General features: G+C 42.4%; 1 long non-coding RNA gene across 1 annotated transcript; it reads left to right on the top strand.

Annotated features, from left to right (window-relative positions):
• The first annotated feature begins 44283 nt into the window (after positions 1-44283).
• LOC133059206 (uncharacterized) lies at positions 44284-49317 on the top strand. Its single transcript, XR_009693495.1, has 2 exons — positions 44284-44407; positions 48778-49317. It is a non-coding gene; the product is annotated as an uncharacterized LOC133059206 (long non-coding RNA).
• Positions 49318-72089: the final 22772 nt, after the last annotated feature.

Below are 72089 nucleotides of genomic sequence, written 5' to 3' on the forward strand. Positions count from 1 at the left end.
GGTCTGGGAAGATCCCACATGCCACGGAGCAATTAAGCCGGAGCTCCACAACCATTGAGCCTGTGCTCTAGAGCCTGCAAGCCACAACTACTGAAGCCCACGAAGCTGTGCTCACAAAGAGAGAAGCCACTGCAATAGGAAGCCCGTGCACACAACTACAGAGTAGCCCCTGGCTGCCACAATTAGAGAAAAACATGCCCAGCAACGAAGACCCAGCACAGCTAAAAATAAATTAAATAAATAAAATTGCATTTAAAAAAAAATCACTATCCGAATTCTTTACGTTGCTTTAGTTGCTTTCATCAACACTAGACGGTCCCTTCATTTTGGGGGCCATTTTTCACAAAGAAGCACAGCTTGCTGCAGAGAGTCAGAACTTGAGTTCCGAGTTAGACCTGGGTTAACCTTCTGGCCCCTCCACTAACTAGCAGGGCGACCTTGAGCAGATTACTTGATTGATCCATGCCTCATTGTCTTTCTCCACAAAATGAAATACTTCCCGTGAAACTCTTAGCACAAACTGCTTGGTACCCAGTAAACATTCAAAGGTGGATATTGCGATTGCTATTTCTGCACATTGCTATGTGTGATAATTAGCAGAGAACACGTTGAGATTTCTAGGGTGGGTGGGAGGATAGACTCAGTCCCTGCCGAGCTAATGGGTTTTAGCCAGACACCTTTGGTTGGAACGTTTGGCTTAGAAAAATGGCAAATTGTCCTGTATGATGAACCACCAGAGTGGTGCACAATGACTTGAAACCTCCCTTGTCAATATCTGCCAGTGGCGAGGATCTAGGAGACTTTCTTCTCCTCTGTCCCTCGGAAAGAACAGCTGGACACCAGGCTGCCTGCGCTTGTAAACAATGATTAAATTACCCTGTAAACTTGTCTTCTCCAGGCAGAGTGAACTTGGTTCTTTTAACCTTTCCTGAGCGTGGTTTTGATTTTCTGTCTCTTTAATCATCTCTGTGGCTCTTTTGTGAACCTTCTCCAAGTTCTCTGTGTCCTTCAGTTTGCTCTGGAGCACCTAACTGCTCAAAGTTCTTTGCTAAAAGTTTTCACAGCCCAGAGTTTACCATCTCTAGGTGCCCTACTGTATCTGTACACACAGGCCAGTCTTCTTTTCAAACGTGCTGCTATGCCATGGAATTATATTAACGACACCCTGCTTTTGAACAGCCAATCCCTTTCAAAGGACTTTCCTCCACGCAATTCCCTTTGATCTACATGACAATCGAGTGAGCTAGTTGTAATCATCTCCCCTTTGCAGACAAGGAGGCCGAGATTCAGAAGGGTTTGGAGGTTTGCCTGAGGTCACAGAGGCAGTAACGTTATGGTTGGGACTGGGTCTTAGGACCCTGGTCACTCACTGTAATGTTCTTTCCACTGCCTCCAGCTCATGCCTATAAACAGTCTGTAAAGTACACGGTCATCTAAATAATTTTCTGCTCTACTTCCCGAGAGTTCTTTTTTCCACTGTAGTTGGATTGGTTTCATTAATTTCTCCACCAAACCTTTCCATAATCCTTCCATCTGACTCAGGGATCCTTCAGGACTGTGACCGCTGTGTGGTGGGGCTGAGTGATCAGTTGGCAAGAGCAGACTCCTGCTGATGTGTCCGGAGAAAAGCCCTTGGAGAGGGGCTTTTAGAAACATTGAGTTTCTCTTCAGTGTTATTCCAAAATGACCGATTTAGAGTTTTCCTCCTGATGACCCATGTGGCAGTGAGAAGCTCTGACCTGTAGGGTTCTTTGCTTACTGTTTCCATTAAAAAGGATTCTTTGTTTTATTTTTGTGGTGGCCAGGCTTGGGGAGAAGGGGATTCTACACCCGCCCCTGTGCACTGTCCTCTTGAAAGTCCCGGGTGCTGGAGCACTGGGCAAACACGGCTTCTCACGCACGTGACCAAGCTTCTTCGGAGGATGAATCTGCCAGGCTCAAGGTCAAGACCGTCTCTTAGTGTTGATATAGATTTGTTTTCCCACTCTCGAGGAGTGATAGACACTGAATGCTAAATACTCCCTAACTACTGAAAAGGTAAGCACAGTTCGTAATTCTGGATCTAGAAATCCTTATGACTTACATTCCATCATTGAGGAAGGATTTAAAAAGAAGCTTACTCACCTATATGTTGGATATTTAAAAAATAAACTCACTGACTGTTTGAATTAATGAGTCAATTAAACTGTTTTAAATGTATTCCCACACCCATTTGCAGCAATAGTTAAAGAGGATCTTTTTAAATAAAAATGCTGAGGCAGGGTGGTTAACAATAAAGATTAGAGAAAGAGTGGAAACAGCTCACAGTGGTTTGCAGCCATGGCTGTGTTTGAGTCAGCTAGGTGGAGGATGGAGGGGTAATAAATAATCCCATTTCCCCAGTCCGTGTCAGTCTGATTTTTTTTTTTTTTTTTTGCTGCACTGGGTCTTCACTGTTGTACAGACTTCTCTAGGTGTGACGAGTAGGTTTAGTTGCCTTGAAGCACATGGGATCCTTGACCAGGGATCAAACCTGCGTCCTCTGCATTGGAAAGCAGATTTTTAACCACTGGACCCTTAGGGAAGTCCCTGCCATTTTGATTTAATTGGTTGTGATGTTATTTAAAGCTCCCCAGATGACTTTAAGTAGCCATGGTTGAGATGCAATAATAAGGGAAAGAGAGAAGACTGGGGTGTGAGGATCACTGTAGGAAAATGCTTCCTATTACCTGGCTTGGGTTTGCTCAGCTCTGGGTAGCTGGCCTTGATGCTTGTAAGCATGAGAAGGCCTGAGATGGTACCCAGTGGGCCTGGAGAGTGTAGGGATGCTCACCATCTTGAGGGACCTTGGCTCTGATGTCATAGGCACATCTTCTAAGCCATGTGATCCAGCAGACCTAGGCCTTTGGACTCTAGTGTCAATGGATTTCTCTGGGAAGGTTTTCCTAGAGGAACTTCATCATAAGGATCTCCTGGGGGTGCTTGTTAAATATAAATATGCCTAAACTCTTCCCTGGAGATTCTGATTCATGAGTTCTGGGATGGGGCCCCAAAGTGCTCTGGGTCAGTCTCATGGGCAGGCAAAATTTGGAATGCAGTAGATTCAGTTGAGGAACTTGTTGGAGGCATGGATTTCCCAAAATCAGATTTCCTCAAAATCAAATTTAATTGGCCTAGACTGAAGCCCAGGAATCTTCATTCTTAGCAACACTCCCTTACTGCTCAGCTGTGTCTGACGTAGGTGATTCTTTGCTCATTGTTAGAAATGCTTCCCCAGGAGAGAACTGCTATTTTTTCAAAGGTCTCCTCTGTGCCTGAGCCTGTCCCAGCTGTTGGAAGCCTTCGTGCACATTTAACTCCCCTTCTGTCCTTGCAGTGGTTCTCCTTGATGACCAGTTGGTCTTGGAGTCCCCTCTGACCACCTTCTCAGCCTCCTTCATGGTCTTATTGTCACCCATTGCCAAAGTACCCAAACCTGACATTATGTACTTCTACACAGTTAAGGCAAAGAGGAAATTATGTTGACATATAGACCTTACAGTTTGAAAAATTCACACTAAAGCCGTAACAGTTAAGATAGGCGTGAAAGTCACACAGTCTTGTCCGACTCTTTGCGACCCCGTGGACTGTAGTCCATGGGATTCTCTGAGCTAGAATACCAGAGTGGGTAGTTCCTTTTCCAGGGGATCTTCCCTATCCAGGGATCAAACCCTGATCTCCTGCATTGCAGGCAGATTCTTTAACAGCTGAGTCACTAGGGAAGCCCTAAGATAGGTTAGGCCACATATATCATGAAATCCAGTGCTAAATGGATGTAAAGGCATTTATTGACTCACGAAGTTGAAAAGTCCAGCATTCTAGTAAGTTTCAGGAGCATGTTGATCAGCTCCCAGGCTCCGTGTTTTTGAGATCTGTTTGGCTTTGCCCTAGCCCTTCTGCAGTGATTTCATTCTCAGTTTGGACTTTCCCGGCAGGAATGGTTGCAGCAGCTCCTGACTTTCCATGCCTAAGGCACATCTTCTCAGAGGAAGAGAATTTCTCTTCCATGAAACTTTAAACAAAATCCTGGACATTACTCTGGTTAACCTAGCTTCAGGATCATCCCTGAATCAAGAATTAAACTGACTGGCACAGGGTAACCAGGGTCCACCCTGGAGATGGAGTGGAGGGACACTCAGTCTTTATGTCTGAAATTGGGATTCAGTGGAATCGATGTTTCAAAAGAAACCAACAGTGTCCATTACAAAAGCACTCTATCTTATTCTGCTATGACTGAGTATAAACAAGACATTGTTTTGTGGGTGTGTTGTTTTCTATTTTTCTATTTTAATAGAGGATGATGAGGCATGCCTTTGAGTGGGGTCAAAAGTATCTCCCTAAATGCTAGAAATGAAAGTATTTGGTTGAGGGACTTCCCTGGTGATCCAGTGGTTAAGACTTCACCTTCCAATGCAGGAGGGTGGGCAGGTTCAATCCCTGGTCAGGGAAATAAGATCCCTTATGCCTTGTGGCCCAAAAACAATAATGTAAAACAGAAACAATATTGTAACAAATTCAGTAAAGACTTCAAATAATGGTCCACATAAAAACAATCTAAAAAAATACAAATAAATAAAATAATTGGTTGAGACCCTAGCTTTTCATACCACACAGCATGGAAGATATGTCAGTTCCAACAGAGTGGCTAAACCAGCTGTTTACAGACATTCTTGCCCCATCATTCTCATGGGCCTAATCATAGTAATTGCTACCATGTATCAGGACTGTGTTAGTTATTTCCCACAATTTATCCTACTGACTTTCCACAAGGTAGATAAGTAATGGAAGCTCAGAGGAGTTAAGTAACTTCCTCAAGATCACACAACTAGTGAAAGCCTGGGTAAGACTGGTCTGGGAACCAGGTGTATCTCCTGAGAAAGAGAGGCCCATGATCTTCCCTTTCTGTGCTCCTCTTAAGAAGTATTTGTGTCCTTTTCATTATAGGGGACTGGAATGCAAAAGTAGGAAGTCAAGAGATACCTAGAGTAACAGGTAAATTTGGCCTTGGAGTAGAAAATGAAGCAGGGCAAAGGCTAGTAGAGTTTTGCCAAGAGAATGCACTGGTCATAGCAAACACCCTCTTCCAACAACACAAGAGAAGACTCTACACATGGACATCACCAGATGGTCAATACTGAAATCAGATTGATTATATTCTTTGCAGCCAAAGATGGAGAAGCTCTATACAGTCAGCAAAAACAAGACCGGGAGCTGACTGTGGCTCAGATCATGAATTCCTTATTGCCAAATTCAGACTTAAATTGAAGAAAAGTAGGGAAAACCACTAGACCATTCAGGTATGACCTAAATCAAATCCCTTATGATTATACAGTGAGAAATAGATTCACGGGAATAGATCTGATAGACAGAGTGCCTGAAGAACTATGGACAGAGGTTCATGACACTGTACAGGAGGCAGGGATCAAGATCAACCCCAAGAAAAAGAAATGCAAAAAGGCAAAATGGTTGTCTGAGGAGGCCTTACAATTAGCTGAGAGAAGAAAAGACATGAAAGGCAAAGGAGAAAAGGAAAGATAAATCCAATTGAATGCAGAGTTCCAAAGAATAGCAAGGAGAGATAAGAAAGCCTTCCTCAGTGATCAGTGCAAAGAAATAGAGGAAAAAAACAGAATGGGAAAGACTAGCGATCTCTTCAAGAAAATTAGAGACACCAAGGGAACATTTCACGAAAAGATGGGCTCAATAAAGGACAGAAATGGTATGGACCTAACAGAAGCAGAAGATATTTAGAAGAGGTGGCAAGAATACACAGAAGAACTGTAGAAAATAGATCTTCATGACCCAGATAACCATGATGGTGTGATCATTCACCTAGAGCCAGACTTCCTGGAATGTGAAGTCAAGTGGGCTTTAGGAAGCATCACTATGAACAAAACTAGTGGAGGTGATGGAATTCCAGTGGAGCTATTTCAAATCATAAAAGATGATGCAGCTAAAGTGCTGCACCCGATATGTCAGCAAATTTGGAAAACTCAGCAGTGGCCATGGGACTGGAAAAGGTTTTCATTCCAATCCCAAAGAAAGGCAATGCCGAAGAATGTTCAAACTATCACACAATCGCACTCATCTCACACACTAGCAAAGTAATGGTCAAAATTCTCCAAGCCAGGCTTCAACAGTACGTGAAGTGTGAACCTCCAGATGTTCAGGCTGGATTTAGAAAAGGCAGAGGAACCAGAGATTAAGTTGCCAACATCCGTTGGATCATCAAAAAAGCAAGAGAGTTCCAGAAAAACATCTACTTCTGTTTTATTGACTACACCAAAGCCTTTGACAGTGTGGATCACAACAAACTGCGGAAAATTCTTAAAGAGATGGGAATACCGGACCACCTAACCTGCCTCCTGAGACATCTGTATGCAGGTCAAGAAGCAACAGTTAGAACCGGACATGGAACAACAGACTGGTTCCAAATAGGAAAAGGAGTACGTCAAGGCTGCATATTGTCACCCTGCTTATTTAACTTATATGCAGAGTACATCATGTGAAATGCTTGAGGAAAGTTATGCATTGTGAGCCGGGGGCTTCCCTAGTGGCTCAGCAGTAAAGAATCCACCTGGAATGCAGGAGGCGAGGGTTCCATCCCTTGGTCGGGAAGATCGCCTGGAGGAGGGCATGGCAACCCACTCCAGTATTCTTGCCTGGAGGATCCCATTGGACAGAGGAGCCTGGTGGGCTACGTTCCACGGGATTGCAAAGACTCAGACTGAAGCAGCTGTGCCCAAACACGCATAATTTGTGTGCGCTTTTTCCAGCAACAGCAGAATTTACCAAACAAAGAAATTAATATATCGTTACCAGGCTGAGACATGAGAAGGCACGACGGAGCCTGGAGGTTGGGGCAGAGAGCAGACAGGATGTGTTTCAATGACCCAGGAAACAGAACTCTCATTTCAGAACCCTGAGTCCTAGAAACCCTAGTGGCCACTGATGAAGGAGCCATGTCTGGGGGCCTGGTAGCCATGTGAAGACACTGTATCAACACTGGCTATTGTCTAATAAAATAGAGTATTTATTAGAGTATTGTCTAATAAAATAAAGCAAAAGTTTACTTCTTAAGTATAGAGACAGTATGGGCAAAATTACCTGCAACATGTAGAGTTTAGAATATGCTCTTAGGAACTTATCTTTATTTGAAAATGCTTGCAAAGGTCCTAGGGTTTCCTTAGGACATTAAAACGCAAAATAAAAAACTAGCTTCATCATATGTAGCACAGTTTTATAAATTTGGCCTAAAATGAAGATTTCACAAAGCTTGGAAACAACAGCCAAGTCCCAAGAGAAATCTTTTGGGTTGTTCACTTTCCCTAGAAAAAAAAGTGAGGCTAAATCTCGAGCTTAAGGCAGGGAGTCTTCACCGCGCCCTTCAGATTAAGCCGGAGTCAGCTAGACAGGAAAGGTGTGACTCGGTGAGTCAGCGACTCGAAGAGAAAAGGCTGTGCTTGACTGTCTGGCCTCCTAGCCAAGGCCTCTGCCCACCGCCTTCTGGCCACTGGCCACGCCTGTGCCAAAGCCTCAGGTCCACTCAGAGAGGCCCTGACACTCCGCACCCGCTGTCTGTGCTGAAACGAGGCTGATCGAGTTTTTTTCTTCTGACTCAGCTTTGTCCATAGCGGAAGGGATATACACAACCATTCCCGGGGAGGTTGGTTCCCCTCTAGCTCTAAAGATCCTGATCCCAAAGGAACAGGAGATACGTTTTAGCTTGACCCAGGTCTGCCCCTTCCTGCTTCAATGAAACACCTCGTTTTGCATCCGTAAGGGTGATAAGTGTGGTCTGTGTGGGAGGGAGCGATGTGGGGAGGGAGAGCTTCCAGTCCTCAGGATCGGAGGACCCGAGGGGCTTGATGGGAAAAAAAATGAGTTTCCTACATTTTAATGTTTCTGAATTCCTAGGAGTACTAATACAAAGTTCTGAAAGCAGGTGCTATTATAAAAATGCAGTGTAGAACTCCATTTACTTATCAAGGCTTTCATGCAAAACAAATATTCTGTTAAAGGCAGCATGCTTTGGACTTCTGATTAGATCACAGGAGTATAAATATCATGGGCTTGTATGTGTCTGTATGATGTGAACCAGCAAAGTTCCCTCCTCTGACCCTTACTTTTTAATCCCATCCTGTGTAGAGAAGCATGCTGTTTCTCTCCACTCTTCTTACTCAGCGTGTTCTTCTCAGGCTTGCCTTCTTGGAATAAGTTGTCAGCTTACAGAGCAGGCATTTTAGAACCAAAAACTAACCCACCAACCTTTCAAGGGGCTTCCCAGGTGGCTCAGTGGTAAAGAATCTGCCTTCCAAGCCGGAGATTCCCAGGAGACGTGGGCTTGATCCCTGGGTTGGGAAGATCCCCTGGAGAAGGAAATGGGAACCCGATCCAGTATTTCTGCCTGGAAAATCCCACGGACAGAGGAGCCTGGTGGGTTACAGTCCACGGGGCCACAAAACAGTCAGACACAACTTAGAGACTAAACAACAATGGTCTTTCAAGATCCTGCTCTCCACCACGGATGGGGAGGAATGCTCATTCCCAGCTCTGCTGTCGGAATGAGGGTGGACAGGAAAGACTGATGGTGTAAACCTCAGCCCAGTGGCTTTCCTATCTAAGATGCATTCCACATTACAGTCCAGAAAGCTCTTTTTTAAAAAAAAATAATGGAAGCATTTGACTCCTAGGCTGGAATTTTCAGCATTTAAAAAATATAATGGTTTACATACTGTGCAGTGATTTGTAAAATGTGAGTGCCGGCAAAAGCAGTGGTTACGCAGCATAACATTATCTTATTTTTAGTTACACAACCACTAAAACAGCTGGAGGTCTAAAATCATGGCCTAGCACTAAATGCATTTCTCCATTATATCCCATGCAGTAAGGGCCTGTCCTTTCAGTGAGAGGATAGGAGAAAGCGGAGTGATTACTGCTAAATTAACACTTTGAATTTTAATAGAGAAGCCGAGCCTACATAAAAACATCGGAATTAGAATCTGTGCCAGTTAGACATTGTACAGCATACGATGTGCATCTAAGCCACGCTGATACACGACCGCAGTGTCTAATCAAAGGAACCCTTCCTCATTAGTCAGGGGCGGATATCTGCTCACGTTCACTAAAAGATTCACCAGCAGAATATTTTACGTGATGGCTTCTTAGCATAGTTAATAGAGTCATCTTGGCAATAATGGTAAAATATAATTGGTGCTTAGCAGGGCTTGTTTTGTTTCCTCCGTGAAAGGACGAAATAGTCTATAGCACTGTGTCCCCTTTATTTTTAAAGCCAACCTTTTCAGCTAGGTCAGTGATTTTTCTACAGCAAATCCAGAAAATATTAGGTTCCATCACAGGAAATTGCTGACAATGACTCATTTGCCCACCAAAAGAAAAGAAAAGGCAATTTCGTATGGTCTGACCCAGAGTGTTTTATAAAAGCATGCACACAGAAGCACAGGCTCACATGTGTTTGGGGCTGATATATTTATTTGTTGTAGAAATTGAGGATTTTGAAGGTAAATGTTTCCTGATTTTTTCCCTCACTGATTTTTCTTTGGTGGTTGTGTCTAAGAGTTGACTGGGAGATGGTGGTTAAATCTTCTCATGATCCATCTGCCGGCTCTCAAGCCACACAATAATACAGCAAACACAGATAAAACATGTTTTTATTCATTAAAATAAAATGGGAAGGAAAGTATCTTTGCGACGTTTATTGATCTAAATCAAAGCTTCCAGAAACAGCCTCTTGACAAGTCCCCTAGACCCCTCCTCCCCACTGTTCTTACAATCTGATTCAGCCATTTAATTTAAATTCTTATTTAATCATTTCTTATAAGGAAATATACTAAGTTCTTTCTTCAGCCATGGGCTTTCCGGCCACACCTAAACCCTTGCCAGCACCCGGAGTGGTTCCAACTCCAAAATCATAAATGAAATCCTCCTCTTTGATCAAAAACTTTGATCATGACAACTCAATCACTCCCTTGAAAGTCTCCTTTGACTCTGAAAGAGAATGGATATGTATGTATACATATACAGATGGATATATATACAGATGGATATATGTATGCGGATGGATATACACATATATACGTATAACTGAATCACTTTGCTGTACACCTGAAACGAACACAAAGTTGTAAATCAACTATTCATATACTTCAATATAAAATAAAAATTAAATAATAGAAAAGAAAGTCTTCTTTGAGACGTTCAGTGCCTTGACTCAACTTTCTTTACTCCATATCATTTTTGCTATTGTAAAAAATATGATTTAAAATTATATCTCCTAATTATTTGCTGCTAGTATATAGAAATGTGATGAACATTTTTTGTTATTCTGGTCTCAGCTACTTAGCTGAATGTTAATGCCAATAATTTACAGGGGGATTTTATGGGGTTTACTATGAAGAAAGATAGTGGTTTTTTTTTTTTTTTTTTTCAATTTATCTTCCTTTTGCAACTTTTCTCACTGCTCTCACCGGGCTGGTTAGGCACTCCAGTACAGGGTTGAGTAAAAGAGGTCATCAGTGTTTTTTTTTTTCTGATTTTAAAGCCAATGCTTTCAACAGTTCACTATTCAGGATGATATTTGTAGTAGTTGTTAAAAGACTCCTTAGGAGGTTAAAGGTATTCTGGTCAATTTTTAGTTTGCTAATTATTTTTTTTTAATACTCTTTTCCCATCTAAATATTGAGAAAAGAAAATAGTTCTTTCTTATGATTTTATGTGGAGTCTTAAATGAATAAATATTCTTACAAGAAACCAATTTTGCATTCCAGGGCTAACCTCAATTTGGCCTTCTAATTATATCATTAGATTTTTTTTTGCTGATATCTTGTTTAGGTTTTGCACCTGTGTTCATGGGTGAGGATTGCCTGTAACACCCCTTTCTTAAAGGTTGGTCTTGTTGGTGCTGTTAGCAAGATCACAAAGGGAAATAAATGGACCCTGCTCCTATTTTTTTTCTCATTTCTGGCAGTTTGGGTAAGGTTGAATAAGTTCTTTAAAAGTTTGCTGAACTTGCTGTCTCCATCATGTTGTTTTTGTGAGAAAGTTTTGATTATCCGAATGATTGGATAACTATTTGGTTTTTCTAGTTCTTTCCAAGTTAGTTTTCTTGAGTTAATTTCTTTCTGTGAATTTCTCCAGTTCACCTAGTTTTTGGAAATGTATCGCCTTGTTGTTCAGAATATCTTTATCCTTTTGGATCTTTGTAGTATTTGTAGTATGTCCCTGTATTCACCCTGTTAACGCTTTGTTATACATTTTCTCTTTTCTCCTGATTAATCCTACAAGAGATTGTCAACTTAACTAGTTTTTTTCAGGAACCAACTTTGGGCTTTGTTGATCTCTAGTGTATGTCGTTTTCTATCGTTTTTATTTCTGCTCCTTTTATTTTGCTTTCTTTACTTTCTTTTTCTTTTCTTTTTCTTTCTGACTTCTTAAGAGGGATGCTTCGTGTCTAGTTTCAGCCTTATTTTAGGTAGCAGCATTTAAAGCTAGAAACACTTCTGTAAGTAACATTTCAGTCGTATTCCATGTTTTAATATGTGTATTTTCATGATCTGTCCATTTTAGCTTTTCTAATTTTCATTATAATTTTTTTTTTTTCGCATGAGTTGTTTGGGAGCATGACTTAAACTTCCAAATCAATGTTTTTTGCTTAGCTTTCTGTTATTAATTTTTAACCTAATTCATCGTTGTGACATTATTGGGTTCCCTGGGTTGGGAAGATCCTTTGGAGAAGGAAATGGCAACCCACTCCAGTACTCTTGCCTGGAAAATCCCTTGGACGGAGGAGGATGGTAGGCTGCAGTCCTTGGGGTTGCAAAGAGTCGGACATGACTGAGCGACTTCACTTCACTTCATTGTGAAAGAACTTGACCACATGATACCTTCTTTTAAGTGGGTTAAGACTTGTTTCATTTCAAAAATATTCTGGTTATCTTAAAATGAATTTATATTCAATTTGGGGGTGGTGCATAAATCCAAACTTGTTACTTGAATTGTGAAAAGGTCTTATATTTTTACTTTTTATTGTTGCTTATGTTTGCTCCATCTAACAATTACTGATAAGGTTGTGTTAAAATGTTCTGCAAAGATGGTTGGTTTGTAAATTCATCCTTATAGTTTTGTTAATACTTTTTCTCCTTTAATTTTAACTATATTTTGGGGATCATTATTAAGTATGTACAAGTTTAGAATTATTATATAATTTTTGTGTATGAATTGAAGTGTTTATCAATATAGAATGAACTGTTATCTTTACAAATATGTTTCCTTAAATTGTTTTTATTGTATGGTTCTATATTAATATAGCTAAGTAGCTTTTCTTTTGGTTAGTATTTTCCTTATGTATTTCCCATCTTTTTACTTTAAACCTTCCTGTGTCCTTATGCTTTAAATATGTCTCTTGTAAATGGCTAACAGCCAGGTTTCTATTTTTGTCCAGGCTATCACACTTTGAGTGTGTTGGGTTTTATTTCTGCTATTTTATATTTTCTACTTGTCTTACATTTCCACATTTCTTCCTTCCATCTCTTGCCTTCTTTTGGATTGATTTGTTTTCCTCATTCTATTGTTTTCCCTCTAGGTTTGAAAGTGATAAATTACAATTTTAGTCTTGGTTTCTCCAGACATGCAACAGGTTTACGCAAAAAGTTAATCAGCATTTTTACACTCCTTGCCAATAGTGCGAGTAACCTGTTCACCATCTTACTACCCATGGGCTATTTTAATTCTTTATTTTTATCGTTACCCATTAGGTATTTACAAATTGGATACTTTTTGTTTCAGTATAGTTGCTAAATGGATGGATGAATAAATGAAATAATCAGCCTCTGGATGAAGACAGACAAATTTAAAAAAAAATGGAACATGAATTGATAATTAGAAGGGCTCCAATATTGCTATTTTTTTGGCATGGAAGAAGGAGAAGAAAGAGGAGGACAATGAGTGGTGATTTTGAATATACCCTAAGAATGTTCCTATTTATCAAAAATAACTTATCAAGTGCTTCCTATTATCAAGCCTTCAGGGTTACTGAGGGGGTGTTCAATCCTCATGATGCTCTAAGCCATGGAGAAGTATCACTTACTTTTTTCTTTCCCTTGTTGCATCATGATCTTAGTTGTTTTTCATTTCGTCTACTTGCTACATTTCTTTTTTTAATCTCTTTTTTATTTTTTAAATTATGAAAATATGATAACACATTTACAGGAGACTTGGGAAATACAGAACAAAGTTACAAATAGTTCCATGATATATTACAGTTGTTTAAGTAGAAAAATTAAGGTTTTTAGTTAGAGTTCCAATATCAAACTCTGAGAAGTTAATAAAATGAATGTACAGAGAAGCAGAAGAATATAGTAGACCTGAAAAGCATTATGAACCAATTCAACATAATTAAGATTTATGCAATTTTCACACAACAGTAGAATACAAATTCTACTCAACTTCCTATAGACTATAAACTAAGAAACACTGGAACATATCCAGAGACATCTTCTACTTTCTACATTTCTGATTTTTTTTTTCATTTGTGTTGCTCAGACAAGAATCAGTTCATATTAGCAAAGACAACTCGATTATTACCAAAAAAATTAAAAAAACAACAATTACTTACTTCTTTGGGATGCTTGTATCCTTACTTAAAGTTTTATTTCTTAAGCAACTCTAAGAGTGACCTACGAGGGACGACCCATCCTGGGTCATCAGGGTGTCAAGATTTTAAAATATTCTTTGTTATGTGTTATTGCTATTTCCCTGTCAGTATACTGTATATATGTAATTTTTGCTATCTACAAACTTAAATGTGCAAAAAACATAACTTAAAACACCCCCACTTAATTTCTAAATTGAGTCATTACTCCACTTAACGACTGGCACTAAAGCATAGTCTCCGGGGGTCAGTCTCCCCGGGTCAGCTCTCCCCGGGGCTGTTTCTCGGGCGAGGGCTGTGTGTCATCGTGACTTCTGGTCCTCTGTGCTCACTGTCTGTTCACTGATGCCTTCCCTGAGTCAGACTATTGTCTCTGGCTCCTGGTTCACACACTCTCAAGTTGAACTCATTTTGATTTTGAGCTCCTTCTGCCTCCCTGGCTTTCTTGGTCCTTTGCTTCCTTTTTGGGAAGCGAGAAGGCAGGGGGAATGCTTTTAGAAGCTCTCCCACACCCCTCTGGGGCCGAGACTCGGGGCTGCTGCAGACCTGTGACCTGGTGACCTCTTTAGCTGCCACACCAGCACAGAGGTGACTTCTCCGGCGCTGTCTCCACGTCCCCGCCTTCTCTTAGGGAGCCCAGTCTCCCTTGCTCTTGTTGAGCTACCCTGGAATTTCTATCTGTTCTTCTTGCTCCAGAACTTGAATGGGGTCCAGAGAACTTCCTTGCAGCCCTGCGTCCTCATCGGACTTCCTCACTTCCCTTTCCTAATTCCCTCCCTTAGTCAGTGGAGCTGGAATTTAGTTTTCTGCTGTACTCTTTCCAATCTAGTGTTTATGTCATAAACTTTATGTGCTTCAATAGGCTTAGTCTATTGAAACTCAAAAACCTGGCTCTTGAAATCAAAACCTTTGGCGTGTAGGACTATTATCTACACTGTGAGTCTCATAGGTCATTTGACATTCAAACCTGATGTGATTGGGTTCTTTCTTTTTGCATTTTGATATCATCCTGATATTCCAGAAGCCAGTGCGTGCTTCTGACTTGATGCATGTTTGGGAGTGTGGCTAGGAAAGCACAGAGGGCAATGGTGAGTCTTCTGTGAATCACAGTGGCTTTAAAAATATTTACCCATAAGACTCCAAACAGCTTTATTTAAAAAATTCTCATAAAAATATTTTGTATTCTCAACCTGCCATTCGAGAGGCAATTAATTTCTGTAGCTACTGTCCCTCTTTGTAGGGTCTCAAAGTAAAGGCTTCAAATGTTTATTTATAATTATCTTTATAAATTATGGTTATAAGTAACTTTTCTGTCGGGGAGGGCACACATACAATGTAGCTTGCAGGATATTAGTTCCCTGACAAGAGATTGAACCTGGGCCCTCTGCAGTGACAACGCGGAGTCCCAACCACTGGCCCGCCAGAAAGTTTTTTACTTACTCATCCATATTATTTATACCAAAGTGTATGAACATTGTCTTGATCTTAGTAAAGAAAAATCTGGAAGTATCATAAAGATATGATGATCATAACTAATAATTATCCATATAATTGATAAATAAAAACTGACAAAGAATTTTCCAAAGTTTCATGGAGTTACTAAAGTAGAAAAACAGTGATACAGAAGTAAGCATCATATCTATCCATTTTTATTTCTTTGGAACTGACAGTTTGGTTTTCTGCTTAACTGTCATAAAACTACTAGGTATGTGACTTCTGAGTCTCAGGAAGGAAAAGGCCCTGTTTCAATAATATGCCAGGGACCTCTAATGGCCACGTGGAGAGGTGCCATGAAGTTAACCCCTTGAAAGCCAGCCTCCTGGCTACAATTGGCTCTTGGCTGAGACCTGCAGTTCTGTATGGGCACCCGTCAGCGCCATGATTCCCCACAAGCACCCCACACATTCTGGAGGCTCACAGCCCCTCTTCACGGTGGACCTCCTTTAGCTCCCTCCTCCCCAAATCTACTGCCTGAGATGAGCAGACAGAAGCATTCGCAGCATGGGAGGCGTGGGGAGGGAGGGACTGGGTGGAGGTGGGTGGAGGAAAGAAGCAGCAGAGAAAGCCATCATCCATCTTTCGCTCATATACTTGCTCTCAGCGCTTTCGGGTGAATCCAATTCTTCCACAACGGGATGAGTTAGAATCCTTTCCCAGCTGTGGAATTGGGCAACAAACAAATGTTGCATGGCAGCATTTCTCAAAACTTGATGATTCAAGAGCCAGTAGTGCCACATTTCACTCCATTTTTTCTTTAAGATTTTTTTTTTTTTTTAATATGGACCATCTTAAACACCTTTATTGAATTTGTTACAATACTCCTACTGTTTTACGGTTTTTTGTTTTGTGGCCATGAGGAGCATGGGAATCTTAGCTCCCCAAGAAGGGATCGAACTCACAACCCTTGCACTGGAAAGTGAAGTCTTAACTGATGGACCACTGGTACCACTCATTCAATTTTAAATATTTCTTTGGACAGGTCAATTCTTGTTCAAGACTCTCTAATTATCACCCTTTATTCATGTAGAAAGCCTACTCTTGTGTACTGATAGTGTGAGTAAAATCAAAGCCACTTTATGACCTAAAAAAAATGTTGCGACCCACGGTGCTTTGGTTCAAATAATTTCAGACACTGCAAATACCAGAGGAACAGTAACCAAATTAAAAGAAAAACAACAGTAACCAAATACCGAATTCACAATAACAGTGAAGGCAAATAAAACTTGCTTTAAATACAGTTATCCTCCTTCTCCTCTTTCTTTCCCTAATAATAGAGTATTTATTGGACCCAGCAAAGTAGGATCTGGCATTTCCAGGGTGGATAATGTACACAAGACAAATCTCTAGTTTCAGTGCATAAATGTGTGGTCTCACTGTGATCTTTACCAAGGATTCAACAGCTCAAGATAAGGGTTCATGTTTCAGAATCAGTTAAAGCAAATTGTGAAACAAAAGCAATGCCAAAGCAAATACAAATACAAGCTGCCTTTAATTTATCATTGGGGGTTTATATATTTGGTATTGTAACAAAACAAACAAACAAAACAGGCACCTGAAAGGAGCTTGTCCCCCAACCACACAGGGAAATGTTTCTGACGCAACCTGAATTGTTCTGTCCCCAGCTGTCTGGAGCTTGGTCTGCACATCTGTTTTTAATAGTTTCCAGGCATGTCAGTGGGAACATGATCACAAGTGGGTTGACTGCGATTTTCACAAAGGAAAAAAAGAGACAGCTAATAGATGGTCAATAGTTTGGATAGCTCTTAATTTTAATGAGCAACTCCAAGAGTGGGATTCTGGGTTCAATGTCATCCAGGCACATGGTACTCTGTTTAAAGGGACATTCTGTAGAAACGGTCCTTCATATGATATTTTACACAGGGAATAGCCATTTTAAATGCTTTCATGTATTGAAAAAGTAAGATGCTCATTTGTTGACTAGATAGGGAGAAAGGGATATTATCAATATTTTATCATTTAACTCAGTGGTTGTCAGCTGACCTTCTTAATATAATGGCCAGTGCCCTAAAAGCAGCCCCTTCTCATGGGATGAAAGGTGAATAAATCCCTGGAGATACACGAGAGTGAAGTGGTATGGAGTGGGGCCTGACTCCTGGGTCCATTTCACACATGGTAAGTTGGGGGCCGGAGGCTTCCAGAACACCCCACAGAGTCTGCTGCTGGTCACTGTCAGAGTGAGCAAAAGGCATCAGGGCTACTAGAACCAGAGAGGGCTGATGCCACGCCTGAGGTTTTTTTTTTTTTTTTTTTTTCTCATTTATTCTGGAGTCAGTTAAATACAAGCTAGAAGCAAACTCATCAGAAAGAAGAGAGTGTTGGGAAATATTTTTGAAATGCCATTGTGCATTATGTAGCCACTTACCTTCTCATAATTTTTCCCATCTAGAGTAAAAACTTTCTAAGTGATCATTTTACCAACCACCCTCAAGAGAACCATAGACCCAGGAAAATTTCCCATGTTGTCTTGTCCCTGTTGATGTATTGAAACTGTATGGAATAGAATGTATCATTTAATTTTTAATGACTCACTCCTGTGGTACAAAATTCAAAAGTACAACAATGTGTCCATTAGCAAGTTTTCTTCTTACCCCATTCTTCAGCCAATTATGTCTTTTTTTTCCTAAGCAGCTGGTTGCTTGTGGATCCTTCCAGAGATATTCTGTGGGTGTTTCATTTTAGATCTGATTTTTTTTCCCCTAGCAGCATGAAGAGATCCTGAGACAATTACATAGATAATTTTGAGCTATATAATGTTAGCCAGTTCCATAACATTCAATAAGTATGCTTCAAAGCCTAGATATTTTGCTCAATATGGTTACTAGATCTCACAGCAGAAGCACAGGGTATAGTCTCTGGCCTCAAGAATTTATGAGCCTAACAATAAGAAAGATCATATGCCTATGCATGTAAATGTGCTTTATTGAACCAGCATCGTGCATTGTAATTTCCTTCCCTTTGGTCGAGAATCATGAAAACAGACTCTTTCTAATTTATCTTACTCTGCAAAGGTCCTTGCATGGTGCCTGGCATGCAGTAGGTAGTCAGTAAATGATTGTTGAATGAAAGCATGGATTAATGAACTAATGACTGGAGAGTGGCTCAGAAGACATTTGGCAACACTTGGATGGGAAGATGACACTCATGTCCTGGAAGGGGTGGTGACGGTGAAACAGGCAGGAATGAGCAACTGGGATTCTGAGAGTCTGCCTCAGGAGAAAGAGAAGATGGTTGGTCCCCTGGAAAAGGCGAGACATGACCCCGAAGCATGGGAGGGTGGAAGGATGGAAAGGTGGCAGTCTGAGACCCATCTTCGGGGGGCCGGTGCAGAGTGGTGAATAGCTAAAGCGAGTGATGGTGGTAGAAAAATGCACAGGTTGTTGCAGAGACTAGAGAGGAAGCAGAGTCTTCCTCTTGGATTTGTTGGACATTGGGGGAAACCTGGTGAGGTGGGGTTGTGATAGGTCTGGAATGTCAGCTGGGGGATTCAAGTGTGTTATCTCAAAGGTACTAGAACATGCCCAAAGGCTTCCTGAACTTGGGAACACTTAGGAAGCATAATCTGATAAACTAGGAGCTAGGTAGGTACTATAATATTTGGGGCATCACATGGCGATTGTTGGGAATGGAAAAGGAAATACCGACTTTAAAGCATAGGAGTGGGATGAGGGAGGGGAAACTGGATGAAGGCGGTCAGCAGGTACAAACTCATAGTCATAGATAAATAAGTAGGGATGTAACGCACAACACAACATGATTTATATAATGAACACTGCTGTATGCTATGTATGAAAATTAAGCGAGTAAATTCTGAGTTCTCATCACAAGGAAAAATATTTTTTTTCTATCACTTTACATTTGTATCTATATGAGATGACAGGTGTTCACTAAATTATTGTGATCATTTCATGATGTATGTAAATTAAATCATTACACTGTACACCGTAAACTTATATAGTGTGTGTGTGTTCAGTAGTGTCCGGCTCGTTGGGACCACGTGAACTGTAGCCCACCAGGTTCCTTTGTTTGTGGAATTCTCCAGGCAAGAATCCTGGAGTGGGTTGTCACTTTCTACTCCATGGGATTTTCCCAACCCAGAGTTCGAACCAGAGTCTCCTGTGCTTCCTGCATTGATAAGCAGAGTCTTTACCACTGAGCCACCTGGAAAGCCTTGTACAGTGCTGTATGTCAATTATATCTCAATAAACCTAAAAGAAATGAATAAATGTCAAGTGTGTAGAGCAAATAAAAACACTTGAGGCAGGTGTACCGAGAGCATTTGATAATTGCTAGGGCAACAGAGAAAAAGGAAAGAGATGGTTTAAAGAAAAACCACAACTATGCAGAATGCCACCAATTTGATACCCTCATATTGACTGAACACCTACTATATTTAAGACCTTCCATGTCCCACAGAGAAGATCCATCAAAGACACACTGCACCCTGCCAAGAACCGAGTAAATACCTATATCCTCATTGGGATCTTTGCTCACTATAGGCATATTCCACATATCTGTCACATTTATTGGCAGGTCAAACAATTTTTTTTTTAAAGGAAAACAAACTGAAAAATGCTCTTGAAATCATGTTAGATAGCAATCGGAAGGCTTTGTCTGCAAGGAAGACCTAATTCGTCATGTTCTTTTGCTTCTTGCGTCTTGGGTCCTGGCAGGGTTCACAGGCACCCCACCCCTCGGTCTTACCCCTCCGTGGCTGGGACTCTCCCGACTGGTTTGCTCATAAATCCGATGCTCCTTTAGAACCTGTGGTTTGTGAAGGACTGATGGCGGGTGTCACGTATCTTCATTCCCCAGCCCACCCTCCGCGGCTGGTCCTTCGTGGTGTGTAACAGTGACGTAGCAGGAGCCGCAGAGAGGACCGGGAGGGGTGACTTGTTAACAAGGCAATGATGGCTGCAGAGAGCAGATGCCCTCCAGAGTCTGGGGCCAGTTTTGGATTTGTGAGTTCTTTTTGTTTCTTGGGGTCCCAAAGAAACCAGTTTGGACAGACTTCCCCTCTCTGGACCTCTTCATTCCATCTCAACACACACACACACACACACACACACACACACACACATACACACACACTCCTCACGTGCCATAACTATGTGCCTTTGGCATTTGGTCGTCTACAACAAAAAGCGAAAATTGCCCCAGAATGTGACATGATTAAAAAAAAAAAACCAGTTAACAAAATTTGGATAAGGCTGAACAAAAACAAGAAAGAAGAAAGGAAGGAGAAATACCCCGCCTTAATCAAATCCTTCATTTCCCCTAGAGCTAGCAGTTCTTAATTATATTTAACAGACACAACAGTGTGCCACAAGCGGGTCCAAACAGCTGCGGGAACGCTGCATCTTGCGGCCACCATGGCCGGGGAGGACGCCCCCGCCGGCCAGTCAGCACGTGCCCTTGGCTCAGACGAGGATCGCTTCTGACGTCAGTGGCTGGGCCGAGGGGGGTGTGACCCGAGTTCATATCCCCTCGAGCTGTATTTTTCTGGTGGTGTTCTTTTGCAACTAAATATTTCAACCAGGCTTTCAGAGGGTCCTTCCAGATCTGTCATCTACACTATTTTTACTAATAGTTGACTGTGGATAGATTGGCATTTCCGTGAGTTGCCTCTTTGCTCCAGAAACCTGCTCAACTTGTCTCCAGCGGCAGAACAAGAGTTTTATTCTGTGAACCTGTCACTTAACTATAGGTTTATGAACAGAAGGTTGAAGGCGCCCAAACCCCGCGGATCTCCCCTGCTCTACGCTGCGTGCTGCGCTTAGCCGCTCAGTCCTGTCGGACTCCTTGTGACCCCATGGACTGTAGCCTGCCAGGCTCCTCTGTTCATGGGGATTCACCCACTTCTGATTCCAATTCCCACTCTTGTTAAACCTGCTTGTGTCCTTAGCTGGATGTGTCTGGTCTTTTATGTTAACAAAATATGCATACATGCAAAGGAGAACAGCCATGTGAGCTTAAGTGTTCCTGATTATTTGCAACATATTTTTCCAGCCAGGAGATTAGACTTTTTCATCTTTTTCTATTGCATTTCTTTATCTGTTTTTATCTATTGGATGTAATCACAACCAAATTGTGCTATGGAAAGAAACACATTCCATAATTTGGGCTTATTAAATTTCCCATCATCTTCCTTTTATGTTTCTTTCAACAGACATTTTATCATCCCAGAAGATCTAAGACATTTTCCCCATGTAAATATACATCTAAATCACCAAATTCTTCATTCTCATTTCTTCTCACTCAGTGCGATTCTTTTTCCTTTTCAGTTTATAAAATGGTAAATAAATAGCCAATTAAACGCTAAATCACTACACTGATTGTATTCTACTTGTTAAGTGACAAACTTCTCACATATTTACTTAATGTGTCATTATAAGTTTCCTTCTTGCCTGATAATACTTTGAACACTAGGCCATATGCTTTGTTAAAGATAGACTTTTTGTTTGAGTTTCTGAGAGAATTCTCACTACTAAATCCGTCTCTAGTAATGGTCTCCAAAGTGCTGTTTAGAGACTCTGATTTTCTCTCATTATTTCCATTGGCTTAACAGGTAGTCAAAGATGTTTTCCTCTGTTGCTATATTAAAGACCCATTACAAATTAATAATGAGAGGAGCAGCGAATTTCCCCCGAATATTTTCTCAGTCTTCCACTGATTGAACACTATTCTGCGCATACACCAATCCCATTAAAAAGCTCTTTCACTCCAGTGTAAACAGTATCCTATTAATAGCAAGGATGTTAGGGCTGTGGCTTGCGGCTTTAGGCTCCATTATATTATTCCCTCTATCCGTGCCTCATCCTGAATTAGTGAGGGGACATTTGGGTAGGATAGTTTAACTCTCTCTTTGCTGTCTTTGAAAACAGAGGTGCAGCCTGGAGTGGAGGAGGGGTCCTGAAGCAGCTCCAGAGAGCTGGTACCCGAGACCAAGCTCTGGTCTCTGCTGGTCCTGTGGCCTTGGATCCATCACAGAGCCTCTGCCCAGCCCTTACACACACACCTTTGTTTCCTCATCTGTAAAATCAGTGAAAAGAATGACACAGTTAAAGATGTTCCAACTCCGTAAGAGGCACCAGATCTGTTCCCCAAACCTTTCATGTAGGTCTTAGCTATTTTCAGCTAAATTGTTTTAACTCATCAACTTTTACCTAGAGATTTTCACCCTTGACTGCAATGAGAATCACCAGTGGTGCTTTTATTTTTAAATTGTTTAGAAGAAAGAAAGTGAAAGTGAAGTCGCTCAGTCGTGTCCCACCCTTTGCGACTCCATGGACTGTAGCCAGCCAGGCTTCTCCGTCCATGGGATTCTCCAGGCAAGAATACTGGAGTGGGTTGCCATTTCCTTCTCCAAGGGATCTTCCCAACCCAGGGATCGAACCCATGTCTCCCACACTGAAGGAAGATGTTTTAACCTCTGAGCCACCAGGGAAGCCCCTTTAAATAGTTTACATATCTATTAATATTTATTTATTTTGGTCTCAGCATGGAGGATCTTAGTTCCCCGACCAGGGATTTAACCCACTTCCCCTGCATTGGAAGCGTGGCGTCTTAACTTCTGGACAGCTTGGGAAGTCCCACCAGTGGTGCTTTAACTCTGTGATGCATCAGTAGTTTGGAAAGTTCCTTGGCTGATTTCTGCGTGAAGCCAGAGCCGAGAGCCAGGACCGTCACCTGAAATGCAGGCATTCAAATTTCTGTCTTTAACTTTTATCCCTCTGAGGAACATCATGAGAAATGCTTTGAGTTCAACAGTAAATGTAATAATAAAAAGGATGATTGTAGTCAGAACTAGAATGGTCTGTAGTATTCTGGTCACAAAGGGGTATAACACCTCGATGAGGTAAACATCACCTGATGAAGAGAGCGTCAGAAAACTAAGTTGCACGTGGTCATCTGAGGATGCAGGCAGTTAACCAGCCTGCCCTGGTCTTTCCTTTTCACAGCTGGAGGAATAACCACTGGTGAAGGTGGGGTTCTGCCTGGGTCAGCTGCTCAACCACACTTTCCAGGCCCAGGAGGTGCACTAATGTGTCCTCAGTAGTGTCCAAGGCTTTGTGATTGCATTGACTATAGCCTGCCAGGATCCTCTGTCCATGGGGCTGGCAAGAATATTGGAGTAGGTTCTCATTTCCTTTTCCAGGGGAATCTTCCCAACCCAGAGATTGAACCCAGGTCCCTGCATTTCAAGTAGATTCTTTACCGCTGAGCCACCAGGGAAGCCCCAATGTAATTACATCAGACAAACATGACAGAATGTACTTAATATTTCCTTATTCTAGTTACCATGTTTCCAAATTTTTATGTTTATAAATAATACTTAAAACAAATGAAAACTTAAAAAATATAGGTGATGAAAAGGAAGCATAAAAGGACAGCTGTCTTTCATATGTAAAGAGCTCATGTAACTGAAAGTAAAACACTAATTAAAAAAAATGAGCAAAGGACACAAAGGAGCAATAGCTCAAAGGAAGAAAGTGGTCACAAGATAGGTGATGAATGTTCATATTTATTAATGAATAAAAACTAACAAGAAAAATGGCAGTAATAAACCATTTTTTTGCCCTATTAAATTAGAAAAATTTCAAAAAGTGATATTTTAAGAGTGTAGTAGTAAGGCTTCCCCAATGGCTTAGCAGGTTAACAACCCATCAGCTAATGCAGGAGACATAGGACATGTGGATTTGATTCCTGTGTTGGGAAGATCTGCTGGAGAAGGGAATGGTAACCCACTCCAGTATTCTCGTCTGGGAAATCCCATGGACAAACGAGCCTGGCAGGCTATGGTTCATGCGGTCACAAAGAGTTGAACACGACTGAACACACACGCATGTACTACTAAGGAAGTTATCAGATGCCATTGACAAGAAAATAAATTGATAAAATATTTTCTGGAAGACACTTTGAAAACATATATCAAAAGTTTAAAATTGTATACAGTTTTTAAAAGGTGTGTGTCCCTAAAACAATAAAGTTCTGTTCTCAGAAAACAGAAACTCAGACAAAAATTTATGAATAAAGAGGTTTACTGTATCAATGAATAAAATAATTAAAAGTAGGGACAAATTAAATGGCCATATAAATCTATACACTGTAAAATCATGCAGAATGTGAAGTAATTTGTGGAAAAGGATGGAAAAATTCTCACACTGTCCTGTTGGATAAACATACTATGAGACAGATATGTAATAGGATTTTATATATATGCATATCAAAATGACTGAAAGGAAATACTGGTTTTCTCTGATTATTATGAGTGGTTTTAAATTTTTTCATTGTGTTTACCTGTTTTCCATTTTTACAATGAGACTCTTACGCAATGAGAGCGAGAATGTAGGTTGCTGCTGCTGCTGCTGCTAAGTCACTTCAGTCGTGTCCGACTCTGTGCGACCCCACAGACGGCAGCCCACCAGGCTCCCCTATCCCTGGGATTCTCCAGGCAAGAACACTGGAGTGGGTGGCCATTTCCTCCTCCAGAGCATCTTCCCAACCCAGGGATCGAACCTGTGTCTCCTGTATTGCAGATGGATTCTTCACCTGCTCAGCCACCGGGGAAGCCCCAAGTCTCTGGGCTCAGCCGTCTCTTTTTAAGGAGTAACGATTACCCAGGGGACGGGATCTTGATCCTGTCAGTTGCTCCTGCTCCAGTGACATACGTTGTCCATCAAACTTCTAATTATCTAAAGTAATATTCTTAGTTTATCATTCTAAGATATTTGCAGTCCTACAGAGGACGTTTCAAAACAGCTGCTATGGAAATTCAGTGACCACTTAACGTGTCTTAACGCAGCTTTAATCCTGTAAGTTTCACACAAGATGAGTAGGAATCATAACACTGAAGGAATCACATCGTAACTCAAGAGATCGAATCAGCTGATATGTGCCTTGAGTGTTTTAGAGAAGCTCAAAGAAGAGACAAAGTCCTGATGACAGGAAGAGTTGAACAACTCAGAAACTAGTAATAAAGATGGGAAACTTGGGTTTGAAACTCCAAGCGTCCATTGACATTTTTGAATGGATTCAGCTGGTGGTTTGTTTCCTCTTTTTCTCCATCTGTTGTCTCTGTGCTTCTCCTTCTAGCTGTCAATTCCTTACCAGAGATGTTCAGAATTTTTTTTTTCCTGCTAAGTGAGAGTGAAAGTGTGTATAGAAAACAGTCCCTGCCAAGACAAAAAAAAGGTCATCTAAAGCACAAAAAGTTACTGCATCAGCATTTAAAGACTTGGCTGCTCACCTGCTCACCTGAATGTTTTGGATGTCCCAGGTGGCACTAGCGGTAAAGAATTCACCTGCCAATGCAGGTGACAAGAGATGTGGGTTCGATCCCTGGGCCAGTAAGATTCCCTGGAGAAGGGCATGGAAACCCACTCCAGGATTCTTGCTTGGAGAATCCCATCAACAGAGGAGCCTGGCTGGCTCTGGCCCATAGGGTCGCAAAGAGTTGAACACAATAGATGAACCCAACCACGAATGCACACATGCACATATCACCGACTCAGAGGACATGAGTTTGAGCAAGCCCTGGGAGTCGGTGATGGAAGCCTGGTGTGCTGCAGTCCATGGGGTTGCAGAGTCGGACACGACTTTGCCACTGAACTGAACTGACTGAACACACACACACACACATGCACACAGGATACTTTAATATAAACATGAAGACACTTTTACTGAATGTTGACTTTGTACCTCAATTTGTAACTAGCTGCTTGGTCTATGAATGTTGACTTTGTACCTCAATTTGTAACTAGCTGCTTGGTCTATGGTAGTCCTTTTCTAGCAATTGTTCACTAAACTATATAAGCAAATTTGATCTCTTTTGGGGGCATTTTATATGATAATAACATATTACAGAAAAATGGTCTAGAAAATATTTATTTTTGTCCTCAAATATTCTTCCCTGACACACTGTCTCTTTGAGAGTGCTATTGTAGGATAACTCTGACATTTAGACCATCAGAAATGAATGGGAGCTGACAACATGCTTTAACCTAAATTGTAAAGACTCTTGTCTGGCTATTCAAGTCAAAACCAGAGTTTACATAACCACCTAGCATGGTTTCTGGTTATGTAAAACGTGACTGAATAATCTGAATCCTGGATCAAAAGCTTCCTCCACATGAATGGTTTAGTTAGGGGGGAAAAACCCAAGATTGAACTGTGCCAATGAAAGCATGGATCATTTCACATTTCGCTTTGTGAAAGAGCAGAAAGTAAAGACAAATGAGGACTATACATGGGGCACATCAGAACATCAGGTCATGGAAAAAATAAGCCTGGAAAATGCGGGGGAGAGAGCCAGTGACTCAAAGAAAAGTCACGAGGACCTGACAAACTTCCAAAAGACACTGAACAGTAGGGGACAAGAGATGCTTGACTTGGGGACAAACAGCTCCCAAGCTATAAATTCAGGTCCTCAAATGTTTGTTGAGCCTTTGCTAGGAAATGCACCTTCTGGGGCTTCCCAGGTGGTGCAGTAGAAAAGAATTCACCTGCCAATGCAGGAAACAGGAGACTTGGGTTTGATCCCTGGGTCAGGAAGATCTCCTGGAGGAGAAAATGACAACCCACCCCAGTATTCTTGCCTGGAGAATTCCAGGGACAGAGGAGTCTGGCTTCGGGCTACAAAGAATAGGGGTTGCAAAGAATAGGACATGACAGAGAATGAGCAGGCACACATGTGCACCTTCTGGGTCTAAAGTGCTGGGTGGGGAAGGTATAAAGAGTAATATGTTTCCCTCTTTGACTTCAAAGCATTGAGAAAGGCATGAAGACAGAAAGCCTTCACAGGGGATAAAAAAACAAACATAAGACTGTTCAGTTGAATATGATAATGCTGAATATACAGGAGAAGTGAACATAAATATTATGGGCTCTCTGGGACATGTTAGACTCATAGTGAATTTGAGACGTACATTACAGTCATGGAGACAATTTGGGTAGCTGCGGAGAAGAAGCGAGGGGTTTCAGGAAGGAGTAGATGTTAGGCAAAGTATTAAAGTTGGGGACAAGCATAGCAAGCATGTGTGCATGGCTGGGAGACCTACATGGTGGGGGTAAAAGGGTGCGAGTTGTGGCCAGATCAAGCATGATGTTGAGTGATACAGTGAGGTGTTTGCCCTAAAACAATTAGCAACAGAAATAATAAAAAAAATCAGAGATGTAGTGACACATTATATTCCATAAGGTTACAGTGTTTGTTGAATGATAAAATTTAAGCAGAGAAGTGGCATGAAAATTGATGCTTGTGGTATTAAATGTCAGTGAACACTGATGCATCATGTGGTCAAGGGTAACTGATTGACTTCCATAGGTCTCAATGTTCTCATCTGGAAAATGGGAACAGTAACATATATGAGGGTCATTAAAACAATAAAACAGGGTTAACATATAATGGTACTTATAAAATATAATGCACCTATAAGTTATGATGACAGGGCTGTGGTGAGTGTAAAAAAAGGCTTTGAAGTCAGATAACTCGGAGCGAAAATTCTTGCTCCTCTATTTACTTTTTCCTCTTGGGCAAGTTATTTAACCCCTTATGCCTCCGTTTTATTGTTTTTAAATTGGGGATAATAATATCTATCTGCAGGGCTGCAGGGATGAGATCTTTTTCTTTTGTGCTGCCATGAACTCTTTCTAGACCTGCTGGTCCTTGGCTGTGTATTTGCACATAAGAAAGAAACCTTGAGCTGTTGGTTTGAGTTTTCACCCTTGCTGAGTATGCGTGTGTGTGTGCATGTAAGCATGCATATATAGGCTTTGCATTGGGAAACTGACTAGCTTCATTTCACGGGAAGGGCTTTTCTTAGGTGGGGGCAGTCAATCCCTATCGTGGAAGCATTAGCTTTCCCCAAGTAATTTCTTCAGGCTTGACAGAAGTGTTGAAGATATTTGACCTAAGAACTATCTGCTGCCTAAATTTAGGGTGGGAAGAGGAGGGGAGGATGGGAGTTTGGGCAGGTGGGTGTGCAGCTGAGAGATACTGTATTAATCCCTCAGTTTTCACTCTCACCATGTGAGATCTGCTGACTCTGCGCCAGATCCCTCTCTGGGGCTTGATGTTCTCCTGAGCAAACTGCATCCTAATCCTTTTCTCCGCCCTTGGAGACCATGGCTTCCTGCACCTCTTTCTTTTATCCACTTTCCACTTTCCAGAGCTCTGTTGAAATTGGTTGAAATCCCTCCCTGGTGGTGACTGTCCTTCTCTTCTCTCCACTTTGTATCAGGTTCCTTTTTGTACGTCTGTGCTTTTTCTTCAGGAGGAATTTGGGAAGAACCCCAAGCAGATTCTTTTATATGGTCTACATTTTCAACTGGAAGTACTTCACAGGTGAATATTTCACATCCTAAACTGCAAAGTTGCCCAGCAGATATGTCATTTTTATTTCACAGATGAAGACACAGAAAGGTCACTGTGATTAAATAATTAACTGATCCTAAGTTTTGCTAGCAAATGGCTAAGCTGAGATTTCAAACTGAGTACGATACTTCCAAATACTCTTATTTCTCCCTAAAGGGGAGATTTGAGGAATCTGTTTCCTCAAAATGTGCAAGGAAAGGTTACTCTCTCTTTGGAAGACAAGGATGTACCTTGAAAAAGACGGAAAGCTTGGAGTGTGTGGGTGCCCAAAAGTACACTTCCAGTGCTGTTAACAAGTGTTTGGCCCATTTTAAACCTCTTTTCCTTTATCTAGGGGCTTCCTTGATGGCTCATACAGTAAAGACTGACTGAGAGCTCAGACTCCTGCCATGTGGGAGACCTGTGTTTGATCCCTGGGTGGAGAAGATCCCCTGAAGAAGGAAATGGCAACTCCTTCCTATATTCTGACCCGGAAATTTCACGAACAGAGGAGCCTGGCGGGCTACAGTCCAGGGGGTCTCAAAGAGTCGGACACAACCAAGCAAATAACACACACGCTGGGCTGCTGTAACCATCCAGTCACTGCTAACAACTGCACATGGAAACGACTATGAGATGATATAGGGAAATCCCATCCTAATGATCTATTTTAGCTGCTAAAAGCCTTCCTGCACTCTTCAAGTATGTGAGCCGATAAACTAGCTTATGCATGAGCTGACTTGGGTTTGGTTTTTTGTCACTGATAACCAAAAGATTCCTAACCAAGACCCTGGGCATGGCAGTCACACATGCATATGGTAGTGAATGATTTGCATAACCATTAACGCCCCAAGCACTGTGTAAAAAATACCCCTAAAATGTTGTCTTAAAAATCTTAATTTTTTACTTTAGCTTGGATGTTTTTTCCTAAGGAAAAGCTGTAAAAAAAAATGTTTGTTCAGCATGGCTTTGTACAAAACCTACTGCCTTTATTTCCACATTTGTCTTGGTTATTGTCATCCTATATCCCAGGCATGGAGCCTGATGATTTTGCAGACTCCAATACATATGTGGATATACCTTGTCCCCTTTCCAATTTTCTAGCAAATCCCCTAAGAATTTCTTTTTCAAATGGCTGGTATTTCTTGAGTGAAATTTGTTCTCTCAGCCTCACGGTAAGCAGGGATGCATTTAGAAAATTCTAATGCACCGAGAGTATTTTTGAAACTTGTAATCTACCAAGAGAAAATGCCTGACCACATTTCAGCTAAGCTACTCCCACGGGGCCAGGATCAGCTAAACGCAGAGAATTGCCACTTTACATTTCCAGCTTAAACTGTTCTGCCTGGTCCTCCGCTTTCAGCACATTCCCCCAGTAGAAAGAAGGACACCTCCCTGTTTGGCCCTCGAGTGGGCTGCCTCTTGGATCTAATGCAAGCCTGGTTATTGGAAAGGGAAGTAGAGCTAGCCATTGTAATAGAGAAATGAGCCACAGACATCAATCAAGACTGAACTGGACATTGTGTCTGAAATATCCGACGTGGCGATCACTGCAGATCACACTCACCGGATAATTGTCAGTTTCCTGTTTCCTTTGTGCTTTGTTCTATGGAGCCACCACATCACAAGGAAGCTGATACTCTCTCTCCATCCCTGCCTGCCACCCTTCTGCCAACCATGGGACGATTCAACTTTTAGTGAAGCTTCAGTTTCAGCAGCTTCATGGGAAATACCCCCCTACCCTCACTGAAGAATCTCAAGGCAGAGAGTACCTTGTACTCTAGGTACTTAGTAAACACCTTCTCTTTCCTTTTTCTTTTTCTTTTGATTGCACTGGTTCTTTGTTGCAGTGATTAGGCTTCTCTTGTTGAGGCGAAGAGCTTAGTTGCCCCTTGCATGCGGGATCTTAGTTCCCCAACCAGGAATCGAACCTGTGTCTCCTGCATTGAAAGGCAGATTCTCAACCACTGGACCACGAGGGAAGTCCCATATACCCTTCTTTATGCTTTATCTTGACTTTCTCACAGAAGATTCCACTTCTCTTAGGAACAACCATTAGGAATCCTTGAAACTTGCAGCAAAACTCAGGAAAATTCTAGAATGTTCTATTAATAACTAGATTGTCAAACTTTTTTGTTTTCAAGATAAAGAGAAGGTGAAAAGTAAAAGTGTTAGTCGCTCAGTCATGTCCAACTTTTTGTGACCCCATGGTCTGTCTGAACTGAGTTTATTCACAGAAATACCGACTTTAGGAGATCCTGCTGAAACAGGATCAGAAAATATTTTGGGTTGATGCAAACCCACATCTCCTGTGTCTCTTGTATTGGTAGGTGGATTCTTTATCACTGAACCACCAGGGAAGTGAAGTGGTGGAGATGACGCTCAAACTCAAGACTGCCCATCCTAAAGTCCATCAGTGATACTTGGGTGAAGTAAGAACCCAAAAGGCTGGATTCAAATTATACAATGAGAGATGTATTATAGCTTTAGAGATATTATTAGGCCAGTGGTTGTCAGAGTGTGCCTTTCAGGGCATCTTCTAGGTCTTTTCTCTTCCCATTGAAAGCTGGGTTTTCCTTAGCTCTTTCAACCAAAATAATTCATCACAACAGATTAAATGTAGACCAGATATGAGAATCCAGCTGTCTTTTATTAAGCCAGATACTGAATAGATTTGCCAAAGGAGGTAAAACAATCGTGCTCGTCACAGTAAACTTTCTTTGATTTGGAAAGAAGAGTTAATTTTGTAAAATAAAATGTATATTACACATGTTAGTATGCAATGGATTCATTACAGTTATTTTAACAGATAAAAATTTTAATCCTCTTTTAATTTCTAATATGGTAAATATTGATAGGTATAAACTCTGTAATCAAAAACTCTTTGGAATCTTTAAGAGTGTTAAGAGATATCAATAACACAGTATCTGAGAGCTGCTGAGGTTGCCGGTCTCAGAAAGAAATTCTCAAAGAGAAATCTCCAAGTATTTGAACTTATTCTTGAGTTCTCCTGGTATGACTTTGTTGCCCAACAACTAGACTTTGTCTTTGAAGAATGATAGGTTTGTTTTCCACAATAACGACAACCTGGAAAACTAGAGCCTGAGTTCTTTTTTTTTTTAATTTGTATGAATCTTAGTCCATGATTTTTTATTTTCATTTATTTTTATTAGTTGGAGGCTAATTACTTTACAATATTGTAGTGGTTTTTGTCATACATTGACATGAATCAGCCATGGATTTACATGTATTCCCCATCCCGCTCCCCGCTCCCACCTCCCTCTCCACCCGATTCCTCTGGTTCTTCCCAGTGCACCAATACAGTATACTAACGCATATATATGGAATTTGTAAAGATGGTAATGATAATCCTATATGCAAAACAGAAAAAGAGACATAGATGTACAGAACAGAATTTTGGACTCTGTGGGAGAAGGCGAGGGTGGGATGTTTCGAGAGAACCGCATCGAAACATGTATATTATCTAGGGTGAAACAGATCACCAGCCCAGGCTGGATGCTGAGTTCTTTTTTTAAAAAATTAATTTTTATTGCAATATAGTTACTTTACAGCGTTATGTTAGTTTCTACTATATAGCAAGGTGAATCAGCCACACATGTACTATATCTCCTCTTTTTTGGATTTCCTTCCCATTTAGGTCACCACAGAACACTGAGTTGAGTTCCCGGTGCTATATAGTGGGTTCTTACTGTTGTTCAGTTGCTAAGTCATGTCTGACTCATTGAGACCCCATGGACTGCAGCGCCCCAGGCTTCCCTGTCCTTCACTGTCTCCCAGAGTCTGCTCAGACTCATGTCCATTGTGTTGATGACACCATCCAACCATCTCATGCTCTGTCGCCCCCTTCTCTTTCTGCCCTCAATCTTTCCCAGCATCAGGGTCTTTTCCAATGAGTCAGTTCTTCACATCAGGTGGCCAAAGTATTGCAGTTTCAGCTTCAGCATCAGTCCTTCCAATGAATATTCAGATTTCCTTTAGAATTGACTGATTTGACCTCTTTGCATTCCAAGGGACTCTCAAGCGTCTTCATTCACTATCATTAGTTATCTATCTCATACAGATGGACCTAGAGACCGTCAAACAGGGTGAGCTAAGTCAGAAAGAGACATATCATTTATTAATGCATATATATGGAGTCTAGAAATACGGTATAGATGAACTTACTTACAAAGCAGAAGTGGAGCCTGAGTTCTTGACAGCTCTTTATTGGCCATTGAGTTCAGATCTCTTTCCCACCCAACTTTATTAAGAAAAAAAAGAAGAAGACGAAATGCTTGATTTGAGCTTTGGGAACAGAGTTACTGAGACACGGACTTGGTTGCGTTGGCTGAGAACATCATGTGCCTGTCGGAACACTGTGATCACAGCACGAAATGTGATGTGGAAGATACTCTTTCAGGGCAAAGGGGCCAAGGGAGCGTGAACATCCATGATGAACCAGATGACTATAACACGGTGCATTTTACAATTTTATTTAACTTTTCACCTTCACTCTCTGTTCCCCTCTTAGCCTTTGCCTGAGGGGGACACAGAGAGTGAAAGTAAGTCCCCAGCAAGAAAAGGAAGCTGAAGCCCAGGAAATCCACAAATTAGATAATAAGTTTCTTGAATTATCAAGGATTGTGGGTATTTCTAGATCGAGGAAACTGGCAGACACCTAATTTGTTTTCTGAAAGCTCTATCTAATGGTGGAGGCTCTTTTAAAGTTTCTCAGCAATTGGGGGTATTATTCCCAGCTTAGACAGCTAGCAATTTAAAATTATTAAGAATGGCTTAGCCTTCAAAGCAAATTCCAGATTGTTTAATTAGTCATGTAAAGTGCTGGACGTTACTCATCATACAAGAAACAGGACTATTTATTAGTTTTGAGTGCAATTAATCGCCTTTCAGGTTTTCATGAAAGGGCAAAAGTCCATTTGATTTTCAAGTTTACGTCTGTAGCAAATTGCACTTAGGAGATTTTGGAATTCTAAATGAGTCTAAACTTCGAATTTAGGAAGCAGAGTTTCAGCAAGGTTTGCTACACAACAAGCTCTTATGGAGCCTGCAGCTATGAGCTTATCTCCAAGCCCTGGGGATCTTAACAATGGGTTGTTCCAACTGAAATTGAGGCTGAGAGAATGAGGCCCCTCTACCTAGGTCTCAGGATAAAAGTAGCCAGAGGGATTTGAGAACAAATTGACTGAGGCTTGGAGGAAGCAGAGTGAGTTGGAATCTGCAGGGCAACACACATTATAATAGAAATCAGATATATTTGAGGGACAATTTGTACTTAGTAAAAAGAATTCAGGGACAATAGCTGATTATATTGCAGGGCAGCTGTCATCTCTGAACTGTCCTTAGAATTTAACACTTATTTAAAATTCAATTTCGCCACATTTTATTGAGTATTACTGTTTTCAAAACTCTGTCTTAGGTGTAATGTGGGAAACAAAATATGAATGCAATAGGCCTGTCCTTTAAGAAATCTACAATCCAGATGGACAATAAAATATATGTGAACATTTACCACTTAGGACAGAGTGTGATAAATGCTAAAATAAAAGCACTAAGGCACTAAGTATTTTGAAATTGCAGAAAAAGGAAAGTTTGATACCAGTTAGCAAATTTGGGAAAGTTTTCATTGGATGGTAGTCTTTGACATGGATCTTACAAAGAATGACATTCTAATGAAGATAAATGGAAGGACATTTCTGACTAGAGGAATGATTTGAGTCAGTGGGTAGATATAGTATATAGATATAGTGGGTAGATATAGTAGTTTAGGGCATATGATATTGTTGGGCATTTTGGATAAGTGGAGAGTGCCCTTAACCCCAGTCTCAGTTAAGGGCAATCACCCCACTCATGAAAGTGAAAGTTGCACAGTCATGTCTGACTTTTTGCGACCCCATGGACTATACAGTCCATGGAATTCTCTAGGCCAGAATACTGGAGTGGGTAGCCTTTCCTCTTCTCCAGAGGATCTTCCCAACCCAGGGATTGAACCCAGGTCTCCCGCATCGCAGACCCCACTCATAGTGATGGGCAGACCTAGGCAGGTGTGCGTTTTGCCAAGTGACCCTGTCAGTACCGTCTAAGCTGGGTGGACTAGAGAGGGGCCATAGCTGTTCTGTGTCCCAGCCTGAAAAATTCTGCATAAACAGGAGATAGCTGGGTTGATTAGGGTCTTGATTTTGGGAAATTACATTGTGGAATAAAGAATCTGGCAGTTAGGTTTGGGAAATGAAGATGAGAGGAGGCAAACCCCAGAAGAAGCCATGAATAGAAGAAGGCATTATGAGTAAGTAAGTGATATCATGAAGAAGCTGAAGTCACAAAGCAGCAGAAACCATGAAGGAAAACTAGGCAGAGGGTGGGCCAGTCAGGTGGTACCAACAGCAGTTCCCATATAACTGTGCTATATATCACTTGCAGGACTCAAGCAAGACTGATGCTGAAGTCTGGAGCTGCTTACATTCACTTTCTCGCTCCACTGTCTGCAGTTCTTGATGGGGCCATAGTTCCTATCTTTGATTTCCATAGGATGCTTTTCTTTCTTGTTGCATCACATGTTCATACCCTAAAACTCAGCTGGATCATAAAGAAGGCTGAGAACTAAAGAATTGATGCTTTTGAATTGTGGTGTTTGGAGAAGACTCTTGAGAGTCAACTTGGACAGCAAGGAGACCAACCCGGTCAATCCTAAAGGAAATCAATCGTGAATATTGGAAGGACTGATCCTGAAGCTGAAACTCCAATACTTTGGCCACCAGAGGCAAAGAGCTAACTCACTGGAAAAGACCCCGATTCTGGGAAAGATTGAAGGCAATAGAAGAGGGCAGCAGAAGAGAAGATGGTTAGATAGTATCACTGGCTCAATGGACATGATTTTGAGTGAACTCCAGGAGATAGTGAAGGACAGGGAAGCCTGGCATGCTGCAGTCCATGGGGTGGCAAGGAGTTGGACATGAACAACAACAACAAAACTCAACCAGGTATGTTGGCCTGAGTAAGCTCCACAGTGAGCCTGGCTATGCCATATGATGTGACTTTAACAGAGGGAGAAGAAGGGCACAGAGTCAGGTTGGGCACAGTTTGTGCATGTCAAGGGATTCTGTATAGATGACTTAATGCTTTTGTCTGCTTTTTGCGAGGCATTTTGGATTCAAAGATGCATAAGACTGGGTCTCCAATTTCAAGGTGAAGAGAATAGGGACACAAAGATAGCTATCACTGAAGATTAACATATTAAATATTGGGCCACCATCCCACTCACAAGATTAAATATTGAATGTGCCAAAGATGTATTCATTAAGCCCTGGAAGGGAGGGGCTATCTGAGCAAGCTTCCCAGAAGCGACAGCGATGCAAAGAACTTGAAATATTCTGATTCCATTACAGAGTTGTGTGCATGTGTGCTCAGTTGGTTCCGATTCTTTGTGACCCCATGGACTGTATCCTGCCAGGCTCTCTGTTCATGGAATTTTCCAAGCAAGGATACTGGGGTTGCCATTTTCTACTCCAGGGGATCTTCCCAACCCAGGGACTGAATCTTCGTCTCCTGCATTGCAGGCAGATTCTTTACCACTGAGCCGCCGGGAAAGCCCCTCCATGAAAGGGTTATGAGCAGGAAAATAAAATGAGTAGATAAATACTATAGAAAGGTGACTTTTGTCTAAGGATAATTGGATTACTGAGAGGCTGTTATCAAGAAGATTAATTTTAATACTTGGGAGGATAATTCAGTTGTAGAGGAGGGAGGTTGGGGCTCTTAAAAAAAACAAAAGAAGAGGGAAATAGACCCTAGGATGACTTCAAAGGTAGAAGCAACTCAACCTGATGCTTGATTCAATGTAGTGGATACTTGAAGGGGTGGGGTGAGGTTAATGTGGCATCACAGTGATGCCGAGAGGACACGCCCCTCCACCTCTTGAATCTGTCTTTCTTCTCCTTTTATGAAGGCTGTCTTGTCCCTAAATGGTGGCACGATGATCGTCTCAGCAGCCCCAGTAAAAGAACAGTGCTTTCGCTGAGACTTTTGGTGCTCTTGGAGGGACACGCTGGTTTGGCAGGCTTGGCCACGTGCTCTTTCCTCAGCCAGTCACTGTGGCCCACCGACAGACTATGCTGCTAAAGTCATTGTCAGTCCTGGATTCTGGGGTTGACCCCATCTCAACCACAGGCAAGGAGTGACAGAGATGGGTGACTAGAGAAAAACAGGGCTGTTATTGCATCAAGGGAGAGAGGATTTAGGACAGCATAATAACAGGTACAACTTCAGCTACTAATGATTTGTTCTCAGAGAGACAGCAGCAGTATTGAAGCAGGATCTTATTTCCCTGCCCAGGGATTGAACCCACATCTCTTACATTGGCAGGTGGATTCTTTACCACTGAGCCATCAAAGAAGCCCTGTTTTTTTAGGTGTAGTTTTATACTAAAAATGACCTTAATGTATACTCCTGAAGGTTACTGATTGATTGCTTGCTTCCTTGTTTGCTGTTTCCCCATGGAAATCAAGGGAATTTTGTTCCTTTTGTAGCTGTTTCCTTATTTCATCATCTCTCTGGGTTTGCTTTCAGTTTGCCTCCAGTTTGGGTAGAACGGAATGTCACGTGGCTGGCTCTGGTGTGCTCGCTGGGTTGTGTGGATTTGCAGATCAGGAACACCAAGCATAGTAGCTCCCCTCCAGAGCCCTGTCCCCCGAGCAACCTCCCCACCCCGAATCCAGGCACACAGAGTCCCAGGGAGCGTGCAGCCGAGCCGGGAGGTAGCAGAGCATGCGTGCGTCTTGTGGTTGAGCCACCTCCAGGACTCTTGCCACTGTTTTCCCAGCTGAAGACCGAGTCCACGAGGCTGTGGCTGAATGGGAAGCCCTCAATTTCATCACCAAACTGCAGACACTGACAGCTGGGTCCTCAGGACTCTTGAGCCGCGTGCAGTGTCCCCCCCGGCCCCTGGGGGAACCTTGGTTTCTGGGTGTGGGTGTGTTGGCCAGTGGCCAGGCTTCTTCCTGAAGTGACCACCTTCTACCTAAGATCAGGCTCTGGGGCTCTCGAGGTCGGAGTGGCTCTGACCTTTTTTTCAAATTTTTCTTTATTTTTATTTTTGGCTGTGCTGGGTCTTCGCTGCCGTGTGGGTTTTTCTCCAGTTGTGGCAAACAGGGGTGGCTCTCTGTTGTGGTGCTCCGGTTCTCCCTGCGGTGGCTTCTCTCGCTGCAGAGCGGGGGGTCTAGGGCGCGTGGGCCTCAGTGGTTGTGGCCCCCTGGGCTCTAGGGCACAGGCTCAGGAGTGGGGGCACAGGCTTAGTTGCTCTGCTGCACGGGGGATCTTCCCAGACCAGGGAGCAAACCTGTGTCTCCTGCTTTGCCAGTTCAGTCCAATCACTCAGTCGTGTCTGACTCTGCGACCCCATGGACTGCAGCACGCCAGGCCTCCCTGTCCGTCGCCAGCTCCCGGAGTTTACTCACACTCATGCCCATTGAGTCGGTGATGCCATCCAACCCTCTCATCCTCTGTGCCTGCTTTCCCATGTGGGTCCGTTATCACTGAGCTGCCAGGGAAGCCCGGCTCTGACTTCTGAAGCCAATGACCCTGGATCAAGCTCTGTGTTGTCCGGTGCAGAATCCTCATGTGGCTAATGAGCCCTTGAAATGTGCTTTGTCTGAATTGATATTGCAGCAAATGTAAAGCACACACCAGATTTCAAAGACTTAGTGACCTCTGGATGGAATGGTGTCCTCTCACCCTCAGATTCATATATTGAAGTCCTAACTCCTAGTGTGATTGCACTTGGGGTAAGGAAGTGAGTAAGGTTAAATGAGGTCATAGGATGAAACCCTGATGACCAGGAAGCTTGCTTTCCCTTTTGGCCATTATGAGAGGACACAGGGAGAAAGTGGCCATCTGCAAGTCAGGAAGTGGGCCCTGACCAGAAGCCCACCAGGCTGCGCCCTTCACTTGGACTGCCAGCCTCCAGAACTGTGAGAAAGTAAACTTCCGTTGTTTAAGCCCCCTGCAGTCTATGCCTTTTGCTATGGCAGCATGAGCAGACTAACATACTATATGAAAAAAACAATGTAAAATATCTAATTAATATTTTATATTGATTATTTATTGAGATAATGCTTTGGATATAGTGGACCAAATAAAACATATGATTAAAGCTAATTTTATCTGTTTCATTCTCCTCTTTAAAAAAAGTGGCTCCTAGGAAAGTTGAAGTTACGTATGTGCCTTCCACAATATTTCTATAGGACAGTGAGCACCTAGACCTTTGTGTTATCATCACATTGCCTTAAATTTCTCCATCAGTTACTGCTAAGTCCCTGTTCATGAAGAATCTCTAAACTTGTCTCTACCTTATGCAATATTCTGTTTCTTTTCCCTTTAGTATCCAGGACATTAAAACCAGACAAAATAAAATGGGGAAACACATAAAAACTCAAGACAACAAGAGCTCAACAAAACATGCTGTATTTCTCTGGTTTTTGTATATTATTATTATTTTTGATTAAAGAGATATTTTTTTCTCTCCTCTTGATCTCACTTCTGCCTTACATTCCTGCTCATTGAAGCCAATATTGAGGAATCGAGTTTAAAGTTTGTGGTGTAGCATGACAAATCCCCTGGGGAAAACCAGCCCAAAGAATGTTGGGGAAGTTTCTCTGCTTTTAGACCTACGAGTTCTTGGTTGTTATTACCATATAATGAGAAGGTTAATGAAAATGGGGGAACAGAGACTCCTGTTTTTTTGTTTTTAATAAGTCAGGGCCCCATTGAACTGTAGAGAGGGCGGTGCTCTCAGGCCTTGCTGGCTGGGAGAAGGGAAGGTTCTGCTGAGCTAGATTGATGCATTGTTGACAACATCAAATGGGCACCTGAATAGGTTCGGGAAATTGGAGACTCCTAGCTCCTGTGACCTAGAGCTAGGGAAATGTTTTGTAAACAGCAGAGAAGAGTGCAAGATGTCCTGGATTAATCCATACGCTTTGGGAGAGTGTTTACTTGGGAAGGCAGCTTTTGGTGGCAGATTCATAATTGGAATTCATGGTCTCCACTAGTAGGAGCATCACGAATTATTTCAAACATATAATCTCCTTAGTACAGCCCTCAATTTTCTCAAATTTTATCTTTTGCAACAAATACTGCTGGGCATTTACCTTGAACTAACAGACTCGCTCAGTTGATTTTTGAAATATGTCTGCCAAGTAGTCAAAGTTGAATAGCCAAAGTGATCCTGTCAGTCATTCTTCCCAGTGAAAATAGTGTTCCATGAAGATAGTCATATTTCAGTTGTAATTCAAACGGTCGCATAAGTACTTTTCCCTGAAGGCATGCAGCAGAAGTACTTTATGGGCACCTCCCATTTTATCCAAACAGAACATTTTAAAAAATGTGTATGTAAGAGCTCAGATTAATAAGTTCATTCTTACTGCTTCATCAAGATCATTAAGTAAAGCTAGCTTTCCCTCCCTCGCCCCCCGCCGCCCCCCCCCCGCCCCCAGAGCTGCTAGTTCAGTTTGTTCCTATTCCTGGGTCTGGGCTAAGGGCCAGCAGCTTTACCCATGTTTTTTTGCACCATCAGTGCAAATGTCAACACAGTGAAATGGGAAAAAATTTATTATGAAAGTAGTTTTGAACTCCAGCACCCTCTGAAGGAGCTTCAGAGACCCCTTGGGGGTCCATAGATGGCACTTTGAGAAACTAACTTGTATGATTTAAAACATCAGCAGGTGTTTTGGTGGTGCGTGTGTGGATCTCCTGGTGATTCAGAGTTCTAGACAAGTAAAGGATTCTCTTGGCACAACTGCCTCTCTGAGACTGGAGACTGGACTCTGCCGCGACCGGAGGAGAAGAGGCAAAGGCTGCGTTCTCTCATCCACACATGACACCACGAATAGCATCGTTTTCTCACTTTTTTTTAATTTTTTTTTTAAATTAAAAATACAAATGGATGACAGATTGCTTTGAAAAATCTCTCAATAGAAACCCTAATATTTTTTGAAAGTATTTGCCTGCATTGTATTTTAGGAGAGAGGAGTGAGCAAAAATGGAAATTCTTCCCATATCTTTATGGCTCCTGAATTTATGCATTGCTCTGCACATTGAAAGTAATGAAATGAAGGGCCTAGATTCAGTCCTGACCAATGTGCATGTACCTAAATATTGACAAGTTTTAGTGACTTGCTGTTACATTGTTGTAAAATATATTTCTTCTGGCATAACAATGATTTTGGTTTTTTTGTTCATTTTTTTTTTTAGGTCAGACCTCTGCCTTATTCAGCCACCAGGGATGTAGATACCTCCGAGTGTCTCTAAAATAACATTTTAGTGTCCTTAAAATGGTTTTTAACCTACTATGTCCTTGGGGAGATTGCTTTTAAGTTTAGATTTTAAGCAAGAAAACAGGCATAATATATACTATGGTCACAGATGCACATTGTAAGTGGGGAGATTATTTAAGCCTAGAAACTGAAAACAAGTCTAAAATCTCACCTTCCAGAAATCATTTTCATCTTTCCTACTAATTTTGGTCACCCTAAGAAGAACATGTTTTATCTTATATCAAACTATAGACCTTCTGAACTTTATACCATACTTAATTCTGTAATTCTGTTACAGAATTCTTAATTCTGTTTCTATTATTATTCAGTTTTCCTAGGTGTGATTAGACAATATTATTTTCCCTTAGTCAATTAAAAACCCAAAGAAAATAGATGGCTATTAAGGAGGAAGTTTGAACATCAGCTTTCCTTGTCTCTTTTTGTTTGTTTCCTTCTGTATATGACCAAACCTATATTTGCATAAGCAAATTAAATCATACCTGCAAGCCCACAAATGCAGAATTTGCATGCTTCCTTAATCCCAGATCCTTGGGAAAACACCACATTAACACCAAAACCAACATATAAACACCTTGGCCCTTGGTGTCCAACTTAGCCAATGGAGTTGAGCACCATCCAACTTCTTACTTGAGTTGCTCCACGTATATGGATTTTTGAGCCATGCTTCTAGGGCCATCTAGGTAGCTGCCAGGAAGCTACCCCCTGAATCTCCCCACAGTCTAGTTACCAGACTGTTTAACTGGAAGTCTTTTGAGGGCAGCATTTATATCATCCTTGTTCACATGAATTTATGGAGTCATGGCTCAATGCAGTGTTTTAGAGAAACAACGAGGATTCCTGAAAGGAACTTCTTATAAAGTTAAATTGCCTGTATAGACAATAAAATAGGGAAACTAACTATACCAGTTTTTTTTAAAGGATAACTTCGTGATTGTACAAAAGATATTGACCTCTGGTAATAGTTTTATTATCTGTAAACTGAGAGTTTGTTACTTAAGATAAATCCTTGATCTCACACATTCATAGACATTATGGAACACAAATGTATTTATTTTTTTATCATCACCATTTTGTTTCTCTTGGTGTTGAGCGGTATAGTCTTTGTCCATATCATGTGAAAATAATCATACAAGTTGGGCAAGTGAACTTAGTAGCCTAAATCAGTTATTTCATAGCCTTTAATGGTTATGTGATTAAATTGTCTACTCAGTTTGACCAATCACACAAGCTTAGCAATTTCAGAGAAAATAGTCATAGTATTTTTAAGTGGACTATTAATAATTCAAAGTTCTCAACCCCTTTTGGGGATATGTTGATATTACACTTAACACTTCTCACATATTAAAGATTTTCGTTTAATAAACTCAGACTGATGAGTGGACTTTCTGAGTGGGGAGGTAGGGAAGAGAATACCTTCCTCTCTTCCTGCTGGAAAATATGGTAAATTAGAGGGGAAATGGATCGTCTATAATTGATTGAAAACTCATCTGGTATGACCTCAAAGGCGTAAGAAGTCCACAGTTCCTAACTGGGAGTTCCTGAACTAGGAACTTCTAAGAAAGAGAGTTTGGACACTTTCTAAACCACTCAATTTCTTCTTCATCCAGTGCTCTATAAATGCAAAACAGAGACCAAACTTGAAAAGTGTGTGCAGACAAAACCATTTAAGCCGTGTAAGCAAAACTAAGTCTAGCTTATTTCATGAACGTAAGCAAGATTTAATTTAGATTACTTCTTGTAAATCATAAAAGAAACTTAAGTCGTCTTTCTAAAATGCTATGAGGTAATCACTTTGAACCAATCCCCTGCTGCCTGGTAACTCCCGCTGTCAGAACCCATCATTGTGAAGGCTAAACAACTCCCTCATTTCCACTCTTTATGCCATGATGGAATCATCCCTCTGAGCCTCATCTCAGTTTTGAATCCGAAAGCTCCCAGTTTGCACACTGTCCTTATGGGCACAAAAAACTCTTATCAAATACTATTTTACTGTTCTGCTTTTAATTGTTTCAGTTTCTGGATTTTTGAGAGAAGGAAAAGTGGCAGGAAAACACAGCGAGGAGAAGTTGTAGTTGGAGCTAGGATGAGTAATTGGGATGGTTTTAGGTAAGAACGGAGATACAGTTGAAGCTGAATTGTAGAGGATTTTGAACAAAATGCTGAAGAGTTTGGACAAAGAGCTAGACACTGAAGAGTCACGGAAAGTGTGAGCAAGAGAACTCTCTGACCGAGCTGCTCTTAGGGATATTGGCTGTAGCAGCAGTGTGTTGGGGGTCTAGGAGGAGAAGAACTGAGACTGAGAACAGAGTGGAAGGTCCTGAACACAGTCAGATGGGAGGTAACGGGAGCCTGGATTGACTGTGGTTCCAGTACAAGAAGCAGGTGATAGCTGCTAGAGATGAGGTCTAATTGGAATGAAAAGCATTGGTAGTTACTCAGAGAAAGGTCGGCGGAAGCTCCAGAGAGAAACTTGGGTTTTTAATTTTGTTTCATTTCTTTTTGAGAACCTTGGATTTTTATTCTAATTAACTTATTTTTGAGAACCTTGAGTTGTTTTTTTAAGACCTTTTATTAAAATATTTTAAAGACCTTTTTAGAAAACATTTATTTATTTGGCTGTCTCCAGGTCTCTGTTGTGGCACATGGAATCTGGTTCCCTGACCAGGGATAGAACCCAGGTCCCCTGCATAGGGAGCTGGGTATCTTACCTACTGGACCACTAGGGAAGTACCAGGAACCTTGGGTTTTTAATCTGGGTCACCAAGAGGATACTAATGGCATTCACAGAGATGAGTAGGTGAGGACCAGGAGTAGATTTTGGGGTGGTGGATGGGTGGGCAAAGGAAACTATGGCTCCTGTCTTGGGAACGCTGGATTTGTGATGATGGTGGAACACTTGGTGGAAGGTTAGGATATGCAGTGAGAGTGGCCTGGGAAATACGGATTTGGGTTTTCAAAGAGGAGAGTTGAAGTGGAAACTGAAGTGAGGGGTGTAGGAGACTGGCATGTGACTGAGGACGTGCCATGTGGCCACAGCTTAGTCCAAGAGACAGGTCAAGATCGATGCCATAAGCACTGTCCTACAACATATATGGGTCATGAAGATGGTAACACAAGAATGAGAAGAGCTCTCTGCCAGGGAAGGCCAGGCGCATCTGGAGCTGGGCCTTAGAGCCGAGAAAAAGTCTGCCAGACTTCCCAGGGAAGGAAAAAGCATTGCAGGCAGAAGAAAAGCGCAGATGGAAAGTGGTGGTGATTTGATTTGTTGGGGATCAGAGTGGTGATAGGCGAGAGAAAGGAAACGGATACTGTCCAACATCCTCTTTTTATTACACGGAGGAAGCGAACCCAGAGCGGAGGGTGGAGAGGGAAGAAAAACCAGCCAAGCTTGTGAGATCCTGAAAGACACAGTCAACAGTGACCCGGCTGGCTGGAGACGGAGGTGGGCTCCGGGACCCTGGACTTCTCACCTTGGCTCTCTGCCTTCTTTTATAAAAGGAGGTTAGCACCGGTCATTTCTGAAGCCCTTTCCCACTGAGGTTCCGTGTGCCTCTCCAACTTTGGGAAGCTTTCTTTTCTTTTCGGGTTGAGTAATTTAGTGTTCGAGTAATTAGAGTCTAATTGGAAACCTGTGACCTGGAAGAGGTAACACACTTCCTTACAGGGTCTGTCTTGCTCCGGGGGCATAGTTCACGTACTGGGAGCACTTCCTCATTAACTGACCCCAGGGGCCTCCATCCAGCAGCTAGTTACTGGGGTGGGAGGGAGGTACTAATGTTTATAAAGGTCACATTGGAAAATTTTCTGAAACAATTGAACTGCAAAACATGTGTTTAATATTTATAGCGCTTGGAACAGAAAAGATACTTTTGATCATCCTCTTTCTTCCTGGAGTTTAACCAGCTCCTAGATCTCTCGGGAGAGCGTCTTCTCAACCAGAAAATAATGAGACCTTGCTATCTCGAGGGGACCTTGTACCATTCCTTGTGATTTAGGTGAAGGCTTGATTGCAGCGCATGTTTTCTGATCCTGGTAATCTTAAATAAATAATCCAAGCCCACAGCATTAATAAAAGCAGTAATTCTGTCAAGGATCCTTGCTAACTTCCTAAACTTCTGAGGGTCCAGAGCTGGTGATTTATGAACGCTGCCAGAATCTGAGCTGTGGTGTTTTTTAGGGGATTCGTTGGGAGGTATGCTTTTAAGGGTAATTACCATGTGTCAGAAGGATGCCTTAGCCCCGTTGACACTGTGTCCTCGATTTTATTTAGAGGTCAAATGGCAAGAGAATTATATGTGAAAGGGTATCCTTTCAACATTTACAAGTAGAAAGTAAACGTAATGTGCTAAGCTCAATTCTGAGTGGATGCGATAGTCGCATTAACTCTGTGTACCTTGCTGTTTGCAGTTCATTTGAGTTCTACAGATATTCATTCTGCTTCTAACACACCCCAGCGGAGGACGGACACACAAGTCTCTGGGTCTGGCATGGTCCAGTTTTGTTCACTGTTCAGTCTCTAAGTTGTGTCTGACTCTTTGCAACCCCATGGACTGCAGCACGCCAGGCTTCCCTGTCCTTCACCATCTCCCAGAGTTTGCTCAAATTCATGTCAATTGAGTCAGTAATGGTATGTAAGCATCTCATCCTCTGCTGCTCCCTTCTCTTCCTACCTTCAAGCTTTCCCAGCAGCAGGGTCTTTTCCAGTGAGTCAGCTCTTCACATCAGGTGGCCAAAGTATTAGAGCATCAATTTCAGCATTGGTCTTTCCAATGAATATTCAGGACTGATTTCCATTAGGACTGACTGGTTTGATCTCCTTACAGTTCAAGGGACTCTCAAGAGTTTTCTCCAGCACCACAGTTCGAGAGCATCAATTCTTGGGCTCTCAGCCTTCCTTATGGTCCAACTCTCACATCCATACATGACACTGGAAAAACCATAGCTTTGACTAGACAGACTTTTGTCAGCAAAATGATGGTCCAGAGCGGAAGTGTTAGTCCATGGCTCCTTGAAATGTGAAGGGAGAGCATCTAACTCAGCCTGGGAAGTGATGGAGGGAGGTAAGGGAGGGCAAGAATGTCTTCCCTAAGAAGGTCTTGCCTGAGCTGGATCTTAAATAACCAGCTGGGTTTACCCAGGTAAAACATGAAAAGAGGGACAGCTTGAGAAAAAGGAGAAGGTTGCAGTAGTGCTAAGTGGGGGTGAGAAAGGCCCTTTGGTTGGAGCGGGAAGGACAGGGGCATTACAGTTGGTGGTATCCGTGCAGCAATTTGAGCTGAGAAGGCGAGGGGAGCAGCCAGCTTGCTAGTCTGATGGCAGTTTTTTTTTTTTTTTTTCCCTGCTAGTAAATTTGCCTAAAATCTGCTGCTCCCCTGAAACGGATCTGGAATCTTGAAAACTATGTGAATATCAGTCCCTTGTCACCCCAGGTTAGACTTCTACTGAACATGCTCAGGTGGTCTCCCTGCTTTCTCCCCAGATCCTGGGTCCTACTCCAGTTCTAGAACTGGAAATTGGATCAGCACCCCTTGCCTAGATGGCCCCGGGTTGATATCCATACCATTAGCTAAGATGAATCTCTGTGGTTCTTGACCCAGACACTTGAAAGATGCTCAGGAAATCTCACCATGGAACTCTCCCCGCCACCCACGATTGGGTAGATTGGCTCCTTAGAAACTAAGCACCCAGTTCATGCTTGATTTTTCTGCAGCTCTTGAATTTGGTGATCTGGACGATAGCTTCTTCTCTTTCCCCTCTGCCCTGGTTAGTTTTCCTGCTGCTGCCAGCCTCAGTGGCATGCTTTCAGCTCTAACCTCCCACTACTAGTCAGCTGACATTGAGCTGGTTAGGTGCCTGAAGCTCTCTAGAACTGGCAAAGGTCCATTTCCAAAGGTCCAGAAGTTTCTTTGTCCTTCTTCCGCCCCAAACTCAACTCTTAGCTTTTAAGTCCAGCTGTGTGGCTGGCAATTTTATAAGGAAGCATTCCTAATGTGTGTTTGGAGGAAGCATAAATGTTGCAGACACCACCCTCATTCTTGGGGATTCACAATAATTATTAGCATATTGAAAGGCTCTGGAAAGTTCTGTGGTCTAGAAACTTGGCTAATTTGCATTTGATAATTTCTAAAACAAAAGTCTTTCCCCCAGTAATATCTATCTAAATGCCCAGTCATTGAACATTTAATGAAACACACTTAGGGAACCTGGTTTGAAAGCTTTACTATTGTTTTCCAGTACTATTAACCAGGGTGGTAACCTTCCAAGTAGGAACTGGAAACCCACTGCAGTATTCTTGCCTGGGAAATCCCATGGACAGAAGAGCCTGGCGGGCTACAGTCCTTGGGGTTGCAAAGAGTCAGATATGCCTTAGTGACTAAACCACAACAACAGCAAACCTTCCAAGTGGGGGCATTCCTCAAGGACTGGAAATATTGCCATCTCAAATCAAGTTGTAGCAAATTCATGACAGGATTTGCTGGGAGAGTGTCTGCAGAGGCTGGAGGTGTTTAGCAGACGGGTTGTTTGTGTCTGATAGCATTGATTTCCTTTTCTTCTGATAACAGCCTCAAAATTTTCTTAGAAAATTCAATTTATAAGGCTGAAGTGCGCCGCCCACCCTCGCAATGTGTATGTTTAAATCCTAATTCTAGGGTATCCCAGAATGTGACGATGTTTCGAGATAGGGCCCTTTAAAGAGGTGATTAAGAGACTATGAGGTCAAATGGGTGGGCCCTTATATCAGTTCAGTTCAGTCGCTCAGTCGTGTCCGACTTTTTGCGACCCCATGGACTGCAGCATGCCAGGCCTCCCTGTCCATCACCAAATCCTGGAGTTTATTCAAACTCATGTCCGTTGAGTCAGTGATGCCATCCAACCATCTCATCCTCCGTCGTCCCCTTCTCCTCCTGCCTTCAATCTTTCCCAGCATCAGGGTCTTTTCAAATGAGTTAGCTCTTCACATCGGGTGGCCCTTATCTGACTAGGGTGTTTATGAGAAGAGATTAGGACTTAGACAAACACAGAGAAGACCACATAAAGACACTGGATGTAGAGCCACCTACAAGCCAAGGAGGGAGGTCTCCAAAGAAACCACCTTGCTGACAGCTTGACCTTGAACTTCTCAGCCTCCAGAACTGCGAGAAATAAGTGTCTGCTGTTCAATCCAGTCAGTCTGCAGTACTTAGTTATGACCGCCCTAGGGAGCTACTTCACAGGTGAAAGTGAGGCTGAGCCCATTGTGTGGGTCCTGAGGTACCCACCCCGGTCCACGAGAACAAGGTCTCAAAATGGTCCTCAGTGACTAGCTGTGAACTGATCACATGACCCAAAATAGGTCAGTGAGCTCCAGAGGCATCCTCTTCCTTTGTGTGTGTTCCTGCTAAATCATTTCTGTTGTGTCCAGCTCTTTGCAACCCCGTGGACTGTAGCCCGTCAGGCTCCTCTGTCCATGGGATGCTCTAGGCAAGAACACTGCAGTGGGTTGCCGTGTCCTCCTCCAGGGGGTCTTCCCCACCAGGGACTGAATCCCCGTCTCTTACGTCTCCTGCATTGGCAGGCGGGTTCTTTACCACTGATGTCACCTGGGGAGCCCATCCTCTTCATGTAACTGTGGTTTAACAGGTAGGAGGTCAGGCTGGGAGCTGTTTTTACTAGGATTAGAGAGAGAGCTGCTTGAGAATAGAGCCAGAGAAGGGAAAAGACAGCTGAGAGTAATGGAGTCAGGTTCCTGATAGAATCATCTGGTAACGGAGCCAGACCCCTGGGGCCTTCTGGGGACCGCCCTTGCCCCCCTAAAGTACCTAGACAATAGCATTTGATGTAGATTTTCTGAGTTGTTTTGCAGATGTCAAAAACCTCCTCCTCTCCAACAGATAGATGATGCTAACTCCCTGAAGACCCTGAGCATGGAGCCCCAGACCTCTTGGAGCCTAAGGACGGCTGACCCTGTGACCCCTCCTGCCACCTCACCGTCAGTCCTGCGGAGAATTGGGCGCCTGTTGACTCCCCTCCCTCACCTGGTTTTTAAAAGTGGTTTGCTCGAAACCCTTCGGGGAGTTCTGGCTTTTCAGGCGTGAACTGCCTTTCTCTGCTCCAGACTCTGATGGCTCAGTTTGTTTGGCCTCACTGTGCGTCGTCCACATGAACTTGAGTTAACATTTTTGAGTGCCTAGACCTAGCCATACCTGAGGTTTTCCGGCCCCTGGACTTTATGGTGATGTCCCCCAACACATTCACCTTTTTTTTTTTCCCTAAGAGATGTTGAGTTGTAGAAGGATCCCAAATCATACATAACAATAACATAGTAGTTTTTGAGAAAATGCCCATCAGTGCTACCTTTGTATCCTTGCTAAACATTTTCCTTTCCAAATGTCTGTGTAGCCTGTTCCTCTTGAATAGAATCTCCTCAGAAATAGTAGTCTTTGTTTCATGAAATGTATGAGATTTTTTTCTGATGAAACCCCTGATAAATTCGGTCATGGTGTATCCCTTATAACCCATGTCTATGGTGGTCTGGGTTAGTCCGTATCGATACAACCAGCTGTAATTTGCAACCAGGCAGACAATTTGATTAATGCAAATTGCCTCACATTTACAGCAAATGCTTTAAAAATTACGATGATGTCATGATTAGTAAACCGAGTCACCATTAACAAAAGTCCTTGGTAAACAATTTCCCAACTTTCTCTAGTATCCAGACTCTTGGATAAGCAATATTCATGACTATATTCTAGGGCTCACTATGCCTTTGAAAATAAGCTGAAGGTCCCCAAAGATCCAAAGCTTTAGGGCATAGGAATGGTCCTCCATCCTAATGAATTCCTGGATGGCAGCAGAGAGGAAGATGTTTGTGAACCCAAGGAGCCCCCCAGCCACTTTCTGCCCTGAGCCCTCACCTCCTCCCACTGGTTTGTTCCTGAAAGCAAGTGTGGTGGAAGAACCTCTGAAGACACATTTGGAAAATCCAAGAGAAATGAAAATTCAGGCAAGGATTTTTTTTGACATTTTACCCATAATTGTTCAGTGAACATGGTCCAAAAACCTTGTGACAACAAGTTTCCTTCTGAAATGGATGCTGCTTACTTTCCTCTTATCAGTCTGGAAAGCTGGCATACCCTTCCCTTGGTGAGGCATCCTGGCACCTCTGCGTAGCGTCCAGCCAGAGTTCAGAGGTGGAGAGCTGCACCCATGCCACGGACCAAGGAGAGACGCGCAGGTTCATGGTGCTCTCCTCCCTGACACCACCGTCCACATCTCTGGGGAAAAACAGAATGGCTGGAGGTGAGGAGGGGAAACAGATTTTTAGTCTTTTTTTTCTTTTTTTCTCTAGTGGTCATGCTTCTGTCTTAAAGATCTCCCCTGTGCATTTTCAGATTCTCAGTTCTTTGCCGCCCTCAATGGTGATTTGGTAGTGGAAGATGATGTGGCAATAGTGGTAAAGAACCCGTATGCCAATGCAGGTAGACCCAAGAGACAAGGGTTCAATCCTTGGGTCTGGAAGAACCCCTGGAGGATGGCATGACAACCCACTCCAGGATTCTTGCCTGGGAAATCCCATGGACAGAGGAGCCTGGTGGGCTACAGTCCATGGGGTCGCAAAGAGTCAGACATGACTTAGTGACTAAACAACAAGGTCCACATCGCAGAGGCTGGCATAGAACACCCGCTGACAGACGCTTGATATTTTTAATACTGTTATTATGACCCACAGATCCTGGGCACACACAGATCGTGGGCACACGATAAATGTAAAGCTGATCAATTTTACTTAGTGCTCATTGTTTTTATGTATTCGCCTTCTCACAAACTAAACAGAAGTATGAACTATGTCATTTTCATCCTATTTAAATCAAATATACTCTTTTCCTGTGAACCGTTGACAGCATAATGCTAAGCAATCCCATGACGCAGTTCAAATGCACAATATTGAAATGAAGGAGGTAGAAGAAAATTGCCAGTTTGGGGGAGGATTCATATACATGGAAAAAACAAAAGCACTGAGTTAAAAAAAGTATATATTGAATCTTTTATAGAGAAATGTCCAGGCCTTGGATAGCCAGACAACTTACTTCATAAATTAGTTTTATAGGATTTTTGCAAAGTGCTAAAGCAATTTAGCGTCAGGATATACTGATTCGAAGAAAAATAAATTAATAAATTTTAAATCTTCAGGCACCTATATTCAAAGGCCGCTAGGCATTTTAATAGGAGATAAGTAAGAACCATTAATCATGGTTTCTACACACTTTCTCACATCACCCTAGGCAACTGTGGTTGGGCTGAGGAATGGTACTGAGAGGGAGAAGCTGCTGGTACTGGATAAAACAGTGATATTATCTAGTGTATACACTACATTTTGTCTACACTCTCGCTCTCTTACAAGTAAGTACAAAATTGTACCTGTTGACAACTTAATTTTTTTCACCTTTTTGCTCTCCCCTTAGGAAAAGGTAATAAAATCAGTGAAATGCGCATTTTTTTTTCCTACTCACTTGGCATAAATTATTGGTCACCCTGAGCCAGAGAACCGGGGAGGGGGGGTGGGCAGGTGGGAAGCCCACATGTACATTGACCTCATTTTTGCATTGACCATGTATCTTTCTTCATTTTGATTTTTTTTTTTTTTTAAATTCAGAGCAGTTTCTTCCCTTTCTTTTAAATATTTGTTTATTTATTTGGCTGCACCAGATCTCAGTTGTGGCAAACAGGATCTTTAGTTGTGGCATGTGAACCGTGAACCATTGGTTGTGGCTGGTGGGATTTAGTTCTCTGACCAGGGATCGAACCTGAGCCCCTTGCATTGGGAGCGTGTGGAATCTTAGCCACTGGACCACCAGGGAAGTCCCAACATTGACCATGTTTCAATCCAAGTTTGGAGTCACAAAGGTTGTTAATAGAATCTTTGGTCTTTCTCGAGCCAGAGACTTTTTTGAGGATCTAAGGAAATGATGAATCCTCTCCCCTCAAAATACACAGACCTCTAAGATCTATGAATGTCCTCATAAGACCCTCCATGGATGGTTGCTCACAGACATCAGGCCTACATTGCCAAGCAGGGATAATCATACAGAGAAGAACAGAGAAGCATTTCCCTTTTTAAAAATGCCACCCAGAAGCAAATTAGTAACCTCTCTTTAGTCTCAGCTCTTATAAATCACCTTCCCCATCAAGCTTCTGATGTTTTCTTACACTGAAGTTAAAAATCAGTTGGGTTTGCTTCCAAGATTCAGAGACTGTTCAGCCACATTGATAACAGAATTTCATCTTTGCCATCCCAAGCAAGCCTTAGAAACAAGGTACATTCCCTTATCAGAAAAAAATATTACCTTTCCTTCTTTAAATGCTGTAGCGATGAAATCAGTAACCTGTAGCAGCTCTGTCCTTCCTGCCTGTCTCCTGGTTCACGCCGACTACCTTGCAGCCTTGTACCTGCCCCTCTGCCCTTGATAGCAAGCTGAGCTCTATTTCCTCTTTCTATAAGTGTCTCTTTTAAACAGAGGGCCAGGGTCAGATTTCCAGATATGATTTGAGGACTCTTGTTCTACTATTTAATTTGATTAACTTCTGCTGTAGTAAACCTCCTTTCTGAGTGAAATAATTGGATCTTAAACATGGGCTGGCCTTGTAATTTTAAGCATGTCATTGAACCTTTTTTAAGATCCAGTTTCCCAATATGTCAGATCTTTAAGGTTGCTTGAAGTCTAACATTCTATATTTTTGAAACACATTTATGTACATTCTGTATGTGTATATTGCCTAGACCTGGTTATTTTTTCTAAGTGGTTGATAACCTATGAAAGAAACCCATATGCTCAAACATATCTTTTTTTTTTTGGTAGGTTTTTAAAACATATAGAACCACTTTTATTCTTGCCCAGGTAGTCTTGTCACTCTCCTCAAGCATCTAAAGGTCACTAGCAAATAATTCACTTGCAATAGCAAGTCTGGAATATCTAACTTTAAAATATTTAAAAAAATTATACTTTCTTTGTATACATTCTTTTAGCCACATAAAAATAAAATGCAAAGCATGAGTAGTTACCCCAAGATGAAATTTAAGCAAGAGTCTGAATTTCTCCAGACCAGTGGTCCCCAGGGTTTTTGGCAGCAGGAGCTGGTTTTGTGAAAGATATTTTTCCCACGGACTGGGTAGGGGGTGATGGTTTCAGGATGATTCAAATGCCTTCCATTTATTGTGCCCTTTATTTCTATTATTATTACCTCAGCTCTGCCTTAGACCTTCAGGCATTAGGTCTGGGAGTTTGGGAATCCCTGTAGTCTAGACCACTATATTCACCACTACACTCTCGGCGTCTCACACTGCATGTGGCACGTAGTAGGTGCTCAGTGAACGTTTGCTGAGCAAATGAAAGTGTCTAGTAAACTGATATAAGTGCACGCTCAGTCCCCCAGTCTCATCCAGCTCTTTGCAATCCCATGGACTGTAGCCTTCCAAGCTTCTCTGTCCATGGGATTTCCCAAGCAAGAATACCAGAGTGGGTTGTCATTTCATCTCCAGGGGATCTTCCTGATCCAGGAATCAAACCTGCATTTCCTACGTTGGTAGATGGATTCTTTACCACTGAACCACCTGGGAAGCCCAATAACTGATATAGGATGGGCATAAGGTACAACAATTATTTCTAGGGTTGAAAAATTAGAAATTGGAGATGGAGTGTTAGTGGGTGGGGTTCGGTGTGAGAAGATAGAAGAGGAGTTAAAAGAAAAAAAGATCATTCCAATAGTGAAAAAGATCATGAACTTGTAGCTGCTTTTTATGGTCATGAAACTGATAAGAGATGTGATGAAATGGGGTGCTAACAGTGAAAACATTGTGCTACATTTTTTTTTTCACAATAAGTAATTTTATTTTTTTGCTTCCCAGGTGGTGCTAGTGGTAAAGAACCTGTCTATCAGTACAGGAGATGTAAAAGATGTGGGTTCAGTCCCTGGGTTGGGAAGATCCCCCGGAGAGGGGTGTGGCAACTCACTCCAGTATTCTTGGCTGGAGAACCCCATGGACAGAGGACCCTGGTGGGCTACAGTCCACGGGGTCACAGTGTCAGACATGACTGATGCAATTGCACAATTTTGTTTTTTTTAAAAGTACACAATGACTCCCCTTATTCACAGTTTGGATTAGTACCCTAAGCCAAATACTGAATGACAATCCTTTGAATGAATGGAGACTTGTGTATTTATTATTTTTTTAATTAATTAATTTTTTAATTGAAGGGTAATTGCTTTACATAATTTTATTGTTTTCTGTCAAACCAATACCCTTAGCACCTCAAGCCATAGGTGTTAACTGAAGCCGCTGAGGAAACCTATGTTCCGAGCACAATTATTCTCTTGTATGTCCGTAAGTATTATCTTCTTTAGGATTGTCCTCATTTTAAGATCTTATTTTCTTTATGAAGTCTATTAATATTAATCTGCAGTTGAAGATTTTCAGCCCGTATAACTAAATCAGTTTAAAATGTATTTTTTAATAGCTATTGCAATAACTGACTTAAAAAAAAATATGAGCAAGTGTTTGCTGGCATTGACTAAGATGCTCTGTAATGATGTTAGATGCACAGTTTTTTTTTTTTTTTAACCTCCTTCCACTCTATCATCCTGTGTTTGTTAGATGCCATCCTCATAGTTGTAAGGTGCTTGCTGTAGCTCCAGTCATCACATCTATGTTCAAGAAGGGAAGACGCGTGTGTGGTCTGGGGGACGGACAAGCCAATTGCTTCAGCCCCCTCTAACAAATGGCAATATTTTCCTAGCACATGAGTGGACTTGCATGTATATCTCAGTGGCTGATGGTTTTACAAAGCTGTCTTGGATGTGAGAGTGGGTGGAGGATGAACATCTCATTTGGGGCTAAATGTTGCTGCTGAGCAACTTTTGGGATCAGCTGACAAAGGAGCACTAGAGATTAGAAACAGGCTGAGAAACCAATAACGCTGGCCACGGTCTAGAGAGACGATGGGAATCAGAAGAATAAAAGCATAAACAAATAAATTCCTCTCTTATTTGATGTTTAAAGCTAGTCTTATTTCCTATAATTGCTTTGAGTAGGTGTTACTGCTTGCTTTCTTAACTCAGGAGAACGTTTAGAGTAAATAATGATACAAGCTATGTTTAATAGTTTAAATAACAATGAGTCAGATGTTTCCTGTGTTGCAATTTTTTTTGCATACATGAATTTTAAATTTTGTGCCAAATCATTATTTAATGATTGTACTAAAGTTGTATATAAATTTGCTAATTCTCACATATACAGTTTTGGAATGAAATCCCTGTTTTTTGGTTAATGGTCAGAAATGAGGATATGGCAATGTTTTATATGTAGAACTGTTCAGGGGGAAGTAAAAATTTTTGTCTGCTGTACATAAGTCAAAGAAATGGGGAATAAAGGCAATAAGGGAAATGAAAATTGTTTAGCTAGAATAGGATGAAAAGGAGGATGACATTTAGACTGGCAACAGATAAGATTGTAGCAGGAAGAGAAAGAACAGAAATAAAAAAATGAGTGCTGAAGTTCTCTTTGTTTTTTAAATTAAACATTTTATTACAGAGAATTTCAAGCATATACTAAAGTAGAGAGAGCATTGCAATAAACCTGTACCTATCCATCCCCAGGGCTTCACAGGTGGCTCAGTGATCAAGAACTTGCCTGCCAATGCAGGAGACACAAGAGACGTGGGTTCCATCCCTGAGTTGGGAAGATCCCTTGGAGAAGGAAATGGCAACCCACTCCAATATTCTTGCCTGGGAAATCCCGTGGACTAAGGAACCTGGCTACAGTCCATGGGGCTGCAGAGTCAGACACAACTGAGTACTCACCCACACACCCGTGATCCAGCTTCAACAATCAATTATCAACACAATGTCAGTTTTTTCACTTACAAGCCACTCCTATCCCCTCTAATATTTTGAAGCATCTCCCAGACATTATATAATTTCATTAGTATCTAAGTAGTTTTTTTTTAATTAAAAAAGGAAAACTTTAAATATGTAGTTATGTTTGAATTTGGATAGAGCAGAGGTCAAATTCTATCCTGGGTGCCAACAGCTTTAGGGCCTTGAGCAAGTCCATTCATTCACTCAATACATATTTATTAAGCATCATCTGGGAATCCAGAAACAAACAACTACATTCAGTCATTTTAGATAGAGATAGATGGAATGAAAGAAATGAAAAACAGGGCAATGGAACCAAGAATGACTGGGGGTCTGGGAAGCTGGGGGGGATGAGCCATTTTCCACTCCACTTTGGCTTCCTGTTCTGTGAAATAGGATCAGACCTGTGTCTCACATGGGTCTTGAGGGTTTGTTAATATCTGAGAAAGTGCTTAGCAAGGCCTGGTATGTGGCAGCTCTCCATAAGTGGAAGACCCAATGATGATCTTCTTGACTGCCATCCAGGGAGACCCTTCCCAAGGAGGGCTGCAGTGGTCCATCTGGCTTCATTCTTACTCCAGGAGCATAGAGATGCATTGGTCTCATTGCCATGGCTGTGCATGCCTGCTCAGTTGTGACCCTTGGACTGCAGCCCACCAGGCTCCTCTGTCCATGGGATTTTCCGGGCAAGAATACTGGAGTGGGTTGCCATGTCCTCCTCCAGGGCATCTTCCCAACCCAGGGATCGAACCTGTGTCTCCTGCATTGGCAGGTGGCTGCTTTACCACTGAGCCACTGGGGAAACCGGACTATAGACTTGTCAGAACTCTGTCACCTCTGATTTCATTCCCCCATGAACCACCTTATTCTAGAATGTGATGAATCTCAGGAGTTGTATCAGGAAAATAAGGTTATAGTGGGTCTGTCTCTCTTTCCTCCTCCTCCCTTCCCCAACTTTGTAGGACATAACTGGCTTATAAATCCACTGTATTTTAATGTAGAAAAGACTCAGTTTTTGCTTGAGTGAGTTACTGGAGAAGAGCTGCTTAAAATCTTACACTAAGTTTGTAAAAAAAAACAAAAAATCTTCTGAGATTGAGTTTTACAAGTTTCCAGTTTGGCAGACACTTAATTCTAATCCAAACAAAGTGCTGCTGGCAGTTTATCAAAAAAACAAAAAATTTCAGGTTTAAGGAATGGCTATTTTTCAGGAATCTAATGACCTTTTTCATAAAATTTTAGCAGATCGACTTTTATTTATGTTAAACATAGGCTTTGATCCAGACTCGATGCAGTGAAGCAACAAACAAGGGAAAGAAACAGAATTCAATGCAGTCATTCACTTCCTTTAGGTTTGGGAAACGCGAGGCCAGGGAGCTGTGTTTACACAAATCCTGCCTCTGTGGAGCTGAGTAAACTGAACACAGGCTCTCCTTCTGCAGGAAGGATTAGACAGTTTTGGCCGTGCCTTGGTGCTTCATCCTAACCTGGAAGAGTCGGAGGGTTGAGGACGGGTGAGCTCTGTGTGCATGCTAAGTCGCCTCAGTTACACGGCGTCCACTGTCCTTCATCTGCGCTGAGCTTAGTCGCTCAGTTGTGTCCGACCCTTTGCGACTCCTGGACTGAAGCCCGCCAGGCTCCTCTGTCCGTGGGATTCTCAGGCAAGAATACTGGAGTGGGTTGCCAAGCCCTTCTCCAGGGGATCTTCCCCGCCCAGGGATTGAACCTGCATCTCCTATGTCTCCTGCAATGGCAACCAGGTTCTTTACCACTAGCGGCACCTGGGGGAGCCCTGGGTGAGCTCCAGGACTAACTTCTCATCCCCCCTGCCCTTCCCATCAGGATGTACATGGAGGTGTTTTAGAAAATATTTATTTATTTATTCTTTTCTGCTGCGCTGTGTCATGGCTGCCGCGTGTGGGCCCTCTCTAGGTGCGGCGGGCGGGAAGGCCTCTGTTGAGGGGCTCGGGCTTCAGTAGCTGTGGTGATCAGGCTTAGTCGCCCTGTGGGGCCTTCCCAGGATCGGGGATGGAACTGAAGGGGGAAACAGACAGAGCTGGACTCCGTCTTAGGCAAGGCTGTGAGCATTAGGCTACACACCTGGTCACCCTCCCAATGGACTCTGAACTTTGAGCCCGCTGTCTATAGAAGTGGTGTATCAATGGGAAACCAGACCCCCGGAAAAAAGAGCCTCAGGACTTGGACTTGGACTCCCCGTCACCTAAAGGAATATGCTAATTATCTCTGTAGCAAAACAAAGTCGTAAATTCCATTATGTTTATTGGGATGTGACCACAGGCCTATTGATAAATGTCCACTGTTTAACTGTCGATGCTTATGACACATGAATCATGGGTTAACTTTGATCGTATCTCTCTTTTATCTTGTCCAGACTAGTTTCAAGGAATTTGGGGAGGTGGGTTTGAGCATGTACACTTAGGGTATATAAAGTTTTCACAAAAACTGGTCGGGGTCCTTGGCTAACAGGAGACTGTGCCTTGGGCCCACCGGTGTAATAAGCTGCACTCCACTATCTGCATTGTCTTGCTGAGTGGGTTTGTTTCACGGAGCGCGTGGCTACAACAGAACCCGTGTTCTCTGCATTGGCAAGTGGTTTCTTAACCTCTGCACCAACGGGGAACTCCTACACGGAGGTTTTACCAAGACTTCCTGCCAGTGTCCATCAGCTGACCAAGATCATCTCACCAACTGGCTCCTGAGACAGAACTTCTGGCCCAGCCGTGCACAGACCACTGCAGCCGGGGCTTTGCTGCTGCAGCTGGTTGCCTTTTCAATCCTTCGCCTTCCACTTCCTAGACTCTAGTCTCCCCGAGGAGCTGTTTTCAACCCTGGTGAGATCTCCATTTCCCCCAGTAGCTTAGTCCCAGTCAAGATCTTTACTCCCTCCCACCCCATGACCTTCTGCATCACTTTTGGGGTCCACCTCGGGGAGCCAGCACGCTCCTTGACCTGTGTCTTCTCTCACTGCAGTCTCTTCCTCTCCCGTCCATTAACCTTTCCTCCCTAGAGGGATCGCGGAGTAGTGGGTGGGGGTGAAGGGGTGACCATTCCCAGCCCTTTGAATGAATCCTTTAGGAGACAAACAGCCCTTTCTCTTGCTAATGTTGACCAGCTCTTATATTAAAACTCTGGTCCATTATTATGCTAACAGAGCTTTAGCAAGGCTGATAAGATTGCAGTCTTTTTAACCTAATTGGTAAGTCCCTTGCCTTTAGGAAGAAGATGGGTAAACACCAAAGAGGGTTAGGGAAGGACGCAAAACTCTGAGAATAAATATTTAGAGGTACTCTGCTGTTGACTTACGGTTGGATGTTTGTTCCTTCTACAGGAGTGGCTTCCATTATAAACCGTGCTTTTAATAATCTTCACCCTTAGATTTTAATCGTCTTGTGACTGCTTTCAATTTGGAAAAGTCTAACTCTCCTTGATCCTTTCAGTAATTGCAAGAGTCTAGTTGAAATAAAAGGAAGGCTCCTAAGGCTGGAAACTAGAGACAAAGGCAGGCCTGGTGTTGGGAGTGCGTGCTCAGTCGTATCAGTTGTGTCTTGACTCTTTGTGACCCCATGGGCTGTAGTCCCACCAGGTTCCTCTGTCCATAGGGTTCTCCAGACAGGAGTACTGGAGTGGGTTGCCATGCCCAACAGAAGGATTGAACTTGCATCTCTTATGTCTCCTGCATTGGCAGGCGGGTTCTTAACCCCTAGCGCCACCTAAGTGTTGGGTGTTGGTGAGTAGCAATTTCATCAACCTGAGGCTTCCTGGGGATGTGGCCCACACCTTTCCCCTGGGTCTGGGTAGCACAGGACTGAAACCAGGTCTGGGAAAGAATAAACCCAAATTTATATGGAAGGAAAGAAGCAGTTCCTTTATTATAGCCCAACAGTTATGACAAATGAAGATACATCCAAGAACAGATAATGAAAAATTTTGAATTATTGCCATTGTTTCTCATATTCCCGAGACTTTTGAATTAATATAGCAAACCAGTCTGAAGATAAAAAGCCAGAAGCTTTATCAAATACATTATGTCTGGCAGAATGTCTACGTTGAACTAACTCAAAGTCCAAGTGGTAGTTTGGGCTTTGTGTAAGAAGTGGCATGGATTTTTCCAGGAGGTACTGACTTACTCTTCATTTGACGCCAAACTGTCTATGATAGTTTTATACTTCTCCCATTGGAGTGTCATGTTGATTTCTTCTTTACTTCTGAGTTAGCTTTAACTACCTTCTGGTAGAGCCAGAACGTTCTTTTCCAAAGGTCAAGAATACTGACCCAAGGGGAAAAATGAATTTAAGGCCAACCCTTGAGTAAGAGAGTGCCTAGAAAGCAGCATTAAGTGTTTATGCAAAAAACTCAACTTGTGCATGAGTTAGGTATTATATAACTTATAAATTTATACCATAGGTGAAGAAATGATTTAACTTTATATTTAAATTGTTTCAAAGGTCAGCTTTAATTCTAGATTATTCCGTGTTTTTGTTGTTGTTGTTTTCAGTTGCTAGGTCATGTCCGGCTCTTTCTGTGACCCACCATGGGCTGTAGCCCACCAGACTCCTCTGACAATGGATTTCTCTGGCAAGAATGTTGGAGTGGGTTGCCATTTCTTTCTCCATGGGATCTTCTGACTCAGGGATTGCTTTACAAATAAGAATGGCATTTTCTTTCCCATCGGACTCCCATTATAGGTGCAAATCACCAAAATAACGTGAATAGATATTTACATATTTTATGTGACAACGAAATACTAAAACTGTGAAATATGGGATTATCCATTTGTTGGAGGATTTAGGAGTTTAACTTAGTAGATAAGCAACTATTTCCTGCTTTTGAAAAAAAGACTTCCTTCCAGCTATGTTTTTATATATTGATTGCATTTTTAGATGCATACTCATGTTTGTATTTCTAAAGAGATATTAAAATAGAATTTGTTTATAATTATCTACTTTCTAATGGCTGTTAATTATTCTTTATAGGAAACTTACTTATTAACAATAAACATACCAAAAGCATGTAATCACTTCACATTTTTGAGACCAAGTTAAGGCTAGGTGGAGTGTTTTTTCAAGAGTGTCTCCTGAGTAGAATAGAGAAAAACAGAAAGAAATAATAACTGGCTTAATAAAATTTCCTTCCTTGTATCCAGCATTACAGAGACATACAATAGGTTAATTCAACATACAAGGGAACTTATGGTTCTTAAATACAGAAATTGTTCTATTGCTCATCTTCCCAAAGAGACTTCTGTAGTAAATACTATGAAATGTTTATTAAAAATAATACACAAAATAGGTGTAACCTGTAAAAAGTCCTTTCACGCAATGGCATATCCAAAGACTTTTAGTGCCTATTGTTATACAATTGGACTTGTCACACAAATCAAACTTAAAACCATATTAAATTGAAATGAAATTGTAATCTCAAAGTAAGTCTATTCCCCCCTTTTATTTCCTTCCTTCCCCACACTCAACCTAAAATACGCTTCTTTTCTTCCCTGGTAGTCTTCCCTCTAAAAGAACAGCATCATACCTTTAACATTCACTAGTTCTCTCATAGTCTTACATGGAAATAATATGTTAGCTTTGAAAGCCCGAACAGTAATGTGACTAAAAAGTCGTTTGTATCTTCCAGGTTTAAATTTGGCTTTAAAAGAATTTGCATGTGCATTTGGGGGTGTTTTGCTAGAATGCCACGCGTTTTCCATGAGCAACACAACGGTTAAATAAACCCCGAATGACTCTAACTTCTTGCAGCGGTTATAAATAAATTATGTCTACTGTGTACTTACTTGTCACTCCTGTCTAGGGGCTCACACACACAGCTCACCGTAGAACCGACATGTGCAAAACCCGGTGTGAAACTTACAGCAAGGTCCAGGAAAAGCAGTTGGCTTTCTTACCTTAAGGCGTAAAAAACAGGCCTTTTGCCAGGTTTTTGGACACCTCATTCTTTACGAAGCTACCTTCCCTCCCGGTTAACTCTGCCTTTCGTCCCTTTTCCTGCCCCCCGGGGCCACTGAGAAAGAAGAGAGGACCCCCCTGCCCCCAGCCTGCGGTAGGAAGGTGAGCTGTCATTCACTGGGAGGCATTAGAATGGCAGAAACATCACCTGTGATCTGTTTGGGTTGTAAACATGATTAAGCTGCTATCCAGAAAGTTATGTAAAGGGTTGCTGAAGTTCCCCGAAGATGTCTACCAGGCTGGCTGTACTGACATCTTGCAAGAGGCAGGTTGGGACCTGTGTGGAGGCTTCCCGAGCTATTTATGAGCCCAGCAGCTTGCTGTGAAAAGCTGTCATTTTTCCCCTGGGTGTGTCGAACCAGTTTCTCTGGCAGGCAAGCCAGAAGGCTGAGGATTATCCAAAAGGAGGGGCCACAGGGAAAGCCAGCGACATACATCACTCGTTTAAGCTTCAGGTGTAAAGAGAAGTGAGGATGAAAAAAGGAAGAAGAAGAAAAAAGCCATTTGACAAAATTCTCTCAATTATCTGTGGTTCCAAAGAGTGGAACCCTTTCATCTCTCTGTTCAGTGGGGATGAAGGGAAGTGTAGGAGCTCAGCTCTGCCTGAAATGCACGGGATTCACCCACAGCTTCTTGCCGGCTGGAGGCTGGCCTGAGCTTGGGACCACGCTCATGGTAAAGATAGTGAGGATAGGTGTTCCTTGATTGACTTTCATGCTTCTAGGTTAAATCTCTTTAGAAAGATCTCTCAACAAGATCAAGCAGAATAGAAATGTCCTTTCCTATTTTTGGAAAATATCCGTTTCAGCATCTAAAATAACCCCAATTGAGTTTTTGAGATGGTGTATAGTAGAACTTTGGGCTTCCCAAATGACACTAGTAATAGAGACACACCTGCCAAGGCAGGAGACACAAGAGGTGCAGGTTCGATCCCTGGGTCGGGAAGATCCTCTGGAGAAGGAAATTGCAACCCACTCTAGTCCTCTTGCCTGGAGAATCCCATGGACAGAGGAGCCTGGCTGGCTACAGTCCACGGGGTCGCAGAGAGTCGGACACGACTGAGTGACTTAGCGTGGCATGACAGAGTAGAGCTTTGGCGCCTGTCCAGAGACAAATGCCTGTGGCTGTCATCATACGGTTTAAAAAAAAAGTAAATAAAACAGAAAAATAGAGATAAACTTCTTTCTCTGTTTCCTGCAAGGTAGAGGCAGTCAGACTTCTTTAGCAGGCCTGCCTGCACAAATGCAAATGTGGAGACAACTTTTCATAATGTATAAAGGCAAAGTCGGCCAGGCATTGATCATGAAATGAACTTGCAAATGACTGTGCGTGCGGGTATAAATCAGTGCCACCCGGCAAAACAGAGGAGCCACATCAGGGCTGGGTTGCTGCTTTTCTTGAATTCTTTCTTAATATATCTGTTTTTTTAAAAAAATGATTCTGACTGTCAGCTGGGATTATTAGACTGCATAATGATATTTTTTATGTCCAAACATATGAATAAAATTACTTTCTCGCCATGTATATTATGGTTATACATGCTTTCTGAAAGTGAATTAACATAGAAATAAATCTGTGATGTCAAGAATATACATTAACCTGTTTTGGGCCTCATAAATATGTAAAGATAGCACCTAGCTCTTTGCCTCTCTCTGGTGGTAAAATATCTTATGCTGAATCTAGAACTGGGCAGTTTGTGTATCAGCATATTCAATTATATTTACTCCGTACAGTTTAACAATGATTTTAAAAATATGTAAGTGGTGTTGTACCTGGTGGCCTCAGGAATGTAATAAAAGGCTCTCATGCAGTCTTTCTTACAAAAAATATTTTTAAAATATTTTTTAAACGTTTCTTTTTTGTTTTATTTGGGTCGGATCTGAGCTGCTGCTCGTGGGCTCCATCTGTGGTGTGGGCTCAGCGGCCCCAGGGTATGTGGGATCTTAGGTCCCTGACCAGGGATTGAACTCGCATCCCTTGCATTGGAAGGTGGACTCGTAACAACAGGACCGCCAGGACCACCCTAATGCAGTCTTATCTTTATAAATCTCATAATCTTGCCTCAGATTGACTTATCATTAGTGCCTGGGCTATTGCATCACTGTGTGTGTGTGTGTGTGTGTGTGTGTGTGTGTGTGCGCGCACACACACACATGCATGTGCACACAGGCATGAAGTCCCTTCAGTCATGTCTGACTCTTTGAGACCCCATGGACTGTAGCCCACCAGGCTCCTCTGTCCATGGGATTCTCCAGACAAGAATACTGGAGTGGGCTGCCAATTCCTTCTCCAGCGGATCTTCCCGACCCAGGGATCAAACCTGCATCTCTTACGTCTCCTGTGTTGGCAGGCAGGTTCTTTACCACTAGCGCCACCTGGGAAGCCTGCCTCTGTCTTTGTCCTCTTTGCAAATTGTTCCTCACACCTCTTTCTAGAGACACCCATCTCAGTCTTTGCCCTCTTCCCAACGGCACACAGACCCCCGCCCCCCTCCCCGCAGGGGTCCAGTGCTCTGGCCGCACTTCGGCTCAGCGGCCCGCCCAGGCCCCGTGCACGAGTCTCCGCCGCCTGCAGTGGCTCTCCACTCTCCAGCGTTCTCCTTGCTCCTCAAGCAGTCTGTCTGCGCAGGCTCCCTGTGTTTTGTGAACAAGACTTTCCCTGCTGTCTGCTCTCCTGGGGGCTCAGCCTGCTCCTTTTGCTGGATGACCTCTCGCAGAGCTCTTAATAGGCTCTTTTAGCATCTTTTGTGGCCTTGCCAGCATCCTTGACTAGCCGGAGAGCGCCGGGTGGGCGGGGTTTTTGTCTTATGCATCTTCGCCCGGCCTGCACATGGCCCATCTGCTGGCCGTCCACTGAATGTTGGCCGAATGCCTAGTCCCTTCGTCACCTGAACAGCGGTTGTCAAGCACCACTAGATCTAGCAAGAGCTTCCTACCACCCTTATGGCCGCAAGGGTCCCTGTGGACCAAGTACCTCCAGAGTGCTTCTCCCTCCATCACCCGCAGCTCTTGTCTCTGCCTCCTGCCTCCTTTTCTCTGTCTACTGACGGCTTCACGCAGACTCAGAGGGTACAAGTCACACGAAGAAAACCACCTCTTTTCTGGATTAGACATCGAAGATGGCTTCCATCACCCTTCGAATAAAATAGTGCCTTACCTTGGCTTGCAAGGGTTAGGGTCTTGCCTGGTCTGCCTCCCCAACCTCCGGGACTGACAAGCCAGGAAGAGGGCCCTTGCCCGAACCGACCCTGCTGGCACCTTGAGCTCTGAATTCCAGCCTCCAGAACTATGAGAGAGTAAGTGTCTGCAGGTTACGCCCCCAGCTGGTGTTTTGTTATAGACTAAGGCGAGCTGCCTGAGTTCGGCTTGAGTACTTCAGCCCATCCTGGTTTCTACGGTGAGTTTGGTGTCTAACATTGATTTGGGATCTTCCCTTCCAGCTTCAAGCTTGCATACGTTCTCTAGCCTCTTTTCTTTTTCCTACTTAACACACCCTCCAACATACACAACTCCCTTGGCACACACAGCATTCAAAGAAACTTCTGAACTCCTGCCCAATCTAAACCCTACTGTGACTTTAAGTGGGTCCTTTAAATAACTCTTGACAGGAAGAATTCAACAAGACCTCAAGTTGAAGAAAGGATCTCTAGGTCTAATTTTGGACTGATCTTCCCATCTTTCAAAGGCTGTAATCTGCCAAAGAAGCATAATGTAATGACCTGGATGCATTAGTGGCAGGAATATTGTCACATTCCCCTGCTCTGTGTACACAAACGGGGCGTTAACTTGACTGTGAGTAATGCTAGGAACTGTGTAAATAAATTACCATTTACAGTAGCTTGTTTCTCCTTTTCACTCCAATTTTTGCAATTCTTTCAGTAACTTTTTTTTTTAAAGGTGTATTTAAATACCTGTAGCCTCTCTCAAGCCATTAAAAATGAAGTAAAGTTCAAGGCCCACATTATCTGGTGGCCACTGCACTCAGGTAGCTTTCTCCTGTTAATGCCACCCAGCAAAATAACCACAGAATCAGCAAAACTGCTAATAACACGTTCTTCAAAGTTAATACAGCATAATGGACCCTCTAAGAGCCAATCCCTTTGGGAAAAACAGCGAAGTAAAAGGTCCCCCACTGATTTCATGAGTAGTCCTATGGAGTCTGGAGAGGCTTAAAGGTGATTTTTGGAGCAAACATATTATTGAAAGGCTCTGGTGTTTTAAACAGTTGGAGCAGTTTAAAGAAATAAGGCTCCCCCGCCCCACCCCCACCCCCACCCTTCTCCAAACCAAAACCAATTCAGGCCACGGGCAGGCACAGTAAACCAAGCTTTTCTGTTTTCCAGGATCAGAGAGCACCTGTCCACATTGGGGACCCGGCATCACTTACTTGCAGGCAGGGACACCAGGTGCCCAGATGTCTCTAATGAGAAGTTTGTCTGACAGGTTTTCCCTTGTTGTGATTCTCGTCCTGTCCCGAATTCCTTTGGTAAACATTTGTTGAAGGCCCTCCACATGCCAGGGCTTCCCGGGTGGCATTAAAGAATCCGCCTGCCAGTGCAGGATAGGTAAGAGACACGGGTTCAATCCCTGAGTCCTGCTGATTCCCCTGGAGGAGGGCGTGGAAACCCACTCCAGTACTCTTGCCCAGAGAATCCCATGGACAGAGGAGCCTGGTGGGCCAAGGTCCGTGGGGTCACAATGAGTCGGACACTACTGAGCGACCGACACACACTCCCCCTGCCAGGCAACAAGCGCTCCGCAAACCTCTCAAAGGAGGCTCTGCAGACCTCTCAAAGGAGGCTCTGCAAACCTCCCTGAGACGCTGCTTTTGAAGTAAGAGAGACAGAGGTGCAGAGGGGATGAGAAGCTGGTGTGCCCAGTGTTCAACCACGTTTGATGGTTTTAAAGAAACTGAAGAATTTTCAGTCTTCAATTAATTAAATATTTGCTGAAGGTCTGACAGCTGTCTATGTGTGTGCTACTAAATGCCTACACTATCTGAGAACACTGGCTGCTTTTGGAGAGAAGGACTGGTTTTGTTTTTCTATAGCACCTATCACTCTCAGAAACTGTCTCACGTATTTTTTTTTTTGCTGACTTTCTTATTGTCTGTTTCTCCCACTATCGTGCAAATGCTTCCTAACAGCTTTAGCTCCAGTAACTAAAATAGTGCTCCGTATATTTTAGATTCCTAATAGTTTCTGCTTTTCCTTTTAAGTGGAAATGAGCTTAGCGTTCAGAGATGGGAGTGAGACTTACTTTTACCCATTTGCCTTTTTTTTATGGCTCAACTATTTAACTTTTTACTATGAAAAATTCAAATACATGCACACGTAAATAAACGTCCATATATTCATCATCCCAGACTAATGATCACCTCACAGCCAATTTGTTTCACATATGTCTCCCCTCCCATCCTTCTGCTCCAGGTTATTTTGAAATAAATCCTAGACATCATTATATTTTTAAATATTTCAACATGCAACTATAACACATTCCATACCTCAACAAATAAACAATAATTTGTTAATATAAAATATCCAGTGTTCACATCTCCCTAATCAGTGTCATTATTTTTTTGTTACAGGTTGCTTGAATTTTATTTAACAGTGTGCATGTATTTTTATACAATCAATTATAGTTGCTAGTTGTTCACAGTCTAGTAGAGGATATGGCTTCCCCTCTCTGTCTATCCTTCCTTCCATCCATCCTTTCATCCATCCCACTAAATAAATACATAATAGTGTTACTCACTCAGTCCTGTCCGACTCTTTGCGACCCCATGGACTGTAGCCCACCAGACTCCTCTGTCCACGGGATTTCCCAGGCAAGAATACTGGAGTGAGTTGCCATTTCCTTCTCCCAAGTAAATACATGTTAAGTGACTATTATGTGCCAAACACTGTTCCAGATGCCCAGGATGCATTTGTGAGCAAAAAGAAAAACAGAATTCCTGCTCTCCTAAAGCTTTTACTCTAGTTGAGGGAGGCCAGTTTCAGGGATTTTCCTGGTGGTGCAGTGGCTCAGACTCCACGCTCCCAATGCAGGGGCCCCAGGTCCAGGAACTAGATCTCGTATACAGTAACCGAGAGTTCAAATGCTGAAACTAAAAAAAAAAAAAGATCCTGCATGCCAGGTTGAAGATCTTTTATGTCACAATGGAATGAACAAGTAAATATTAAAAGAAAAACCGAAACACCTGTACATAAAAAGTTGATCACATTACAATGTAACATGAATTATAATAGAAGGGAAAGTGTCTTCATAAGATTGACATAAGAGATTCAAAGTATGTAGGCCCTTATTGTAGCATTTAAAATTTGCAACATTTCATATTCTGATAAAACTCTGTAGACAGAGAATATTGATTCTTTCTATAAAGAGTTAAGTAAACTAAAACCACATTTTAATAAAAACTTGTTTGCAACTGTGTTGACTGGGCTGGGTTATTATATATCAAGTCATGATAACTGGGGACTGGAACATTATTTGCCAGGGTTTGGAAGATCAGACTTGGTTGTTCCTGTTACAGAGTTGGGACCAGTCCGACACCAGGTTCTGGCGTATCGTCTGCAAACAGCGGACTGGAGTTTATGTGAACCAGGCCAGTGGGTATAAACTAATGCTCCTCTAGCAGGTCTCCTTAGAGAGAACCTTTTGTTAGAACACGGACAACATCAGTGAAGGCACCATCCCTAGATCAGAAAGTATCAGTTTAGGAAAAGCAGTTATTGGTAGGCTCTATTCAACTCCAAAGTATTTTTGATCAGTACTGAACCCCACATTGAAAAGCAGCATTTTAACTCCTGAATGGAAATGCCAGCAGCATTTAAAAGCAATGTTAAAACAGAAAAGGGCCAAGATAATCTTTTAAAACTTGTTGGATCATCAAGACAGTAGCTCACCTTGAGCTTTTTGGTTACAATTGAAATCTGCTTGAAAGAGGATGGGAGCAACTCTTGACAAGATACTCCAAAGACTGTGAGGCAACAGTTCTGCTTTTTCTACGAGTCCCTCAGAACTTCTGCCTCTGAATGCTGTTCTTTCCTACCCAGCAGTCACTTTGTGACGAGGAGGATGCACCCTTGTTCTTTCAAAGTTTTAGTAGCTCAAAGCGTTTCTGAAACACCTCCCTTATGCTTGCTTCCAAAGACAGTTAACAGTTATGTAAAACAATCCACTTTCTTTTTTTGTTTGTCTGTTGTTAAAGGTTTACTTATGTATTTGGCTGCACCGAGTCTTAATTGTGGCATGTGGGATCTTGGTTCCCTGATCAGGGATGGAACCCTGGCCCTCTGCATTGGGAGCTCAGAGTCTCAGCCACTGGACCACCAGGGAAGTCTCTACACTTCTTGTTGAATGATGTACTGATTTCATATTTTATCCATGACTGGATTGCTAGAGCTCTGAGGGCAGGAATCATAGCTTACCCTGTTTTGCTTTTCTACACCATCTAGCACAGAGGTGAGCACGCGACTTTATGGGATAGCAGAGGGCTGAGCTCTTGACTTGGAGTAAATGGACCAGAATTCTAGACCTCTGTCCTGTCTCTGCTTCTAAGCCACCTGAGGACACTCCTGTGACGCTTGATGGGCTTCTGGCGTGGCTGTGGGTCTTAACTAGTTTCCTGGTGCAGCCAGAACAAACTCCCAGAGACTAGGGGACTTACAACAGGAGACATGTATTCTCTCATACATGAGGCCAGGAGTCTCACACCTGCAGGGCAGGCCACGCTCCATCTCAAGGCTCTAGGGGAGATCTCTTCCACGCCTTCTGCAGCTTCCGGTGGCTCTGCTGTCTCTTGACTTCCAGTCTCTGCCTCTGTCGTCACATGGTCTTTTTTTCTGCACCTCAAATCTCCTCTCTTTCCTCACATAAAGACACTCAGTCATTTGATTTAGGACCCATCCTAAATCCAGGATGTTCTCATATTGAGATCCTTAACTCCTGAGAGTCCCTTGGACTGCAGGGAGATCCAACCAGTCAATGCTAAAGGAAATCAACCCTGCATATTCATTGGAAGGACTGACGCTGAGCATGAAGCTGCAGTACTTTGGCCACCTGATGCAAAGAGCTGACTCATTGAAAAGGACCCTGATGCTGGGAAAGATTTTCAAAATGCTTTCATTTCACCTTCAAAATTAATTTGTTATTCTTAGATGTCAGTAAGTCAATTTTCCAAATGTTTCATGTTTAAATTGTCTTAAAGTTAGCTACTCTCAAGAAAACCTAAGCTTTTAAAAGAATGCTTGGGTGAGAATGAGGTTTGAAATACTGAAAAAAATTGACATAACATTTATTTCTTGTGTCTTGTTTGGAAAAGAATGCTTGGCAGCTTTTGAGATCAAATGGAATGATCATTTAACTGTTTATCAGTTTCATCTAAGGTTACTTCATTTTTATTTGTGTTAGGACCAAGCCTCCTTCTGTACCTGGGGAGAAGGTTCGTGACACTTCCCCCACATATGGAGACCATATTTTCTGAACCCTAAAACTGGAGCGTATATATGCCCTGAAGATGTTTTGGCACAAAACATCTGATGTTGGGTCAGAATATTAAAAACCAAGAATACAATGGGAAATAACTTACATATTTTTCTTAAAGCACATTTTTCTTAAATTGACCTGATAATCCAAGTTTTCTAAGGATGACTTTCCTCCTCTAAAAATAAATTAACTCAGATGCTCCTTACCATTAATCTATTGGATTAACAGGATGACTTTTACATGAACATCATTCTATTGTGTAATGTGATTAGGGTAAAGTGCAAAAAGTATTGAGTGGTGTAATGAATATAGGAAAGCATATAGTTTCTTTTCTCTTGGATGGTTACTGTTGTGAAAGTGCAGCTCTGATGAGAAAGTTCACCATGTTGGTACAATACTGCCTGTGGGCAGATGCTCAGCTAGTCTTCCACAGGAGAGATAATTAAGAGACAATGGTATAGAATCGCGTGTTGCAGCTCGCACCAGTGCTCCCAAGTGTTGACCTTGCAGCTTCAAGCAACTTAGAGAATGGCTTGGTTTTCAAAATTACAATTCCTCCCAGGTTCTAGAGGGAGGCACAGATGAGATTCTTCAGAGTTTACTCCATCTCAGAAATGGTAAAATGCCTAGTTTGGGGAAAGTTGCCCTCTCCTTGGAGAGGATACTAGAATTTCAGGGGCTTCAAAAATGCAGGACATATAGAAGACTTGGAAAAGCTGCCAGAAGGAAGCAGTTTTCTATTTCACGCAAATCTTTGCAATAACAGGAAGGTGGAGAGTGAGTGGGAGAGAAACGAAGGGGGAAAACCACCGACTGGGAGCATAGTTCAGAAAGGTTAGCATAGAGGTGACTGCCTCTTTCCGTGTGGGCCTCGTGTCACACGGTTCTCAATTGCATATAACCTTTTAATCAAAATGCTAAGAAGGGGAGGAGTTTGGGTTGTCAACATTAGAAGTACAGGCAGACTTTGGAGATATTACAGGTCTGGGTCCAGACCATCCTAACACAGCGAGTATTGCAATAAAATGAACCCCATGAATCTTTGGTTCTCCAGTGCACCTAAAAGTTATATTTGCTCTATGCTGTAGCCTGGTAACTGCACAGCAGCATTATGTCTTAAAAAAAAGCAATGCACTTAACACTAACTAAAACATACTTCAGTGCTAAAAAAAAAGCTCATTGTCCCCTGAACCTTCATCGAGTCAAAATCTTTTTGCAATAGTAACATCAAAGATCACTGATCACAGATAATAAGACAATAATAAAAGTTTAAATATTGCTAGAATTACCGAAATATGACGTAGAGACAGGGAAGGAGCAAATTCTGATGGAAAAATGGTCCTGATGGAGACTGGTGGATGTAGAGTTGCCACAAACCTTCAGTTTTGTGAAAAATGCAGTATCTGGAGGTGGAGTAAAGTGAAGCGCAGTAAAACAATGGTGGTGCTAGTGGTAAAGAGTCTGCCTGCCAGTGCAGGAGACATGGGTTTGATCCTTGGGTGGGAAAGATCCTCTAGAGTAGGAAATGGCAACCCGCTCTAGTATTCTTGCCTGGAAAGTTCCAGGGACAGTGGAGCCTGGCTGGCTGCAGTCCATGCTGTGGCAGAGAACTGGACATGACTGAGCAACTGAGCAAACACACACACACAAGCCTGTATCCTACTGTTGAACCAGACAAGAAAAACGCTACTCAAGAAACTTACGGCAATATGGCAACCATGGGAATCTGCTTGGTTGTACAAACTGGGGTGAGATTGAATAGCATTGAAAGAGACCCAAATCTCGATGAACAGAATAAAGTCATATAAAAAAAATAATCCAGAGAAC

This window comes from Dama dama, chromosome 7 (genome assembly GCF_033118175.1).
Source record: "Dama dama isolate Ldn47 chromosome 7, ASM3311817v1, whole genome shotgun sequence".
Lineage (NCBI taxonomy): Eukaryota > Metazoa > Chordata > Mammalia > Artiodactyla > Cervidae > Dama > Dama dama.